This window comes from Tasmannia lanceolata, unplaced genomic scaffold (genome assembly GCF_043159265.1).
Source record: "Tasmannia lanceolata isolate RefF3 unplaced genomic scaffold, GAP_Taslan_0.1 ptg000008l, whole genome shotgun sequence".
Classification (NCBI taxonomy): Eukaryota; Viridiplantae; Streptophyta; class Magnoliopsida; order Canellales; family Winteraceae; genus Tasmannia; species Tasmannia lanceolata.
In genome coordinates this window covers 34,052,314-34,113,261 of record NW_027518685.1, presented here as the reverse complement: position 1 = coordinate 34,113,261, position 60,948 = coordinate 34,052,314, and the positions used below count along the sequence as shown (strand labels likewise).

At 39.7% G+C, this 60,948-nt stretch overlaps 2 protein-coding genes and 2 pseudogenes across 2 annotated transcripts; 2 read left to right on the top strand and 2 right to left on the bottom strand.

Annotated features, from left to right (window-relative positions):
- Window positions 1-6,441: 6,441 nt before the first annotated feature.
- LOC143882907 (uncharacterized) lies at window positions 6,442-7,044 on the top strand. The gene has a single exon (XM_077386288.1). The coding sequence runs from the start codon at window positions 6,442-6,444 to the stop codon at window positions 7,042-7,044; it is 603 nt and encodes a 200-aa protein (XP_077242403.1).
- A 16,546-nt stretch (window positions 7,045-23,590) lies between these two features.
- Window positions 23,591-25,257, bottom strand: LOC143883581 (cytochrome P450 89A2 pseudogene; annotated as a pseudogene).
- Window positions 25,258-36,795: 11,538 nt separating this feature from the next.
- Window positions 36,796-37,227, top strand: LOC143882906 (uncharacterized). The gene has a single exon (XM_077386287.1). It carries the CDS (start codon window positions 36,796-36,798, stop codon window positions 37,225-37,227), a length of 432 nt encoding a protein of 143 aa, XP_077242402.1.
- Window positions 37,228-52,419: 15,192 nt separating this feature from the next.
- Window positions 52,420-54,189, bottom strand: LOC143885258 (cytochrome P450 89A2 pseudogene; annotated as a pseudogene).
- Window positions 54,190-60,948: the final 6,759 nt, after the last annotated feature.

The window sequence follows — 60,948 nt, the reverse complement described above, 5'->3', positions numbered from 1 at the left end:
GCTTTTCTTACCCTCTCCTTAACCAGCCCTTCTCCTGTTAATCCCTCTCCCACCCTCATTTCCCATTGGGTAAGCTAATATTCCAAGTAAAAAAAGTCAAGGAAGCCAAACATGCCCTTAGGCTCTTTTTCTTTAGAGCGTAAACAAATTTTACATCCATTTTTAGTGGAAAATGGGCACAAATTTTGTTTTACACCCATTTTACATCCGAATCTGTCACGCCCCTAACCCCATTGTGTAGATATTGTCCGGTTCTGGGTCATCTACCCTTCTCGGTTTTGTTTTCCAACAGCACTAATCGTGTCTGACCCACTCCGCGGGGCCCGCCCCTTGGAGAGGCTGAAAGGGCGCCTAGTTAGGGAGAGGAGAAATCCACATATATAGCCCAGTAACTTTTCCTCCCTTTCCGATGTAGGATCTTTCAATCCTCCCCCCCTTAGGGCCCAGCGTCCTCGCTGGCACACCGTACTGGATGGGAGGTCCCGCTCTGATACCATTCTGTCACGCTCTGACTCCATTGTGTAGATTTTGTCCAGTTCTGGGTCATCTACCCTCCCCGGTTTTGTTTTCCAACAGCACTAACCGTGCCTGACTCACTCCACGGGGCCCGCCCCTTGGAGATGCTGAACATGCATCTACATAGGGAAATGAGAAATCCACATATATAGCCCAGTAACCTTTCCTCCCTTTTCGATGTGGGATCTTTCAGAATCCCCATTGTAAAATTTGCATAAAACAAATTCTATTCTAATTTTCCAGAAAAAATGTGCCTAAAATTTATTTTAAACACAGATTTTATGTCGAGAGAAAGGGAGCCTTGTAGAAAAATTTAAAACAAATAAAAGGAAATCCGTTGTCTTCTCACATAAAGACCTATTTATTTCACCTGGTATATGAAAAACTACATTGGCATAATAGTAATCTCACTTCCCACCATACCATCTTTTTCTAGATGTCTGATGACTTACGTAACCATTGATGACATAAAAAAATCAGTTAATTTTGTATGCTCCTGTCACATTCTAAAATATAGAAAGAGGGAAGAAAACAGCACTACTTGAAAATGACAAGGGCATATTGCTAGCTACCTTAGTGCCAGCGAGAGTGAGCCCTCTTGCAGCCATTGTCCAATAAACTAACATCTCATGGTTACAAAAATCTAGGGCAGTGATATCATGAGACCTTTTCTTATAAGGCCATTTGTATTATCAAGGTGGGTCACACTATGGTAGACTGGGTCCCACCTTCGACCGATCAGAACGGTCCATCTGATAGGCCTTGCTTTGGATCGATCTCCTATGGCCCCAAGATGATGCCAAACATCTACTTTAACATCCAATAATGTGTACTTTTATCCGATGAATGTGAACCGTTGGCTATATAGTTTTACTTTGTTAAACCATCATGACAAAAAAATACTGATTATTTGATATTATAATTGGTTGATTGACTTGAATTTTGGGCTATGATCAAATGGACGGTTCTGATCAACCAAAAGTGGGACGCACCGTGTGCATCATGAATTCACCATATAGCTCGAAGATACGACCGATCTAAGTGATCCTGACCACCTAACATGTGGCCTAATGGTTGTAAGCAAAAAAGCAACCATGCACATTCAATGTATAAATAAACCTTCAATAGAACGGTCAATATCATTTGATTGATGATGGGGCCCATTAGATGAATGGCTATGCTCTGGGTTGCATCAAAGTCTTACGCTCGTAGTACCAATTTCCTACGGGAACTGCAGCATTCAGAATAAAAAGTTTAAAACAAGGACAGATGATAATGTGCTTCTCTAACAAAATAAGGGGTATGCAGAGTTTCATTTAATATAAAAAGGTCAAAATCAGTCATTTTCTTGATATTGAAACGTCCGGAATACAAGGCATCATACACTTAACAAGTCCTAATAGATCCAAAGGCTTGTATCATCCTGATGGGGTATGAAAAGTCACCCCCAATTAGCTATCGACACGTGGCCCACTAACAGGACAACACCAGCTCGAGGGGAAACCATGTAATCCACCAAGGGCAGGTAAAATTTGGCCAACTCATAGGCTGACACCTGTCTTGGGTAGGTAATCCAGCTACCCAAGGCCCTCACTATAAATAGCCTTTAAAACACTAAGGTGAGGGGCGAATCCCTAAGAGTGAGAATCCCTTACTTTGGCTTTTCTCCTTTTCTGTGCCCATCACTGACTTGATTGTCAAAGGGCCCGTCCGGAGCTACGACTCCAAGTTGGTCTTCTGACTGGGTGCTTCCTTGCTCATGACACAGTTAATTAGCCAGCTCGGACAACCAGGGCTCGCCAGATCAGCTCTTTCGTCACTGCCTCATTTGTTACTGATTTCGAGCGTAGCAGTTTGGCGCCATCCGTGGGACCACGAACTAAAAGCCATTCTAAAATCCCATCATAAATGACAGGACGGAGGAGTGCACGAGTCCCTGCTACGCGGGCGACCCGACCTGCGTCACACCGCACGGCGCGGAATGGACGGATCGCTTCGGAGGTGGTTGTTCCCCCGATGACAGCAGAGCACATCCCAACTGGCTCCGAGCATCTAACCCCCGTTTCAACTCCTAATCCTGAGCAAATCCAAACACTTTTTGAACAGATGACCACCCTTGTCGACCAGTACAAGAACTTGATCCAACAGGCGCCTCGGCAACACCCCCCAGAGGTTTTCCGACCTGCGCAAGAAAAGTTGAACCCTCCTAGAGAAGAACTAGTACCTTCCCACTGTGATCAGATCTATCACTCCATTTCAAGACAAGTCCATCACTCCCAGACGAGACACGCTCAAACAGAGCCTCACTACCGTCGCCGATCTTGATCTCGTTCAGTGCATAGACACCGAGCTCGAGATGACCGTGCTGAGCGGGCAAGATCACGGCATCAGCGGAAGAGCTCAAAAAGCCATTCAGACTCGGTGGCAAGGCCCCCTGCGGAAAGGGGAGGCAAACTGGTTGGCCGTGAAGGGAGAGAAGCTGATCCAATGCTGCGAAGGTTCGAAGAGATAGACCATCGAATCGAGGAACTGGCGAAAGATTATGGTCAGCAGTCTCAAAGACGTTCTCAAGCAGACCACCCTTTACGGACAAAGTACTACATGCACCAGCACCCAGAGGGTTCAAGATGCCACCGGTCTCGCAATATGATGGAACCACCGATCCTATGGACCATTTGGAGACATTCAAAACTATGATGCTCCTCCACGGTGCTTCTGATGGGTTCCTTTGCAAGGCCTTCCCGACCACTCTGATAGGAGCAGCTAGAGATTGGTATTCACGGATTAAACCAAACTCCATCGTTAATGGCCCTGAGACAGGGAGACAGCGTGCCCCTGAAGGCATTCATGAGCTGTTTCAATAGGTAGGCTCTTCAAGTACCAAACTTAGATCCATTCGCTGCCACAAACGCGCTCCTCGCAGGTGCCAAGTCCAACGATTTTTGGTGACCAGTAGCCTGCCGAAATCCGCACTAGCTAGCGAATCTAATGGCTGGGGCCGAAGAGTAGATATCTGTGGAGGAAACATTGGCTGCCCTGGATTCGAATCGGAGGAGAACCTCTGAAGAAGAAAAGAACCCTACAAAGCAACATAGGGACGATAAAGCTCTAAGGAGAGAAAGAAGCCCATAGAGGAAAGAGGAGAATTACACTCTCCTTAGGAAAGAGGAGAATTACACTCTCCTTAATACTTCTCGAAGACGCATACTCGCTGCTGTAGACACCCCCATTTTGCTACACTTTAAAAAGAAAGATTCGGTAGTATCATCGAGTCTTGAGTCCGTATTCAGTATTAGATTAGGCATCCACGCATTTTAGGGTAGATTTCACCTCATTATGGGAGTTTTGAAGTTAATTCGCGATCCTGAAGGTCTCTAGGGGCTTCCTTTGGCCTTCGGAAGATGTAAAATCAAGTTTCTAAGAAAGTGAAAAACCTGCTATTTTTTGAATTTTCAGGGTTTCCCTCATTTTTGCCCATTTTGCACTACAGGGGTATTTTGGTAATTTCTAATGTGTCCCATTTGAACCCCGAGCTGTGTCCGAGAGATCTTCAACGATTACATGAATTTGAAAAAGCTGCTATTTTTAGAAACTCATGTGGCTTCCACATTTTCATCATCTTATGGATGTTTCAATCATTTCTCATATATCCAAAACCATCTCGAGGGTACGGCTGATGGATTAAGAGTAATTTCGCAAGATTTGGGAAACCTGCTAAATTTAGATCTCTTAAGATTTTCTCTTAGTCTTGCACTTCGGGGGTATTTTAGACATTTCCAATATATCATATTTGGTCCCTAAGTTGTGTCTAAGAAATCTTGAGTCCGTTCATAAATTTTCGAAAATCTGCTATTTTTGAAAATTCTCAGGGTTTTCCCTAGTCTCGCCAAATTCTAACACATTGGGGTAATTTGGTCTTTTCCTGTGTAATTCTTTTGATCCCCGAAATATGTCTGAGAGATTATGAATGATTTTCTGAATTTTGGAAAACCTGCTAAATTTAGAATTTCTCAGGGGTTTCGCTTAATTTGGAAATTCTAAGTGTTGAGGGCATTTTGGGTATTTTCAGGGGATAGCAAATGATCCTGTTTAATATTGCTCACCGAAAGGACCCAATTTTGAAAGTTTCTATTTTTGAAGTTTGACCACAAAGACTTTCTATTTTTAATTTTTTTCCTTTAGAGGTGAACCAATCTGAGGGTATTTTAGTCACATTTGGATGTCTAATAGTCAAATAGGGGCATTTTGGTCCGAAAAGTTATTTTCCAAAAAAGATGGTCCGATCATATGTGAGGGATGCACCATAAATGTCAAATGAGTTGGGTCCATATATAGAATGTTCAATTTAGAAAGATTTTATTGAATTTTTATGGAAAAACCTGAAACCCGTGTGAAATGGCCCATTGGGCTAAAGCCCGCAAAGATGGAGCTCATGTGGGTTCACCCATATGGATCGACCACCATGGTGGGCACCCCACATGGCTGACCCACATGCGTTGAGCACCCAACCTTGATGATGTCACAATGGTGACATCATATTTGTTAAAAGAAAAATAAAATGAATAAAAAAATGGAAAAAGGAAAAGAGGAATGATTGCTTAAAAATGTTTCCTTCCAAAGAAGCAATGTGGAATGAGAATAGCATGTCTTGATTGACAAGAAATTAACATTGGAATCAAATCAAATTTGAAAACAAGAAAGAAAAAAAGCAAGAGGGGAAAATTGGAAACAAGCCAAAAAGGGAGCTCTCACATTGGAAACTACTATTTCTCTCTTAACCCTAGCTTTTTTGTATACAAATCAAAGCAAACAATCCTAGGAAGGATCCGAAAAAATCCAACTTCGTATTTTTCTCTCTCCTCCCAAGAAGAACAAAAAAGAAAAAAAAAAGAGAAAAAAACCTCATCTCTCTTGAAGTGTGTTCATTTTTCTCTCAAGTGTTCTTCACAAAACAAATTCTTGAATTCCTTCTTCTCCAAGGCATCACACAATCAAGGATTATTTGAGTGTTCTTTGGATCTTTTTTAGCGTATATCTTGGATCACCAACCCTAGAGACATGGATCGTGATCAACGGTAAGGATTCCTCATCTTTGTGAAGTAGAAAAAGCATGCTTGGGTTTTAATTTTGATGGATCAAATCAACGATTTTTTCTTTGAAATTTCAGTATGTTATAATATAGATTATGAGTTTTCAAAATCCAAAATTTGATCCAAAAATTAATTTTTCTCTATTTAAAAATGGTTTTCTTTTGTTTTTATTCAATATGAATTTAAATTAGATTATCAAAGCAAGTGTTTGAAAACATGGTTCTTTTTAAAAAACTGATATTTTATGGGTTTTATATAAAATACAAAACTACTGGAAACTTAATTTCCAACCGCGGTTTGGCCGTTTTATTTTTCATTCTATTTTTCAAAGAATAACCCCCAAAAGGGTTATTTCTTGATGAATGGAGCCAAAAGTATATCAAATCATGTCCAAATTTAGTGAAAGTTTGTTTTCAGTAGTTTTACAAGGTTTCTAGATCACCCAAAAATTTTCATATTTTGTGGAGTTTATTTAATAGGATTATTAATTATTTTAAATTTCGGCAATTTGTAATAAATACCAAATAGTTTTAAAAATTGATGAAACTTTCCAGAATTAAAGCTTTATAATAAATGCAAGTTTCCATTGAAAAATATTTTTAAAAACAATATGGTTTTCACTGTTTTCTAATCGCTTCCCCGTTTTACGTGCCATAATTCTTTTTCTTATTAAATTAATAAATTTTCAAAATTTTTCTTTACAAACCAGTAACTTAGGTTACTGGAATGTTAGAGAAATATTTACAAACCACTACTAGGGTCATAAACACAATCATTGGCAGCCCGCAAAGCTTATGCCCGTCAAGTCAATGCCATCCATACCTGCAACAAGAAGATGAAAGTGGAAAATGAAATCTCATTCTCACATGCAGACCTCGATAACTTAATACTTCCCCATGACGATGCTTTGGTCATAACCATGCTCGTTGCCAACTGGGAGTTGAAGAAGATCTGGGTAGACAATGGAAGTTCTGCAGACATCCTCTATTATCACGCTTTCAAACAGATGATGATAGGAGATGATCGCTTGAGGACTGCAAATTCACATCTGTTCGGATTCTCGAGAGAGGTAGTTAAGGTCGAAGGACAAATCAAGCTCCCAGTCCTTGTCGGAGAGCCCCCTCGTCAAGCATTCGCAATGATCAACTTCCTAGTAGTGAGGGCCACTTCGGCCTATAACGCTAGCTTAGGAAGACCCGGGCAAAACCTCGTCTGTGCCGTCGCATCTGCATACCATAAAAAAATGAAGTTCCTAACACCAAATGGTGTGGGCGAGGTCAAAGGAGACCAACCGCAATCAAGAGAGTGCTACGCCACGGCGCTCAAAGGCAGAAATGCATTAGAGACACTACCGATTGAGCTACTCGATCTGAAAGACGAACCTCAGATCATCGTAAATGAACCAGTCGAGGACCTCCTCTCCATTCCTCTATACTAAGATAACAGTGAAAAGATGGTTCAAATCGGCTCATCCTTAGGCGAAGACACCTGGCATGAACTCATCCAGTTTCTAAGAGATAACGCAGACGTCTTCGCATGGGCCCCCGGAGATATGCCTGGCATAGATCCTGAGGTCAGCACGCACAAACTCAGTGTCGATCCCACCTGCAAGCGAGTAAAGCAGAGGAGAAGACATTTCGCCCCAGAAAGGCGACAAACAATCAAAGAATAAGTGGAGACGCTCTTGAGGGCTGACTTCATTCAGGAGATCCAATATCCTGACTGGCTCGAAAACGTTGTTATGGTAAAGAAAGCCAACGGGAAGTGGAGAACCTGCATAGATTTCACTGATTTGAACAAGGCCTGCCCGAAGGACAGCTACCCGCTCCAAATAATCGATCAATTGATAGATGCTACCGCCGGTCTTGAGCTGCTAAGCTTTATGGATGCCTTCTCCTGATACAATCAGATCAGAATGTATGAATCGGATATACCAAAAACATCTTTTGTAACGGACCAAGGAACGTACTGTTACTGCGTCATGCGCTTCGTCTGAAAAATGCCGAAGCGAAATATCAAAGGCTCGTGAACAAGCTCTTCAGGAACCAGATCGGACAGAATATGCAAGTCTACGTTGACGACATGTTGGTCAAAAGCAAGAAGATGTTGAATCACATATCCAATCTGAGAGAGACGTTCCAGGTTATGAGGGAACCCAATATGAAGCTCAACCCCACCAAGTGCACATTCAGAGTGGCCGCCGGGAAGTTCCTTGGATTCATGGTAAGTGAAATCCCAAAGGCAAACCAAGAGGGGGGTGAATTGGGTCTAATTAAAAATCTCTACAATTTGTACTTTGATTAAGCCCTAAAAATTAAAAGTGCAACTAGCCCTTGTTAATTTATAAATGAATAAGTAAACGATATTACCACACTCTTGCACAAAGAAGAGAAGAGAGATAGAGACAATGTACACGGAATTTATAGTGGTTCGGTCTATCACAAGACCTACTCCACTCTTCATGTCCACGCGCGAGTTCCACTATCTTAATCCTCCTTCAAATGGCCGGATCAATGAGTCAATTACAATGATCAAGCTTCTCCTTTCACGGGCGAAGCGTAGAACCCTTTACAACCAAGCTTTTCCTTTCTCAAGTGCCAAAGCGTAAAACCCCTCTCCACAAGCTTCTCCTTTCTCAAGGGCCGAAGCATGAAACCCTCTCCACAAGGAAGCTTCTTTTTCTATAGGGTTGAAGCATATAAACTCTCTATACAAAAATAGAAGTAAGAAAGAAATGAAAGCTCTCAAACCTCTTAAAGGCAAATACAACTCTCAAGTTCACTAAATCTCCAAATGGTAGAAACGAGATGCTCTTGGAGACCCTCTTGACAAGTAATTGATGCAAGTTCAAAAACACAAGAGGTAGAAGATGATTCCTTTTGATTTTGAAAGATAAAGCTCAAAGATGTGTTGAATGATTATTCAAAAGGTTGTAATGAAGATCTTTAATGGGGTTTATATAGCCCTAACAAGTTTATGACCGTTTGAGGGCAATACTATAATTAACTGGCTTGAAAACGTTAACCTGCAAAAGCCCCAATGGCTAGTTTTCCCGATTGTCGCGGTCGACTGAGCCACCGTGGTCGTATCGGGCACCCTTTTATAAATTCAAATTTCTTACCGTAGCGGTCGACCGAGCCACCGTGGTCGTATCGGGCACCCTTTTATAAATTCAAATTTCTTACCGTAGCGGTCGACCGGCCTATGGCGGTCGCCCGGAGAGGGCTACCTGTCCGCTCAACATTTTCGCTCAAAAACCTTCTGCGGTCAACCGAACCATGGCGGTCGTCCGCCAAGACCTTCCTGGATGGTTTCTGACTTTTCAGAAACTCCATCCGCGGTCGACTGGATTGTCTCGGTCGACCGGCTCGATAAATTCCGAGATGCCCTGGAATTCCAGGTACCATCCCGCGTCGCCCGCCATATCCCGGTCGACCCGCCCTGCTTTAAAAACTTGGTTTTAACTCTTTTGTGCAAGGGTCTCTGAGCCATGGTGTTTGGGCTTTGTACATGAGTTTTCAAATACCTTTTGTGAGTTGTAAAGATAGGTCTAAATGAGATTTGAAAATCCTAAGTCATGCAAACACTAAATGCCACGAGGACTCAATGCATTATAAAAACTAAAGAACTTTGAGTCTTCTCTTGCTCTGATCTTCTTGATTGCTTGCATGGCTTTCTTCTTGTCTTGAGATAGTCTTCAAACTTGATCTCGTAGTTGAGGTCCCCTTGAATCTTCGATAGACAATACGGCTAGAAGGATGACCACCAAGACTCGGCTTTCTCCAAGACTAGCCCTTATTCTTCTTACTTCAAGGGTTGATATGAATGTAACCTCTAAATCACAACACCAGCAAGAACATTAGCAACATACAATCAATTTGAGTTTGTAGATCATCAAAACATAGGTAGGTTTGAACTCTTGGGCTTACATTCACCCCATTTTTTATGATGACAAACCAAATTGATTAGGAGGTGGAAGCTCCCCCTTAGAGATTGAAAAATATAAATCTAGCTCCCCCTCAATCTATGCTTATAATAAATATTTTAAATGACAATATTATGAATGTTTAGCAAGTGTTTAACATTAAAGCACAATAAGTATAGAATATGCATGCTATATGATCATAGATGGACATATGAGCATGATATGATGAATATGAACAAAGTTAGTACACATATCATGAATACTATGTTAAACATAATCAATTTACACTTACTTCTCCCAATTTTGTCACATCAACAAGGTAGGGATAAGATATAACCATTAGGTAGTTTTCTCCCCCTCCCCCTTTTTTTTGATAAAATGATTTTCCTATTGAGCACAACTAGAGGGATAATGAGTAATTTGAATACATCATAATGGTTCATATGAGCATGAGAAATGAGACTCTAAAGCTCTCCCCCTAAGGATTTGTCATTGACCCTAGATACAACATTGAGGATAAGGCCTGACAAACAAGATAGCTAGAGATATGACAATTATAGCTTATCTTGGACAAACTTATCATGGAGATAGATGTGTATATCTTCAAAAGCACATGTCAAGCATAAAGATACATAGGATAAAAGATTAATCAAGTGAAATAGGATCCTATGGATGAGTTTCTATGAAATTGCAAGTTAAGGCTCAAAATTTGAAACTTATCAAGGGTAGATGTTGAACACATGAAGTGCTACATGATAAGACAAAGAATGAGATATATATACCTTTAAAACTTCCCCTTAGTTAATGACTCATACAATGAGTGCGTCTAAGGGATGTCTAAACATAGTCCTCAAGGGTTAACAATGAGAATAGGTGAAAAAGAACCCTTGGGCTACAAAGTTGCATGATTTCTATATGAAATTATGAAATGGTTTGGCATACACATGCATTTAAATGTTTTTTTCAAAAATATATTTCATTTAAGCACACTCTACAAGATAAATAATCAAGTCTTAGTTTTAGGTACCTGATGAGCACTTTTATGTGTGAATTGTAGGTGTATAAATCATGCATTTTCTATATTTAGAGCAGTACTACTAAGATATTTCCTTTGTTTTTGGTGTTTCAGGGATATTTCTGGATTTCCACAGAAAATTGAGCTAAAAGATGAAATTTGGAAAGGAAAAATTAAGTGTGAGGACAACCATGGGATCACCACCATTGTTGACCATCATTTGAAGGGTTTGGATTATTTTATAGCCCATCATTTTGAGTGGTTAAGATCAGCCCATGAAAATGACTCAAGGGCTATGACCAATTCGCAATTTCGCCCATCAATGATACAATTTGAATCAATCCATGGAAATAATTTGGCCCACAATTTGGATGGTTGGGATCATTCCATGGTGCCCAATTTTTTTTTTTCATACACAAGAAGGTGGGGTACGCCCAACTTTATATGGGGCCCACTAGTTTTCCAATTTGAATTACACTATGGAATTTGGGTGTCGATATCAAATTGTGCCCACAATGATGGTGGCTGCAAATCCAAAAAGGGTGTTAATACCAATTGAGGAAGAGGGCAACCACTTTCTAATTTGGTTCTCACATTTTTTATTGACATAACCATTTTCTAATTTTTAACTACAAACGTGGAACCCACCTTGGTTTACAAATCCACGCAACACTCACGTTTTTGGTTTGAAAAGCAAAATAGTATTTTTCTATATTTTTTGCATGCACAGGTGGGTTCCATTTCAAAGCAGCTCAAACATTTTTTTTTTTTGAAAATTATACAAGTGGGACCCACGTAAGGTGTGGTTTTGGATTTTGAAAACACACCACCAATCTTTTTTGGAAACTACCAAAAACACCCAGGACATCTTGCCTATTCCTTTCTAGTTATCAAATGGGCGGTTTTGATCAACCCATATATACCACCGAATTCTTTTCCATCCCACGTACAGTAGCATGCATCATGCATGCCCTCTCGTCGGCTCCCACGTTTTTGGATTTTGAATTGAAAAATAGTAACTTCTATTTGAAGTTTATTGAAAATATATGCATGCACTTACATGGGACATACTTGAAGTTCCAAACACAGCAATCACGTCTTTGGATTAGAAAATAGCAGTTTATAAATTACATGCAATGTATATAATATACAATATATATGGGACCCACCAAAGTGAAGAAAGTTGCCAAAATTTCCTTCCTTCCCACGTATTGGTTTGGCTTAAAATAATAGTTTCTCAATTATTTCTATTACAAGAAAAGTGAGACCCACTTGATATTCTCTCATTCTTTTTGTTATTATATGCATGCTTGTCTTGTACACATGTGGTTGCTAATTTGTTTTACTTGATTCCATTATAATATAGGTGGGACCCACAAAGGAATAAATCAAGTTGCCAAAAATTTCACCATTCCCACGTAAGAGCAAGAAGAGGAGGAGAAAAAATCAACAGAGGAAGTTTGCCTTTACCAACAAATATTCAAAGTTACAAAATTGCCAAACTACAGGTGGTGATTTCCAAAAATACAATACACTTTCCAAGTTGGTGTTTCTCTTGAGTGTTGAAGATAGAAAGGGAAACAAGTTATATATTGAAGAGATCTCTCTACAACACAACTCTCTACTTATCTACCACTCTCAAGCTCTCTCTCTTAGGTTTTCTTGTTATCTCTTGCTTTTTTTTCAAGTTCTTTTTCTTTTATACTCTCAACCAATGATCAATCATCCACCGTTCAATCCAAGGTGACACTAAAGCTTGAAGAGGAGGATTTGGCCAAAGTTGGAGGAGAGAAAGACTAAGTTCGATTTAATTTTTGCTATTTATTTTAAGTTCAATTTGATGTAATTTTGTTTCAATTCAAGTTAGTGAAGAAGTAATTTGCTTTTGTTTCATTTTCTTTCAAGTTCTATATGGCAATTCTTCTCCCATCTATCTCTTTTATTTTTATTTTTCTTCCCTTCTTCATGAATAACTAATTCCTAATTACTTAGGGTTTAGTTGAAGCCATGGGGAAGGAGAAATATTTATAATAAAATCAATCTACTCAATTGAAAAATTGTGTAGGATTATGTGTTTGGAAAATTCCAATCATTCATGTCATTGGCTTTCCCCTTTCGTATGAATGATTGTTGATTAATAAATATAAAGTTCTATATAATTAATGTAAATTGAAGAGTAGATTTGATTAATTAGTTATAAGTAATGACATCCCTTTGATCTTATTCCTTATTGACTAGTTAATCGAATTTCAACCCAATTCAAGAGTTGTTTTAATTAATCAATCTAATCCAAACCCATGGTGAATTCTAACCCTGAGTACTCTTTTATATTGAATTAAGGTTTTTACACTATTCCAAATTACTTTTGTAATTTTTCAATTTACATAAGCCCTTAGAATTTGGTTTTCTAATTAGAATAGATAAGTAGTTAATAGAGATCATTAGAATTTTGGTATATTTTGCCGAAATTAAGATTTTCAAATCGCAATCTTATTTGTGTTCGATTCTTAGATTATTCAGAATACAAATTTATAGATATTGTTGGCTCCGAGGTACGTCCACAGAAATCCTAAGTAAATGCCAGGCAACATATATCATAGTTTATATTTTAAGTGATATGAATAGGATTCACAAATAAGATTTCTCTTCCCTGAGTTCGACCCGTGACTACATGCGACCACTTGTGGTTATTTATAATATCTCAATCAGTACCTGTAAGCCCAATGGTTTTCACCTTGGCATTCCCATCTTGTTTTGATGATTCCAATACACAAGTGATCTTTTATCACTAATGTGTTTGAATGTCTAAGTTGTAGATTATGATAAAGTAAGATCAAGGTTGTTTGGATTGAAGGCCAAGAAGCTCACATTGGACCACCAATTGGAAGGCCAAAGTCATCAAGCAAGAAGTCATGAAGACTTGAAGACATGAAGAAATTCATATTGAAGACCATTTTTTGTCTTTTAGAATGTATTTGATCCAAACCTAGATTAGGCTTTTAGAGGCATAATTAAGTTAATCTCACACACCCTAAATAAACAAGTGATTGTATTTGTGGAGTTCCAACACCTTGGAACCCTCATAGCAATCCCATCATGGCTGAGAATTGGAAGCCCAAAACAGAATTGAAAATCTGCTCTGCATAGGCTTCTCGGAACTCCGAGAGTTTTTCTCGAAACTCCGAGAATTATTCTCGGAACTCCGAGAAATGGTCCAGTAGATCATTTTCCAACTTCTGTGTGTATTCTCGGAACTCCGAGATTTATTCTCGGAACTCCGAGAATTATTCTCGGAACTCCGAGAACACTCCAACGGTCTGAAAAAGAGCCGTTTGGAATTTTGCTGGAATTACCTCAATGCCATTGAACGGTCATATTTTGGTTTTCCTATAAATATGGGTTTTCTAAACATACAAACCATCAATCCTAACACTCTAAAACTTCATTTGAATATCCAAGAGTGAATCAAACTTCAATTGTGCCTCTCATCACCATCTTTAGGATTTGGATCATAGGCTCAAATTTGTACATCCATTTTGTAACCCTTGTGAGGGATTTTTCATTTCTTTCTTTCAAACCTTCGAGTGTTGTATTCGGGCGAGTATTCGGAGAAGCGTAGCCTATTCTCCGTGGTGAGGATAGCCACCGAGGTTAAAGCTATTGGGGTGAGGATAGCCACCGAGGTTAAAGCTATTGGGGTGAGGATAGCCACCAAAGTTAAAGCTATTGTAATTGGCATTCGATCTTCGCCAAGGTTAAGAAGATCAAATAGTGAAGCCATCAACGGGTTTGGTTGGTGGAGTGGAGTAGGCCTCGGATTTGAGGACCGAACCACTTTAAATCTCGGGTGCACTCTTTCTATCTCTTTGCTCTCTTATTTGCATTGCACCATTAGATTTAACTTGTATGCTTGAATATTGATTCTTGATCTCTTAATCGTAAAATCGGTTTAAAAGGTTTTAAATTGGTAGATTCTATTTCTTAAAACAACCATATTCTCCCTCCTCATTGTGTTGTCATTCTAGTATAACTTGGGACCCCCCTACATCGGATTTTCACCCAAACCTTTTTGGATCCATCTATATTAGTTTCACAAGACTTGTCTTTTCTCACCCAAACATGGTGAGATGATCTTCTAAATCTACATGCATAGTTGTAATGTCAAAGTAATCCACAATAATGACATGTTGGAATGAAAATGCTTGTGCTAGCATGAGTATGAACATGAGAATAGCTAGTGTTGAAGCTTTGGACTTGACAAACTTATTTTTGTAAGCAACTTTCTTTTGGGAATTTTGGTAACTGAGACCACTCTTTCCAAAAGAAATTTTACATTCTAAGATCTCATCAAGTTTGTTCTTGCCAGAAGAATATTTGAGAATATGCTTATCATAATCACATTTTAGGCTCTTACTCTCCAAACATAACTTGTCAATATCATTGCAAAGCTTTTCATTTTCTTCCTTCAAATAATTAAATTTACAAATAAGATTTTCACATTTTCCACTCAATAAATTGTTTTCCATAATTAATTTATCATTTGAGGAGATTTTCAAATCAAGTTCATTTTTCAAGTTTTCAAAGTCTTTGGTTATCTTTTCAAGAGACTTTTTGAATTTTTGACTTTTGGAAACTTCACGAAACAAAGCTTCTTTAGCTTCTTCACAAACTTCAATTAATTCTTCCATGGTAGGCTTTTCTATAATTTGATTTATATTGAGTTGGGACTGATCGCTTGCCATGTAGGATACAAAGTTGGACTTTTCATCCTCACTTGAGTTGCTTTTGGATGAGTCACTCAAGCCATTCAAATTTGCACAAAAGCTCTTCTTTTTCTTGTCCTCTTTCCTTTTTCTTCTAGCCTTGTCCTTCTTAAGATAAGGGCACTCCGGGCGAGTGTGTCCGGCTTTCCCACATTCATAGCATTGGACGGAATCATCTTCTTCTCTACTTGGTGAGTTACTTCTTCTTGCATATCTATTCTTCCGGTTCAATCTCTCAAGCTTGTTCATCTTTTTGGTAAGGAGATCCAATTCTTTAGTCAAAGCCTCAAGACTTGACTCTTGGTCACTCTCATCTTCCTCACTATCTAACTTTGCCTTGAAGGCCACTCCTTTCTTCCTTGTTTCTTCCTTCTTGCTTTTTCTTTTTTCTTCCCTCTTCTTCATTTTTATCTCATGGGTAATAAGGTTTCCCATTAGGTCATCAAGTCTAAGGGTATCCAAATCTTTAGATTGTTCGATCGCAGTAATGATTGGATCCCAATTATCCGGGAAGCATCAAAGAAGCCTTTGAACCAACTCATAATTTATATAAGTCTTTCGTAATGCACTCAACTCATTAACATTGTTAGTGAAACGAGTAAACATATAGGAAATAGACTCATTTTCATACATTTCAAAAGATTCAAAGTCACTAATTAATATATTGACTTTGGATTTCTTAACTTGAGTTGTCCCTTCATGGGTTGTCTCAAGTGTGGTCCAAATTTCTCTGGCCGTCTTACAATTTGAGACTCTATTGAATTCTTCGGGAGATAGTGCAGAAAATAGTTGTGTCACTCCCTTAGCATTCAATGAAGCCGTCTTTTTATCCGCGGCACTCCGATTCTTCCTCTCCGTGGTAGGTTCAATATATCATTCTTCAATTAGTTCCCACATATCAAAGTCTATGGATTTAAGATAAAAAGACATTCTAATTTTCCAATATCCATAGTTTAGTCCATTAAAGTATGGGGGTCTATTTGAAGATTGACCTTCGGCGTACCCGGAGGGACTTAACAAAAGAAGGTTGGTTGCCATGGATCTTTCTCTTGTAGATTTTTGGATCAAAAATCTATATAAGAGCCTTCGTTCTGATACCAAGTGAAATCCCAAAGGCAAACCAAGAGGGGGGTGAATTGGGTCTAATTAAAAATCTCTACAATTTGTACTTTGATTAAGCCCTAGAAATTAAAAGTGCAACTAGCCCTTGTTAATTTATAAATGAATAAGTAAAAGATATTACCACAATCTTGCACAAAGGAGAGAAGAGAGAAAGAGACAATGTACACTAGATTTATAGTGATTCTGTCTATAACAAGACCTACTCTACTCTTCACGTCCACGCGCGAGTTCCACTATCTCGATCCTCCTTCAAATGGCCGGATCAATGAGCCAATTACAATGATCAAGCTTCTCCTTTCATGGGCCAAAGCGTAGAACCCTTTTGTGGGACCCGATCCCGCGAGAGGGGAATGGCCTGTGAGCCGCCTCCCTCTCTCGTGGTCTCTCCGAGTTCGACGAAAGGCCAGAAACGCCCCTTTGCTCTTCTCTTCCTTTGCACACCACTCAGTCTATGGGAAACCTTACTTTAAGCAAAACTCTCAGTCTCATTATTGCTCTTAAGTTTGTAGGAGTGTAAAAAGAGGTACCAAGGGTCTCCTTTTATAGGCAAAGCTCCTATAGAACTTCTATTCTAATGTCCAATTTGTTTGGTCACTTTAATCAAAATAGAAAGTGATATTTAAGTCACCTTTCCCTTGCCAAACATTTCCAAATACAAGATATTACCTTACGTACATAAAAGGTTGCTAAACATGCAAGGCCACACTCAAATTTAGTAAGTCTAAACATAGCAATCCTTGCTTTCCAAGGATTCTATTAAGTTTAGAAATTTACAAATTTGGCAATTTCCAACAATTCTATGTAAGAATAACCTGAAATAAATTTTTTTATGGATTTCTTTGCTAATTCCTTTTTCAAATTTTTTTCAAATTAGTTTGGAGCTAAAATTAAGGTAATTAAGGTCCTAATGCTTTGTGCCTTCTTTGTCCTGAAATTTCATTTACTGTAAGTGAGCTTTTACTTAGATCAATAACCTATCAAATTTGGAGAAATTTGGTTGGTAACTGTTGGGGGTAAATAAGATCCCAATCATGTGGTAACACATGATGTAGGTCATCGAGCATACTCCGTCGATGTAAGCATATAAGTTAAATCCTAAGTGCAATGCAAATGTAAAGCAAGAGATAAGAGAGAGTGCACCCGAGATTTGAAGTGGTTCGGTCCTCAAAACGCGAGGCCTACTCTACTCCACCAACCAAACCCGTTGATGGCTTCACTATATTGATCTTCTTAACTTCGGCGAAGATCGGTGCCAATTACAATTCCAATTGCCTATAACCTTGGTGGCAATCCTCACCACGGAGAGTGGGCTTCGCTTCTCCGAACACTCGCCCGAATACAATCGTTTGAATAAGAAAGAAAGAACAAAAAATCCCTCACAAGGGTTTACAAGGTTTGTAGAAGATGTACAAATGTGAGCCTAATTATCCAAATCCTAATTCTAGAGGATGAGAGGCATAAAACAAGCTTGAGTCACTCTTAGGATGTTCAAATAGAGTTTTTGAGTGTTAGGATCCCTCTTTGGGAAATTTAGAATACCCATATATATAGAAAAACCCAAATATGACCGTTTGGGGGCATAGTCGTAATTCTGGCAAAGTTCCCCAACGCATATATTTTTTCCCGTTATAGTGTTCTCGGATTTCCGAGAATTTCTCTCGGAGTTTTGGGAATTGAAACAGAAGATGGAAAATGTTCCTGGACCAAATCTCGGAGCTCCGAGAATTATCTCGGAGTTTCGAGAAGCCTATTTCTAGCAGATTTTCAATTTTTGTTTCTAATTTATTTTGGGCTTCCAAATCTTCACCAAGTGGGATTGTTATGAGGGTTCCAAATTGTTGGAACACCACAAGGACAACCACTTAAGCATTTAGGGTGTGTGGATACTTATTTATGCCTCTTAAACTTAAGCTAGGATTGGATCAATACAAACTAAAAAAGACTTAAAATGGTCTTCACTTGCAATGCTTCAAGTCTTCTAGAGTCTTGGATTTCCGACGACTTTGGCCTTCCGAATGTGGTCAAATGAGTGCTTCTTGGCCTCAATCCAAGCAATCTTGTCTTAACACAATCATGATCTACAACTTAGACATTCAAACACATTAGTGATATAAAATAACTTGTGTATTGGAATCATCAAAAGAAGATGGGAATGCCAAAGTGGGAACCATTGGGCTTACAATCTCCCCCTTTTTTATGATGACAAGCAAAAGAGATTTTTCAATAAAAGTATACATATATTTCCTTACACAAGATTTTTCTCCCCCTTTGGCATCAATAAAAAAGATGAGGTATAAGAAAATCAAAGGGATAAAATTTTCAATTTTAAGCTCCCCCTTTTTCAAGGAAAAAAACAAACATAGAACTCCCCTTATTTAAAGTTTTTATTCAATACAAGAGGGGATATTTTAAACAACCATACAAAGATATTCAATTTTAAGTGCAAGCTCCTAATCTAAACACATATGAAGAGAATCATATGGGGGCTTTAGGAACCCAAGCTTTCTTAGTTCCACCACAATCCTTAATCTTAGATGCACATTGGAATTGGTAGTGACAATTGATTTCACAATAATGGTATCTAACATGAGGGTTAGATAGACTAGTCTTATCATAAAATACATGATTGGGTCTATGACTACCCTTTTTCAAGATTATGTCAATAATTTTATCACCATTTAGGAATCCATGGAGACATAATCTTAACCTTTCATTTTCATTATGAAGATGTGTTATTTGATTTAAAAAATCATTAGAGTCATCTTCATAAGATTTGGAAGAGCTTGCCACATTTTGGAGTTTTACAACTACCCTTAAGGGTTTCAAGTTTAAAATTTTTAATTTTTACTTTAGCTTGAGATTTGGAAAAAGAAGATTCATTTTTCAAAACATCAAGTTCATTTTCTAATTTTGAATTAGATTTTTTAAGAACTTTATTTTTGGAAATTTGAGAATGCAAGGTAATGCACAATTCATCATAAGATATGTTTCCACTATCACTACTTGATGAATTGCAAGAGGGGTTAGAATTTACCTCATCTTCATGGGTGAGTACCATGAAGCAAAGATCATCCTTATTAGCTTCCCCTTCACTTGAGCTTTTTCCGAAGTGCTAGAAGCATCCCAAGCGGCTACAAGACCCTTGTTCTTCTTTCAATCCTTCTTCTTTCCCTTGTACTTCGAGGAAGATGAGTTGAGAAGAGGGGACTCCGGTCTTTTGTGTCCCGTCTTCTTACAATTATAGCATCTTATTCCTCCTTCTACTTCACTTTCTTCTTTCTTCTTCTTTTTGTCCTTTTTGTGCTTCTTTCTCCTTAAGCTTTTAAATTTTTTTAAAGCTTCTTCTTCATCACTATCCGCCTCACTTGAGGAAGATGAGTCCGCTTTCACCTTGAGTGCTAAGGATCCTATGATCTTTCAATGTCCATAGTTGGACCCATCAAAGAAAGGAGGTCTAGTTGTAGAATGGCCTTCTAGAAGTCCGGTTCTATTTATGTTTGCCATTTCACAATTAGAGAGTTGCCAATGATCTTATGATCTTTCCCTTGTTAAAATTTTTAAAAAAATTTACCAAAGATTTTAAGAAAATAAAATCTTTTAAGAGCTAAGGCTCTGATACCAAGTGAAATTCCAAGGGTAGGCCCGAGTACTATTCTAATGGCAACTTATGAGGAGGAAAAATTAGGTTTCTAACAAGTTTTAAGCTTTTGAAAATTCTAACACAATTTTGAAGATTTAGGAGATCAAAAAGGCAATTAAGCATACAAGTTAAATCTTAAGTGCAATGCAAATGTAAAGCAATAGATAAGAGAGAGTGCACCCGAGATTAAAAGTGGTTCGGTCCTCAAAATGCGAGGCCTACTCTACTCCACCAACCAAATCCGTTGATGGCTTCACTATGTTGATCTTCTTAACTTCGGCGAAGATCGGTGCCAATTACAATTCCAATTGCCTTTAACCTTGGTGGCAATCCTCACCACGGAGAGTGGGCTTCGCTTCTCCGAACACTCTCCCGAATACAATCGTTTGAATAAGAAAGAAAGAACAAAAAATCCCTCACAAGGGTTTACAAGGTTTGTAGAAGATGTACAAATTTGAGCCTAATGATCTAAATCCTAATTCTAGAGGAAGAGAGGTATAAAGAAGCTTGATTCACTCTTAGGATGTTCAAATAGAGTTTTTGAGTGTTAGGATCCCTCTTTGGTAAGTTTAGAATACCCATATATATAGAAAAACCCAAATATGACCATTTGGGGGCATAGTCGTAATTCTGGCAAAGTTCCCCAACGCATATATTTTTTCCCGTTATAGTATTCTCGGAGTTCCGGGGATTGAAACAGAAGATGGAAAATGTTACTGAACCAAATCTCGGAGCTCCGAGAAATTCTCTCGGAGTTCCGAGAAGCCTATTTCCAGCAGATTTTCAATTATTATTTCTTATTTGTTTTGGGCTTCCAAATCTTCACCAAGTGGGATTGTTATGAGGGTTCCAAATTGTTGGAACACCACAAGGACAACCACTTAAGCACTTAGGGTGTGTGGATACTTATTTATGCCTCTTAAACTTAAGCTAGGATTGGATCAATATAAACTAAAAAAGACTTAAAATGGTCTTCACTTGCAATGCTTCAAGTCTTCTAGAGTCTTGGATTTCCGACGACTTTGGCCTTCCGAATGTGGTCAAATGAGTGCTTCTTGGCCTCAATCCAAGCAATCTTGTCTTAACATAATCATGATCTACAACTTAGACATTCAAACACATTAGTGATATAAAATCACTTGTGTATTGGAATCATCAAAAGAAGATGGGAATGCCAAGGTGGGAACCATTGGGCTTACATAATGCTTTGTGCCTTCTTTGTCCTGAAATTTCATTTACTGTAAGTGAGCTTTACTTAGATCAATAACCTATCAAATTTGGAGAAATTTGGTTGGTAACTGTTGGGGGTAAATAAGACCCCAATCATGTGGTAGCACATGATGTAGGCCATCGAGCATGCTCCGTCGAATGCAACCACATAGCACCGCGGAACATGCCCTTCACATGGCGATCTATCCTCCACGGCATGCGAAGACTACACGATGTAAGCCACACGCCGCTCCTATGCCCAATGGACTGCTCAATGGGCCCCATTCCACATCATTGTTAATCATGCCATTGCCCAGTTGCATCCTGTCACAGGCCACACCATTGTCGCTTGATACCCAGACGATCTTGCAACACCGACGCCGACGCCAATATCAAAGATTTCCCCGACAACATATCATCGTCGCACTGCAAGTCACGAAACATCCACCTATAAAGGGTAAGCCTCCACTCTAGTTCAGGGGTACGCCCCATCAACAATCCAAAGCCTCTTTTCTTTGCATTTAGCTCTATCTTTTGCCTTGATGGTGACAAAGAGATCCCCCAGAGTTCAAACTCCAGGTGTCTTTAACCTATGCCTGTGGGTGCAGGCCATTCCTCATAATCATTCCGTCGACCTCCTCCTTGCCAGAGCTGGGGTAGGAGAGACCCGCTTATACACTCGACCAGATTTGAGCCGCAATAGATTGGCGCCTACTATAGGGCCTGATTGTGTCCTCATATGTAAAAGGAGCTAAGTGTGAAGTAAAGAATCGAACACCATGACAACCAGAAGGAGTACTCAACGCACCACAAACCCCACCCCCGCACTAGAGGTGCTGAGTGTGGGGAACCAAGAGCAGCTAACAGCAGTCAGTGTAATGTTTTCAATCCTCTGACTCGGAGAATGGTCCAGCTGGTCCAGCTCGATCGACGAACAGACGTGGTAACCCAGCTTCAAGAAAGGATAATGGAGCAGGAGGTGTAGAGGCCAATGGAGGAAGAGCCGCCGATACTGCGTGAAGAATACCTTGCAGCCCCGACCCAAAGCCATGATCCTTCCATTTCAGCCTCTAGCTCCGATCGCGATCATCTCGCCCAGAAGGGTAAGACTTTATGGATCCTGGCATTATTAGCCATGATCATTTCTAGCCCTCTTCAGGATCTCATGGGTCTTTCCATCTCATATGTTTGATCTTTTGGGTTGCTGGTCTTTTTATACTTCGCCTAGAAAGGTAAGACTTTATGGAACCTGGCACTATTAGCTTCCACTTGGGTCCTTTTGAAAGAGAGAAACACACAAACGTTTAAGAATGTGGTCAAAAGTGCAGCATTCTCATTCTCTAGAATAATTTCTTTAGTGGTTTCTTGGGCAAAGGTCTCTAGAATTTCTCCTTTTATTCGGCCTCTGACATAAGAAGGTGATGGAAAGAGATTTGCAATAGCAGGGATAGCGGAGAGGTTGTTGCTCCTAGATGGATCCCCTTGTGTGGTTGAAGTTATATTTTGATGGATCTAGATTCGGAAACCTGGGGTCCTCGGGTATAGGAGGTCTCCTAAGAGATGAGAGGGGCCTACTCAGGACCTATAGGAATTAAAGATTCCAACCAAGTGGAAGTGAGGGCCTTCCTTCAAGGAATTAGACAAAAGTCAGAAAGTGAAATGGATAACCTTATTGTGGAATGACATTCCCTGAACGTCGTCAAGTGGATGGAAGGCTGGTCTCCTCACCTGTGGAGATTTTCCTAGCTCTTTGATGAGATCCTAGATCAGGTTGAGGGGCATTTGGTTCACTATCATCATGTTAGGAGGTCGGCAAATGAAGAGGTAGATCCTCTTGCTTGGTCAGACCGGAGTTAGAGCTTTTCGACATTCTTTCCCCTAGGGGCTTTACTGCACAGTTTCTTCTTATGCAGGCCCCATGACTACCTTGGTCATGGTTGGCTCTATGTAACACCATTTCAAAAAAATAATTATCCCTACAGGTTTGTCAACACGAAACCCAACCCAAGTCAACACCCATGATTTCTAAACGTGGCTAAGGTTATTATTTTCGGGTTAGATTTCCAAAAAATTGACCCATGTTTCGGTAGTGAGACATGCTCACTTTTCGTCTTTTATTATTTAACCTGTAGTCAAAAGCTATTACAATTCCCTAAAACGTCTCACCGGGCAATTAAAAAGGAAACAACAAGGAGAGCTTATTTCATTATCAAAACATTGTAGTGCAAATATCAGTATCCCTTTTTTAGCCCCATGAATATAAATGTGAAATTGGCCGGCAAGAACCGTGCGTCCGGCGTGACAAACTGATGCTAAAGTATTCTATGTAAATAACAAGTTTGACATCTCAACTCTATTTCAGTTTTATTTTACTTGATGTCACACATCATATTCATCAATTATTGATACGCTTTTTACAAAGATAAAGAAATGATATCAGCACGCCTTCTCTACTTTCTCCTTGGAACAATGGCTGCTCTAAGTGGGTTCTTCATGACTACGTTAAACGCTAGCTTCTCCGACATATCAATCTCTTCCTCATTGGCCTTCTTCCACTCGAATTCCCTCACCAAATTTGCCACGAAGTATTCTAGATGAAGTATGGCAAGACCCATCCCTGGGCAAATCCTCCTCCCAATCCCAAAAGGCATCATTTTTATCTCCCTACTCCCCGTAATATCGACCTCTTCCCCCTCCAAGAACCTCTCCGGCCTAAACTCCATCGGATCCTTCCACACCTTCCCATCCAGACCCATCTCTGCCACAGTAAAATTCAAAGTTGCCTCTTTTGGTATCACATACCCTTCTATAGACACCTATTCTGTCACGGAATGAGGCAGCACAAAGTGCGCCGGCGGGTGTCTTCGTAGCCCCTCCATGATCACCGCTTTCAAATACGGCATCTTCTGTAAATCCTCTTCTTTGATGGAGTCTTCTTCTTTCACAACCCCTTTCATCTCTTCGAACAGTTTGGATTGTATCTCCTGGCTCTTCACCAGATTGGCATTAATCCATTGCAACGCTGTGGATGTTGTGTCTGTCCCCGCATTTAGAAACTCGGAACAGAGTGTGCTGATCTCCCCTTCCGTGAGCTTCCTTCCCCCTTCGTCCGGGAGATCTAGACTCAAAAGGGAATCAACGTATGAGAACAAGAAGAAGTCTTCGTCGTTGCCGTCCAGCAGTTGTTTCTTTTGATATTCTCTACGGGCTTTGATAAGTGGACCGAGAAGCTCATCTTGTTCTCGGCGAAGGTCTAGTAGCTGGTTCCACCGCTTGCGGAAAATGATTTTCCCAATCTTGGGAAAGAAAGCAAAAACATTGCATCTCACGAAACCCAAGAGCGATCGTTGTTTTATGGATTCGATTTTTTTGACCAAATCTTCCTCGAGTTTCTGACCAAAACACATAAGTAAGAGCAAGCAAAACATGGCATATTGAAAGCCCTCGAGGACGGGAACCGTCCCATCACTAGATTCAGATTCATATCTAAATCTTTTTATCAAAAGATTGAGGACCCATTCGCGGCCGCGGGCGTAAGATTTAACACGAGAAGAGTTGAGAAGTTCGGACATGAGGTTTCGACGAAGGAGGCGCCATAGAGGACCGTAGGGTGCAGAACTAATGCTGTGTTGGTTGGAGTTGATGATGCGTCCGGCCTCAGTTGCCGGGGGTCGGTCAGCAAATGTGGCGCCCTTTTGGATGAGGATTTGGTGGGTAAGAGAGTGGTCAAAGACGAAGATAGTCGGACGAGGACCGATGTGGAAGGTGATGATGGGGCCGTATTTGGACCGAAGCTGCCGGAGAACGGGCTCTATGTTGAAGAGGGATCTGCCTAGCCATAGGAGGTAGCCTAGAAAGGGGAGAGTTGGAGGACCAGGTGGGAGCTTTCTCTGTTTTTGGTTGGTTATGGTGAGGGTGAGGAATCTAAGGAAAATGCAAATAGAGAGGGAGAAGAAGAGGAGGGACCACATTTCCATAGGAATGAAAGCATATGTAATTGTCATCCATCGAGATGTTGTTTTATATTGGTTTGAAGATAAGAGGAGAAACGTCACGTAATTCTAGGATCCCATGCGGAACATTTACTTGCAATCGTGACCATTGATCTTGTAGGAGATGATGAGGTGAACTAATTAGGTCTTGGTCCCTTACGGACTGGCGTCCTATGCAAAAGATAAAGAATTTCAAAAATCAACGGCTCAGCTTTTGTTAGTAGAACCCTAAAAGCACTAGATGATCAACGGCCTGTGATCATCTGATCAAGGTGTACTCAACCGCATTTGGCTGGACTTATCGTCGGCCCATGGATCCAATCACATAAATGTTGCTAGGGATGACAATGGACCCGACGAACCGATGGATCTCAAGTATCCAAATGTTAATGGATAGGTTTTCATAATGAGTAGTCGCTCTATAGATCGGAGGGTTAGGATCATCCTATAGATTGGGCCAGGCTTTTGCTCTGTCAGAAAAGTACTCACTCCAATGCGATTGAGAGGAAGTCTGGAACCTTGTGAATGAAGACAACAGCTTTTGCCTCCATTTACGATGTGGGTGGCCGGTCTGACATGCGACATACCAGTTGTGAAATGCCTTGTGATGGACGCTAGCAATTCCCGTCCAATAATGTGAAAACTTTATTTATAAATGGTCAAACTACAAAACTCTTTTCGCATATAAAGAAAAGTATAAGACCTCTTTTGCAAAACTCTCCTAAAAAAAATTGCTTGTCAACCTTCTAGAAAAGGAGCCCCATAACTTGGCCAACAAGCATCCTAATTGCCAATGGGGGACGTCAAAATACAAGAATTGCCAACGGGATACACATTTTTGAAAAATTGTTAAAGAGGGTCGATAACCCCCTTTTAGAGACTTGATAACCCCCATTTCGTCCCTCTCTAATAATTTTTCAAAAGTATGCCCCCCATTGGCAATTCTCGTATTTTGATATCTCCCATTGGCAATTTCTCCTAAAAATTATTTAAGGTACTCACATATGCACATGACTTTAAAGTTAAACCTAATTATTTGCATATAGAGTACTGCGAGGGACCGAGGAACCAATGGGTTCTCGCTGCAACATCACAACTGACATAAGCCACCCTTAGGTTTTGAAAAATCAACAAAAACTAATTTTGTTTTTGCAAGCATGGCACATTCTCTTGGTAGGTCGATGTTCGGTCGTACTCCTTGTTTCCATATCATTTTCCTATGCATATTCTATTATAGATGAAACTAGTTGTAGGCTAAGACATAGAAAAAATTTCAACAGAAGAGGGCATGAGAAATTCATCCAAAGAAGTAAGGACATACCTTTAACAAAAAATAATGAATAATTGAAATATAGAACCAATTTAAGCACAAAAACAAAGGAATTCATAAAGTTTTGCCAAACAGATCATGAATCTGAAACAAAATCAGAAATAAATAACCTGAAAGGGTCGAATAAAAATGCTACTCATGCATGAAAGAAACCTGAAAGGGCCAAATAAAAATGCTACTCACGTATGAAAGAAAATGTTGCACTATTTTTTTTTACTACAGAGGTCAACATGCATTCATTTTTTATTACCTTTTTTCTATTTAGGTGGAGGATTGAGAGGCAAAAAGCCCTGATTGCAGATTAAACCAGTAAAAAAGAAGAAATTAGTAAGTAAAGTTACCTGTATGGAGAAGCAACAAAATGGAATGGCCATGGAGAAATCCATGAACCCAAAATTGCAAATAAAGAAGAGTTCTATGGAAAATGGGAACGGCAATAGAGCAAGTGAAATGAATACCCCAAAGACATATTTTATATTGATTAGAATCAGACCACATGGCTTTTGGAATTCCAAAAGCCATGCATTTGGAATTCCAGGCGCTACTCATACTTCCAGAGAATTAAACGGTGAAGAGAGAGACTTTTTTGGGATATAAAGAGTCGCGGAAAGGCATGCGTTTTGAGAGAGTGCATTTTAGAGAGAGAGAGAGGAATAAATATGTACTACGATTCAGAGAGATTTTTGGAGGATTTATCTACTAAATTAAAGGAGTATTACTTGTTATTCTAAACATTAACTTAATGATCCATTTGGATCTTGGGCAATGAAAATCAAAGAAAAAGTTAAATTTGACAAGATGTAGGATTTTTAAGAATCCCAAAATCGCTGCGAAATACGAAGCTCGGCTTTTTTTGGACGAGCTCATTATTTGGACATCCTCCAACCGTAGCTATTAGACGAGTTCTTTTGGCCGGACTCATTTGTACGAGCTCCTTTGGCCGAACTTAGGATTTTTAAGAATCCCAAAAACGCTGCGAAATACGAAGCTCGGCTGGTTTTTGGACGAGCTCATTATTTGGGCATCCTCCAACCACAACTATTAGATGAGCTCTTTTGGAAGGACTCGTTTGTACGAGCTCCTTTGGCAGAGCTACAACTTAGGATTTTTAAGAATCCCAAAAACGCTCCGAAATGCGAACCTCGGCTGGTTTTTAGACGAGCTCATTATTTGGACATCCTCCAACCATAGCTATTAGACGAGCTCTTTTGGCCGGACTCGTTTGTACAAGCTCCTTTGGCCGAGCTACAACTTAGGATTTTTAAGAATCCTAAAAACGCCGTAAAATATGAAGCTCGACTGGTTTTTGGAAGAGCTCATTATTTGGACATCCTCCAACCATAGCTATTAGACGAGCTCTTTTAGCCGGACTCGTTTGTACGAGCTCCTTTGGCCGAGCTACAACTTAGGGTTTTTAAGAATCCCAAAAACACTGCGAAATACGAAGCTCGGCTGGTTTTTGGACGAGCTCATTATTTGGGCATCCTCCAAATATAGCTATTAGACGAGCTCTTTTGGCCGAGCTACAACTTAGGATTTCTAAGAATCCTAAAAACACTGCAAAATATGAAGCTCGGCTGATTTTTGGATGAGCTCATTATTTGGACATCCTCCAACCATAGCTATTAGATGAGCTCTTTTGGCCGGACTCATTTGTAAGACCTCCTTTGGCCGAGCTACAACTTAGGATTTTTAAGAATCCCAAAAATGCTGCGAAATACGTACCTCGGCTGGATTTTTGGACGAGCTCATTTTTGGACGTCCTCCAACCGTAGCTATTAGACAAGCACTTTTGGCCGGACTTAGTTTGTGGTCGTTTCCATGTCCCTGACTTGTGTTGTCGGCTTGTGGGCGTGACATAGATAAAATTCTGTGAATAATAAGCCCATACAGGGAACTTAGTGTATCTTGGAGACAGAATTATGATAAGCTTTGGTATAATGGAGCTGCAAGAGAAGGAAGAGAGATACGAAGCTCAAGTCCCCTCGTCATATATTCAAGTCAATGATTAAGGGCATATAAAAATCAATTTAATAGATATAACTCACTGTTCCTCATCACACACATATTCCCTATTGGAAGAAATGTCAACCATTCCCCATTCGCTAATGTCATGTTTTCGATCTTCACACTGATCACACCCACCACCGATGAGACCCAAATTAGGTTACATGTATATGGATTCTTATTTCAACTGGGTGCATAGAAAATTAAACTATCTTATTATTATTGATTATTATTTTTTAGTGTAATCACACTTCATCTCTTTGATTTTCTAACTTTCACACTAGAGACGATACGCTTCCATTTAGGCCACGTTTGGCAACCATGAATATTTTTTTCGTGATAAATTAGTTTATGTAAGTGGTGAGAGAGTGGGGTAGGGCAGGTGTGAGGAGGAGAGATTTGAGAGGGCATAAATGATTGGAGTGTGAGAAGTGATTAAAAACAAGGAAAATCAATCATATTTTGGGTGGAGTTGTTTGTTTCCTTGTCTTTCAAGCTTTTCTTACCCTCTCCTTAACCAGCACATTCACATGTATAAATAAACCTTGCACATTCAATGTATAAATAAACCTTCAATAGAACGGTCAATATCATTTGATTGATGATGGGGCCCATTAGATGAATGGCTATGATCTGGGTTGCATCAAAGTCTCACGAAGCAAGTCTCATAGTACCAATTTCCTACGGGAACTATAGCATTCAGAATAAAAAGTTTAAAACAGGGACAGATGATAATGTGCTTCTCTAACAAAATAAGGGGTATGCATAGAGTTTCATTTAATATAAAAAGGTCAAAACCAGTCATTTTCTTGACATTGAAACGTCCGGAATACAAGGCATCATACACTTAACAAGTCCTAATAGATCCAAAGGCTTGTATCATCCTGATGGGGTATGAAAAGTCACCCCCAATTAGCTATTGATACGTGGCCCACTAACAGGACAACACCAGCTCTAGGGGAAACCATGTAATCCACCAAGGGCAGGTAAAATTTGGCCAACTCATAGGCTGACACCTGTCTTGGGTAGGTAATCCAGCTACCCAAGGCCCTCACTATAAATAGCCTTTAAAACACTAAGGTGAGGGGCGAATCCCTAAGAGTGAGAATCCCTTACTTTGGCTTTTCTCCTTTTCTGTGCCCATCACTGACTTGATTGTCAAACGTCCAGAGCTACGACTCCAAGTTGGTCTTCTGACTGGGTGCTTCCTTGCTCATGACACAGTTAATTAGCCAGCTCGGACAACCAGGGCTCGCCAGATCAGCTCTTTCGTCACTGCCTCATTTGTTACTGATTTCGAGCGTAGCAGTTTGGTGCCATCCGTGGGACCACGAACTAAAAGCCATTCTAAAATCCCATCATAAATGACAGGACGGAGGAGTGCACGAGTCCCTGCTACGCGGGCGACCCGACCTGCGTCACACCGCACGGCGCGGAATGGACGGATCGCTTCGGAGGTGGTTGTTCCCCCGATGACAGCAGAGCACATCCCAACTGGCTCCGAGCATCTAACCCCCGTTTCAACTCCTAATCCTGAGCAAATCCAAACACTTTTTGAACAGATGACCACCCTTGTCGACCAGTACAAGAACTTGATCCAACAGGCGCCTCGGCAACACCCCCCAGAGGCTTTCCGACCTGCGCAAGAAAAGTTGAACCCTCCTAGAGAAGAACTAGTACCTTCCCACTGTGATCAGATCCATCACTCCATTTCAAGACAAGTCCATCACTCCCGGACGAGACACGCTCAAACAGAGCCTCACTATCGTAGCCGATCTTGATCTCGTTCAGTGCATAGACACCGAGCTCGAGATGACCGTGCTGAGCAGGCAAGATCACGACATCAGCGGAAGAGCTCAAAAAGCCATTCAGACTCGGCGGCAAGGCCCCCTGCGGAATGGGGAGGCAAATTGGTTGGCCGTGAAGGGAGAGAAGCTGATCCAATGCTGCGAAGGTTCGAAGAGATAGACCATCGAATCGAGGAACTGGCGAAAGATTATGGTCGGCGGTCTCAAAGACGTTCTCAAGCAGACCACCCTTTACGGACAAAGTACTACATGCACCAGCACCCAGAGGGTTCAAGATGCCACCGGTCTCGCAATATGATGGAACCACCGATCCCATGGACCATTTGGAGACATTCAAAACTATGATGCTCCTCCACGGTGCTTCTGATGGGTTCCTTTGCAAGGCCTTCCCGACCACTCTGACAGGAGCAGCTAGAGATTGGTATTCACGGATTAAACCAAACTCCATCGACAATTTTGAGGATGTCGGAGATGAATTGGCCCGACACTTCATGAGTAGTCGAAGGCCAATAAAAACAGCGGCATCCTTAATGGCCCTGAGACAGGGAGACAGCGAGCCCCTGAAGGCATTCATGAGCTGTTTCAATAGGGAGGCTCTTCAAGTACCAAACTTAGATCCATTCGCTGCCACAAACGCGCTCCTCGCAGGTGCCAAGTCCAACAATTTTCGGTGACCAGTAGCCTGCCGAAATCCGCACTCGCTAGCGAATCTAATGGCTGGGGCCGAAGAGTACATATCTGTGGAGGAAACATTGGCTGCCCTGGATTCGAATCGGAGGAGAACCTCTGAAGAAGAAAAGAACCCTACAAAGCAACATAGGGACGATAAAGCTCTAAGGAGAGAAAGAAGCCCATAGAGGAAAGAGGAGAATTACACTCTCCTTAATACTTCTCGAAGACGCATACTCGCTGCTGTAGACACCCCCATTTTGCTACGCTTTAAAAAGAAATATTCGGTAGTATCATCGAGTCTTGAGTCCGTATTCAGCATTAGATTAGGTATCCATACATTTTAAGGTAGATTTCACCTCATTATGGGAGTTTTGAAGTTGATTCGCGATCCTGGAGGTCTCTAGGGGCTTCCTTTGGCCTCCGGAAGATGTAAAATCAAGTTTCCAAGAAAGTGAAAAACCTGCTATTTTTTGAATTTTCAGGGTTTCCCTCATTTTTGCCCATTTTGCACTACAGGGGTATTTTGGTAATTTCTAATGTGTCCCATTTGAACCCCGAGCTGTGTCCGAGAGATCTTCAACGATTACATGAATTTGAAAAAGCTGCTATTTTTAGAAACTCATGTGGTTCCACATTTTCATCAGCTTATGGATGTTTCAATCATTTCTCATATATCCAAAACCATCTCGAGGGTACGGCTGATGGATTAAGAGTAATTTCGCAAGATTTGGGAAACCTGCTAAATTTAGATCTCTTAAGATTTTCTCTTAGTCTTGCACTTCAGGGGTATTTTAGACATTTCCAATATATCATATTTGGTCCCTAAGTTGTGTCTAAGAAATTTTGAGTCCGTTCATAAATTTTCGGAAATCTGCTATTTTTGAAAATTCTCAGGGTTTTCCCTAGTCTCGCCAAATTCTAACACATCGGGGTAATTTGGTCTTTTCTTGTGTAATTCTTTTGATCCCCGAAATATGTCTGAGAGATTATGAATGATTTTCTGAATTTTGGAAAACCTGCTAAATTTAGAATTTCTCATGGGTTTCGCTTAATTTGGAAATTCTAAGTGTTGAGGGCATTTTGGGTATTTTTAGGGGATAGCAAATGATCCTGTTTAATATTGCTCACCGAAAGGACCCAATTTTGAAAGTTTCTATTTTTGAAGTTTGACCACAAAGACTTTCTATTTTAAATTTTTTTCCTTTAGGGGTGAACCAATCTGAGGGTATTTTGGTCACATTTGGATGTCTAATAGTCAAATAGGGGCATTTTGGTCCGAAAAGTTGTTTTCCAAAAAAGATGGTCCGATCATATGTGAGGGATGCACCATAAATGTTAAATGGGTTGGGTCCATATATAGAATGTTCAATTTAGAAAGATTTTATTGAATTTTTACGGAAAAACCCGAAACCCGTGTGAAATGGCCCATTGGGCTAAAGCCCGCAAAGATGGAGCTCATGTGGGTTCACCCATATGGATCGACCACCATGGTGGGCACCCCACATGGCTGACCCACATGCGTTGAGCACCCAACCTTGATGATGTTACAATGGTGACATCATATTTGTTAAAAGAAAAATAAAATGAATAAAAAAAAAGGAAAAAGGAAAAGAGGAATGATTGCTTAAAAATGTTTCATTCCAAAAAAGCAATGTGGAATGAGAATAGCATGTCTTGATTGACAAGAAATTAACATTGGAATCAAATCAAATTTGGAAACAAGAAAGAAAGAAAGCAAGAGGGAAAAATTGGAAACAAGCCAAAAAGGGAGCTCTCACATTGGAAACTACTATTTCTCTCTTAACCCTAGCTTTTTTGTATACAAATCAAAGCAAACAATCCTAGGAAGGATCCGAAAAAATCCAAATTCGTATTTTTCTCTCTCCTCCCAAGAAGAACAAAAAAGAAAAAAAAAGAGAAAAAAACCTCATCTCTCTTGAAGTGTGTTCATCTTTCTCTCAAGTGTTCTTCACAAAAGAAATTCTTGAATTCCTTCTTCTTCTCCAAGGCATCACACAATCAAGGATTATTGGAGTGTTCTTTGGATCTTTTTTAGCATATATCTTGGATCACCAACCCTAGAGACAAGGATCGCGATCAACGGTAAGGATTTCTCATCTTTGTGAAGTAGAAAAAGCATGCTAGGGTTTTAATTTTGATGGATCAAATCAACGATTTTTTCTTTGAAATTTCAGTATGTTATAATATAGATTATGAGTTTTCAAAATCCAAAATTTGATCCAAAAATTAATTTTCCTCCATTTAAAAATGGTTTTCTTTTGTTTTTATTCAATATGAATTTAAATTAGATTATCAAAGCAAGTGTTTGAAAACATGGTTCTTTTTAAAAAACTGATATTTTATGGGTTTTATATAAGATACAAAACTACTGGAAACTTAATTTCCAACCGCGGTTTGGCCGTTTTATTTTTCATTCTATTTTTCAAAGAATAACCCCGAAAAGGGTTATTTCTTGATGAATGGAGCCAAAAGTATATCAAATCATGTCCAAATTTAGTGAAAGTTTGTTTTCAGTAGTTTTACAAGGTTTCTAGATCACCCAAAAATTTTCATATTTTGTGGAGTTTATTTAATAGGATTATTAATTATTTTAAATTTCGGCCATTTGTAATAAATACCAAATAGTTTTAAAAATTGATGAAACTTTCCAGAATTAAAGCTTTATAATAAATGGAAGTTTCCATTGAAAAATATTTTTAAAAACAATATGGTTTTCACTGTTTTCTAATCGCTTCCCCGTTTTACGTGCCATAATTCTTTTTCTTATTAAATTAATAAATTTTCAAAATTTTTCTTTACAAACCAGTAACTTAGGTTACTGGAATGTTAGAGAAATATTTTCAATTGATTTTGCAAAGATTTGATAAGGTTTTACAATTTATTTTAATAAAGGGGTTTTAACGCCTAGGAAACAAATTGATCTCTTATATTTAAAAACCAATTTTATGGAGGAGATTTAATTTTTAAGTTTTGAAATTTTGATAAATTTTTTTATAATCTATTATATATCTACTGGAGTTTTTTATTTGATTTTAGGATACCTTTAGGTTTGCTTTTTAAGTAATTCTTTGGTTTCATCTGATTTTTGTGTGAATTTAAATGGGCATCAAATGGTAATAAAAATTCATGAAAGTCATACAGTAGTCTAATCTTATGATTATCTTTATATTGTAAGAGTTTGAGTTGATTTGAAATTGATATGTAGGTTGATGTGTTAATCTATAAACTGATTTGAATTTTGAAAAATCAAAAATTGATATCAAATCTTAATGATAATTCATGCCAATTTTTCAGTAAGCTCTAATCATCTATATCTCTATTCTGTGAAAGTTTGGAGTAATTTAAAATTGATATGATATAGGTTGTTGTGTTAATATATAATCTGATTTGAATTTTGAAAAATCAGAAATTAATATAAAATCTTAATGATAATTCATGACAATTTTCCCGTAAGCCACAATCATCCATATCTTGTTACTGGAAACGTTTCAACTAATTTGGAGTTCGATTATGGTTCCTTTGTAATCCTAGCAATCTGGTCTTAATGATATTAAATCACAATTTAATAGCAAATCAATACAAAGGTCAGTAAAAATCTCCAAAAAATCTTAACTTTTCATCATAAATTCAATCCTTAACTTTTTTGAAACAGAAACCTTAGGGTTCATAGATTGCCTTTGTAAATTGGCTATGCTGTGATAATTTAACTGCCGAGATCGTAACTATAATCGTATATTAATTGCGATCGATCCAGCATAATTGGAGTGCGTAAATTATAGTATGTTATTGGCTCCGATGTCCACTGTCCATGGAAATCCTGAAAAACATGCAGGCAATAAGATACTATAACTTACGTGCTAAATTATACAAGGGTTGAGAGCACGATTCCCTTCCATGCTTGCGATTCGAGGCTGAAACTTGCGAACCATAAAGCCTTTGGTATTCCTTAGATGTTTAGGAATCGAAAATTCTCAAAAATAAAAAATCATTAACTTCAACAAATTGAATCAATTTACCCCATCTCTTTCGGAACCGTTGGATTGCGGTCTCCATCGTAAAAACCTTTAGAGCCCCCTTTAGGAACACTTATGTCATGTCGTGTTCTAGGTTTTAGGATGTCCTAAAGTTAGAAGTCTGGCCTCATCACGGCCGTTTGCTATGGATAGCAACCGCGCCATAGATCTAGTTACACTAGTAACCCAATCTTCCCATATGACAGGCCTAGTTACCTAGGATGTAGGTTAACCTGCATTAGTCTAAGAGACGTCTTGCACTTAGCTAGGACCATATAGTATCTTAGATGAAGTCCTAGGATAATAAAATCTTCAACTTGAACTAAATAACTTCTCTTCAAACTGTTGAAACAGTCAATTCAGTCTAGATTGGTGTTCTAGATGAGTTAGGCATAAATAACTTAGTTTAGGTGCACCGAACTACGATCGACTCTGATTCCACTGAGGCTGGGATACGTAGGCAACTTGGATACTTGAGTGGCACACCAAGCCTGAGTTGGCTCCACACATAAGTAGTGGGGTTTTGTACATTAATCCTTAAATTAAAAGTAATTAAATCACTTAAGACTTTCCATGAAATTAGAATTTTAGGAGAACTTTCACTTAGATTGAATTCAAACAAATTAAGAAAATCAAGATACAAATTTAGGAATTACACTGAAATTAGATCCTAGGATGCATGTCATGTAGTTCGCACATTAATATAGAGTTAAATGAGCCATTTAAAAGAAATTCAAAAGAGTTAACTTTTGGAATTGAAGACCGATTATCGGACAGGAATGGTGCATGTGGTGGTAACTCCCCATACCTTCCATTCTCGTAACTAGGTAACGAGTCTAGATTTCTGGTCAATTATGGGTCCTAGATCCCTCATCTAGGTGGCGACTCTGTCACTCTCTTTTGCGTGGAATTCGGATTGCCTTAGTGATCCTAAGTTCACAGAAAAGATGAATTAAATCACACCTTGCTAGGCTCGGTGGCTTACCTCTGCCCTTATGGGTACTGGGTTGCACGTTTGTCTGCACCCTATGGCTTGGTTGTTGCCTGGTTGGTTGGGTAATTAAAATCAATAATAAAAAGCACACGCCATTCGCGTGGGTACGAGAGACCAAGAGAGAGTGTAGCGCCTCGCGCGCTCATGACCCTCTAGCGGGATCGGGTCCCACAGCTGCGATAAAGGAAGAAGACTTCGTGAGATGGCCAGCCAAAATGCTATCGAAGGGAAACAAGAGAGACACGTCGAAGTACTGTCGGTTCCATGGGGACCACGGGCACGACACGGATGAATGTAGACATCTTATGGAAGAAATAGAGCTACTGATCAAGAGGGGTTACCTCAAGAAGTACGTCGAACGCGGCGGCGGCCAAAGAGAGCAGCGGGACAGGAGCCCTCAAAACTGAAAAAGCCCCCAACGACCACCGTCGTCCCCAGCACGCCATGAATCTCCTGCCCCTCTCAGCCCTCGCTCAGAAATTCGACGATTCCACTACTGGGGTCATAAACACAATCATTGGCAGCCCGCAAAGCTTATGCCCGTCAAGTCAATGCCATTCATACCTGCAACAAGAAGATGAAAGTGGAAAATGAAATCTCGTTCTCACATGCAGACCTCGATAACTTAATACTTCCCCACGACGATGCTTTGGTCATAACCATGCTCGTTGCCAACAGATGATGATAGGAGATGATCCCTTGAGGACTGCAAATTCACATCTGTTCGGATTCTCGAGAGAGGTAGTTAAGGTCGAAGGACAAATCAAGCTCCCAGTCCTTGTCGGAGCGCCCCCTCGTCAAGCATTCGCAATGATCAACTTCCTAGTAGTGAGGGCCACTTCGGCCTATAACGCTAGCTTAGGAAGACCCGGGCAAAACCTCGTCTGTGCCGTCGCATCTGCATACCATCAAAAAATGAAGTTCCTAACACCAAATGGTGTGGGCGAAGTCAAAGGAGACCAACCGCAATCAAGAGAGTGCTACGCCACGGCGCTCAAAGGCAGAAATGCATTAGAGACACTACCGATTGAGCTACTCGATATGAGAGACGAACCTCAGATCATCGTAAATGAACCAGTCGAGGACCTCCTCTCCATTCCTCTATACTAAGATAATAGTGAAAAGATGGTTCAAATCGGCTCATCCTTAGGCGAAGACACCTGGCATGAACTCATCCAGTTTCTAAGAGATAACGCAGACGTTTTCGCATGGGCCCCCGGAGATATGCCTGGCATAGATCCTGAGGTCAACACGCACAAACTCAGTGTCGATCCCACCTGCAAGCGAGTAAAGCAGAGGAGAAGACATTTCGCCCCAGAAAGGCGACAAACAATCAAAGAATAAGTGGAGAGGCTCTTGAGGGCTGACTTCATTCAGGAGATCCAATATCCTGACTGGCTCGAAAACGTTGTTATGGTAAAGAAAGCTAACAGGAAGTGGAGAACCTGCATAGATTTCACTGATTTGAACAAGGCCTGCTCGAAGGACAGCTACCCGCTCCAAAAAATCGATCAATTGATAGATGCTACCGCCGGTCATGAGCTGCTAAGCTTTATGGATGCCTTCTCCTAATACAATCAAATCAGAATGTATGAATCAGATATACCAAAAACATCTTTTGAAACAGACCAAGGAACGTACTGTTACTGCGTCATGCGCTTCGTCTGAAAAATGCCGGAGCGAAATATCAAAGGCTCGTGAACAAGCTCTTCAGGAACCAGATCGGACAAAATATGCAAGTCTACGTTGACGACATGTTGGTCAAAAGCATGAAGATGTTGAATCACATATCCAATCTGAGAGAGACGTTCCAGGTTATGAGGGAACCCAATATGAAGCTCAACCTCACCAACTGCACATTCAGAGTGGCCACCAGGAAGTTCCTTGGATTCATGGTAAGTGAAATCCCAAAGGCAAACCAAGAGGGGGGTGAATTGGGTCTAATTAAAAATCTCTACAATTTGTACTTTGATTAAGCCCTAAAAATTAAAAGTGCAACTAGCCCTTGTTAATTTATAAATGAAGAGAAGAGAGATAGAGACAATGTACACGGGATTTATAGTGGTTCGGTCTATCACAAGACCTACTCCACTCTTCACGTCCACGCGCAAGTTCCACTATCTTAATCCTCCTTCAAATGGCCGGATCAATGAGCTAATTACAATGATCAAGCTTCTCCTTTCACGGGCGAAGCGTAGAACCATTTACAACCAAGCTTTTCCTTTCTCAAGGGCCAAAGCGTAAAACCCCTCTCCACAAGCTTCTCCTTTCTCAAGGGCCGAAGCATGAAACCCTCTCCACAAGGAAGCTTCTTTTTCTATAGGGTTGAAGCATAGAAACTCTCTATACAAAAATAGAAGTAAGAAAGAAATGAAAGCTCTCAAACCTCTTAAAGGCAAATACAACTCTCAAGTTCACTAAATCTCCAAATGGTAGAAACTAGATGCTCTTGGAGACCCTCTTGACAAGTAAATGATGCAAGTTCAAAAACACAAGAGGTAGAAGATGATTCCTTTTGATTTTGAAAGATAAAGCTCAAAGATGTGTTGAATGATTATTCAAAAGGTTGTAATGAAGATCTTTAATGGGGTTTATATAGCCCTAACAAGTTTATGACCGTTTGAGGGCAATACTGTAATTACCTGGCTTGAAAACAATAACCTGCAAAAGCCCCAATGGCTAGTTTGCCCGATTGTCGCGGTCGACCGAGCCACCGTGGTCGTATCGGGCACCCTTTTATAAATTCAAATTTCTTACCGTAGCGGTCGACCGAGCCACCGTGGTCGTATCGGGCACCCTTTTATAAATTCAAATTTCTTACCGTAGCGGTCGACCGGCCTATGGCGGTCGCCCGGAGAGGGCTACCTGTCCGCTCAACATTTTCGCTCAAAAACCTTCTGCGGTCAACCGAACCATGGCGGTCGTCCGCCAAGACCTTCCTGGATGGTTTCTGACTTTTCAGAAACTCCATCCGCGGTCGACCGGATTGTCCCGGTCGACCGGCTCGATAAATTCCGAGATGCCCTGGAATTCCAGGTACCATTCCGCGTCGCCTGCCATATCCCGGTCGACCCGCCCTGCTTTAAAAACTTGGTTTTAACTCTTTTGTGCAAGGGTCTCTGAGCCATGGTCTTTGGGCTTTGTACATGAGTTTTCAAATACCTTTTGTGAGTTGTAAAGATAGGTCTAAATGAGATTTGAAAATCCTAAGTCATGCAAACACTAAATGCCACGAGGACTCAATGCATTATAAAAACTAAAGAACTTTGAGTCTTCTCTTGCTCTGATCTTCTTGATTGCTTGCATGGCTTTCTTCTTGTCTTGAGATAGTCTTCAAACTTGATCTCGTAGTTGAGGTCCCCTTGAATCTTCGATAGACAATACGGCTAGAAGGATGACCACCAAGACTCGGCTTTCTCCAAGACTAGCCCTTATTCTTCTTACTTCAAGGGTTGATATGAATGTAACCTCTAAATCACAACACCAGCAAGAACATTAGCAACATACAATCAATTTGAGTTTGTAGATCATCAAAACATAGGTAGGTTTGAACTCTTGGGCTTACATTCACCCCATTTTTTTTGATGATAAACCAAATTGATTAGGAGGTGGAAGCTCCCCCTTAGAGATTGAAAAATATAAATCTAGCTCCCCCTCAATCTATGCTTATAATAAATATTTTAAATGACAATATTATGAATGTTTAGCAAGTGTTTAACATTAAAGCACAATAAGTATAGAATATGCATGCTATATGATCATAGATGGACATATGAGCATGATATGATGAATATGAACAAAGTTAGTACACATATCATGAATACTATGTTAAACATAATCAATTTACACTTACTTCTCCCGATTTTGTCACATCAACAACGTAGGGATAAGATATAACCATTAGGTAGTTTTCTCCCCCTCCCCCTTTTTTTTGATAAAATGATTTTCCTATTGAGCACAACTAGAGGGATAATGAGTAATTTGAATACATCATAATGGTTCATATGAGCATGAGAAATGAGACTCTAAAGCTCTCCCCCTAAGGATTTGTCATTGACCCTAGATACAACATTGAGGATAAGGCCTGACAAACAAGATAGCTAGAGATATGACAATTATAGCTTATCTTGGACAAACTTATCATGGAGAGAGATGTGTATATCTTCAAAAGCACATGTCAAGCATAAAGATACATAGGATAAAAGATTAATCAAGTGAAATAGGATCCTATGGATGAGTTTCTATGAAATTGCAGGTTAAGGCTCAAAATTTGAAACTTATCAAGGGTAGATGTTGAACACATGAAGTGCTACATGATAAGACAAAGAATGAGATATATATACCTTTAAAACTTCCCCTTAGTTAATGACTCATACAATGAGTGCGTCTAAGGGATGTCTAAACATAGTCCTCAAGGGTTAACAATGAGAATAGGTGAAAAAGAACCCTTGGGCTACAAAGTTGCATGATTTCTATATGAAATTATGAAATGGTTTGGCATACACATGCATTTAAATGTTTTTTTCAAAAATATATTTCATTTAAGCACACTCTACAAGATAAATAATCAAGTCTTAGTTTTAGGTACCTGATGAGCACTTTTATGTGTGAATTGTAGGTGTATAAATCATGCATTTTCTATATTTAGAGCAGTACTACTAAGATATTTCCTTTGTTTTTGGTGTTTCAGGGATATTTCTGGATTTCCACAGAAAATTGAGCTAAAAGATGAAATTTGGAAAGGAAAAATTAAGTGTGAGGACAACCATGGGATCACCACCATTGTTGACCATCATTTGAAGGGTTTGGATTATTTTATAGCCCATCATTTTGAGTGGTTAAGATCAGCCCATGAAAATGACTCAAGGGCTATGACCAATTCGCAATTTCGCCCATCAATGATACAATTTGAATCAATCCATGGAAATAATTTGGCCCACAATTTGGATGGTTGGGATCATTCCATGGTGCCCAATTTTTTTTTTTCATACACAAGAAGGTGGGGTACACCCAACTTTATATGGGGCCCACTAGTTTTCCAATTTGAATTACACTATGGAATTTGGGTGTCGATATCAAATTGTGCCCACAATGATGGTGGCTGCAAATCCAAAAAGGGTGTTAATACCAATTGAGGAAGAGGGCAACCACTTTCTAATTTGGTTCTCACATTTTTTATAGACATAACCATTTTCTAATTTTTAACTACAAACGTGGAACCCACCTTGGTTTACAAATCCACGCAACACTCACGTTTTTGGTTTGAAAAGCAAAATAGTATTTTTCTATATTTTTTGCATGCACAGGTGGGTTCCATTTCAAAGCAGCTCAAACATTTTTTTTTTTTGAAAATTATACAAGTGGGACCCATGTAAGGTGTGGTTTTGGATTTTGGAAACACACCACCAATCTTTTTTGGAAACTACCAAAAACACCCAGGACATCTTGCCTATTCCTTTCTAGTTATCAAATGGGCGGTTTTGATCAACCCATATATACCACCGAATTCTTTTCCATCCCACGTACAGTAGCATGCATCATGCATGCCCTCTCGTCGGCTCCCACGTTTTTGGATTTTGAATTGAAAAATAGTAACTTCTATTTGAAGTTTATTGAAAATATATGCATGCACTTACATGGGACATACTTGAAGTTCCAAACATAGCAATCACGTCTTTGGATTAGAAAATAGCAGTTTATAAATTACATGCAATGTATATAATATACAATATATATGGGACCCACCAAAGTGAAGAAAGTTGCCAAAATTTCCTTCCTTCCCATGTATTGGTTTGGCTTAAAATAATAGTTTCTCAATTATTTCTATTACAAGAAAAGTGGGACCCACTTTATATTCTCTCATTCTTTTTGTTATTATATGCATGCTTGTCTTGTACACATGTGGTTGCTAATTTGTTTTACTTGATTCCATTATAATATAGGTGGGACCCACAAAGGAATAAATAAAGTTGCTAAAAATTTCACCATTCCCACGTAAGAGCAAGAAGAGAAGGAGAAAAAATCAACAAAAATTTACCAAAAAGGAGTACAAGGTTGCTGAAATTATGAAGAAAGAAAAAAGGAAGTTTGCCTTTACCAACAAATATTCAAAGTTACAAAATTGCCAAACTACAGGTGGTGATTTCCAAAAATACAATACACTTTCCAAGTTGGTGTTTCTCTTATTGTTGAAGATAGAAAGGGAAAAAAGTTATATATTGAAGAGATCTCTCTACAACACAACTCTCTACTTATCTACCACTCTCAAGCTCTCTCTCTTAGGTTTTCTTGTTATCTCATGCTTTTTTTTTTCAAGTTCTTTTTCTTTTATACTCTCAACCAATGATCAATCATCAACCGTTCAATCTAAGGTGACACTAAAGCTTGAAGAGGAGGATTTGGCCAAAGTTGGAGGAGAGAAAGACTAAGTTTGATTTAATTTTTGCTATTTATTTTAAGTTCAATTTGATGTAATTTTGTTTCAATTCAAGTTAGTGAAGAAGTAATTTGCTTTTGTTTCATTTTCTTTCAAGTTCTATATGGCAATTCTTCTCCCATCTATCTGTTTTATTTTTATTTTTCTTCCCTTCTTCATGAATAACTAATTCCTAATTACTTAGGGTTTAGTTGAAGCCATGGGGAAGGAGAAATATTTATAATAAAATCAATCTACTCAATTGAAAAATTGTGTAGGATTATGTGTTTGGAAAATTCCAATAATTCATGCCATTGGCTTTCCCCTTTCGTATGAATGATTGTTGATTAATAAATATAAAGTTCTATATAATTAATGTAAATTGACGAGTAGATTTGATTAATTATTTATAAGTAATGACATCCCTTTGATCTTATTCCTTATTGACTAGTTAATCGAATTTCAACCCAATTCAAGAGTTGTTTTAATTAATCAATCTAATCCAAACCCATGGTGAATTCTAACCCTGAGTACTCTTTTATATTGAATTAAGGTTTTTACACTATTCCAAATTACTTTTGTAATTTTTCAATTTACATAAGCCCTTAGAATTTGGTTTTCTAATTAGAATAGATAAGTAGTTAATAGAGATCATTAGAATTTTGGTATACTTTGCCGAAATTAAGATTTTCAAATCGCAATCTTATTTGTGTTCGATTCTTAGATTATTCAGAATACAAATTTATAGATATTGTTGGCTCCGAGGTACGTCCACAGAAATCCTAAGTAAATGCCAGGCAACATATATCATAATTTATATTTTAAGTGATATGAATAGGATTCACAAACAAGATTTCTCTTCCCTGAGTTCGACCCGTGACTACATGCGACCACTTGTGGTTATTTATAATATCTCAATCAGTACCCAAACCTTTTTGGATCCATCTATATTAGTTTCACAAGACTTGTCTTTTCTCACCCAAACATGGTGAGATGATCTTCTAAATCTACATGCATAGTTGTAATGTCCAAGTAATCCACAATAATGACATGTAGGAATGAAAATGCTTGTGCTAGCATGAGTATGAACATGAGAATAGCTAGTGTTGAAGCTTTGGACTTGACAAACTTATTTTTGTAAGCAACTTTCTTTTGAGAATTTTGGTAACTGAGACCACTCTTTCCAAAAGAAATTTTACATTCTAAGATCTCATCAAGTTTGTTCTTGCCACAAGAATATTTGAGAATATGCTTATCATAATCACATTTTAGGCTCTTACTCTCCAAACATAACTTGTCAATATCATTGCAAAGCTTTTCATTTTCTTCCTTCAAATAATTAAATTTACAAATAAGATTTTCACATTTTCCACTCAATAAATTGTTTTCCATAATTAATTTATCATTTGAGGAGATTTTCAAATCAAGTTCATTTTTCAAGTTTTCAAAGTCTTTGGTTATCTTTTCAAGAGCTTTTTAAATTTTTGACTTTTGGAAACTTCACGAAACAAAGCTTCTTTAGCTTCTTCACAAACTTCAATTAATTCTTCCATGGTAGGCTTTTCTATATCACTTTCATTTTCACTACCACTATCACTATCACTTTCAAGGAAAGAATCTAAAATTTGATTTATATTGAGTTTGGACTGATCGCTTGCCATGTAGGATACAAAGTTGGACTTTTCATCCTCACTTGAGTTGCTTTTGGATGAGTCACTCAAGCCATTCAAATTTGCACTAAAGCTCTTCTTTTTCTTGTCCTCTTTCCTTTTTCTTCTAGCCTTGTCCTTCTTAAGATAAGGGCACTCCGGGCGAGTGTGTCCGGCTTTCCCACATTCATAGCATTGGACGGAATCATCTTCTTCTCTACTTGGTGAGTTACTTCTTCTAGTATATCTATTCTTCCGGTTCAATCTCCCAAGCTTGTTCATCTTCTTGGTAAGGAGATCCAATTCTTTAGTCAAAGCCTCAAGACTTGACTCTTGGTCACTCTCATCTTCCTCACTATCTAACTTTGCCTTGAAGGCCACTCCTTTCTTCCTTGTTTCTTCCTTCTTGCTTTTTCTTTTTTCTTCCCTCTTCTTCATTTTTATCTCATGGGTAATAAGGTTTCCCATTAGGTCATCAAGTCTAAGGGTATCCAAATCTTTAGATTGTTCGATCACAGTAATGATTGGATCCCAATTATCCGGGAAGCATCGAAGAAGCCTTTGAACCAACTCATAATTTGTATAAGTCTTTCCTAATGCACTCAACTCATTAACATTGTTAGTGAAACGAGTAAACATATAGGAAATAGACTCATTTTCATACATTTCAAAAGATTCAAAGTCACTAATTAATATATTGACTTTGGATTTCTTAACTTGAGTTGTCCCTTCATGGGTTGTCTCAAGTGTGGTCCAAATTTCTCTGGCCGTCTTACAATTTGAGACTATTGAATTCTTCGGGAGATAGTGCAGAAAATAGTTGTGTCACTCCCTTAGCATTCAATGAAGCCGTCTTTTTATCCGCGGCACTCCAATTCTTCCTCTCCGTGGTAGGTTCAATATATCATTCTTCAATTAGTTCCCACATATCAAAGTCTATGGATTTAAGATAAAAAGACATTCTAATTTTCCAATATCCATAGTTTAGTCCATTAAAGTATGGGGGTCTATTTGAAGATTGACCTTCGGCGTACCCGGAGGGACTTAACAAAAGAAGGTTGGTTGCCATGGATATTTCTCTTGTAGATTTTTGGATCAAAAATCTATATAAGAGCCTTCGTTCTGATACCAAGTGAAATCCCAAAGGCAAACCAAGAGGGGGGTGAATTGGGTCTAATTAAAAATCTCTACAATTTGTACTTTGATTAAGCCCTAGAAATTAAAAGTGCAACTAGCCCTTGTTAAATTATAAATGAATAAGTAAAAGATATTACCACAATCTTGCACAAAGGAGAGAAGAGAGAAAGAGACAATGTACACGAGATTTATAGTGATTCTGTCTATAACAACACCTACTCCACTCTTCACGTCCACGCGCGAGTTCCACTATCTCGATCCTCTTTCAAATGGCCGGATCAATGAGCCAATTACAATGATCAAGCTTCTCCTTTCATGGGCCAAAGCGTAGAACCTTTTGTGGGACCCGATCCCGCGAGAGGGAAATGGCCCGTGAGCCGCCTCCCTCTCTCGTGGTCTCTCCGAGTTCGACGAAAGGCCAGAAACGCCCCTTTGCTCTTCTCTTCCTTTGCACACCACTCAGTCTATGGGAAACCTTACTTTAAGCAAAACTCTCAGTCTCATTATTGCTCTTAAGTTTGTAGGAGTGTAAAAAGAGGTACCAAGGGTCTCCTTTTATAGGCAAAGCTCCTATAAAACTTCTATTCTAATGTCCAATTCGTTTGGTCACTTTAATCAAAATAGAAAGTGATATTTCAGTCACCTTTCCCTTGCCAAACATTTCCAAATACAAGATATTACCTTACGTACATAAAAGGTTGCTAAACATGCAAGGCCACACTCAAATTTAGTAAGTCTAAACATAGCAATCCTTGCTTTCCAAGGATTCTATTAAGTTTAGAAACTTTACAAATTTGGCAATTTCCAACAATTCTATGTAAGAATAACCTGAAATAGATTTTTTTATGGATTTCTTTGCTAATTCCTTTTTCAAATTTTTTTCAAATTAGTTTGGAGCTAAAATTAAGGTAATTAAGGTCCTAATGCTTTGTGCCTTCTTTGTCCTGAAATTTCATTTACTGTAAGTGAGCTTTACTTAGATAAATAACCTATCAAATTTGGAGAATTTTGGTTGGTAACTATTGGGGGTAAATAAGATCCCAATCATGTGGTAACACATGATGTAGGTCATCGAGCATGCTCCGTCGATGTAAGCATACAAGTTAAATCCTAAGTGCAATGCAAATGTAAAGCAAGAGATAAGAGAGAGTGCACCCGAGATTTGAAGTGGTTCGGTCCTCAAAACGCGAGGCCTACTCTACTCCACCAACCAAACCCGTTGATGGCTTCACTATATTGATCTTCTTAACTTCGGCGAAGATCGGTGCCAATTACAATTCCAATTGCCTTTAACCTTGGTGGAAATCCTCACCACGGAGAGTGGGCTTCGCTTCTCCGAACACTCGCCCGAATACAATCGTTTGAATAAGAAAGAAAGAACAAAAAATCCCTCACAAGGGTTTACAAGGTTTGTAGAAGATGTACAAATTTGAGCCTAATTATCCAAATCCTAATTCTAGAGGATGAGAGGCATAAACAAGCTTGAGTCACTCTTAGGATGTTCAAATAGAGTTTTTGAGTGTTAGGATCCCTCTTTGGGAAATTTAGAATACCCATATATATAGAAAAACCCAAATATGACCGTTTGGGGGCATAGTCGTAATTCTGGCAAAGTTCCCCAACGCATATATTTTTTCCCGTTATAGTGTTCTCGGAGTTCCGAGAATTTCTCTCGGAGTTTCGGAAATTGAAACAGAAGATGGAAAATGTTCCTGGACCAAATCTCGGAGCTCCGAGAATTATCTCGGAGTTCCGAGAAGCCTATTTCTAGCAGATTTTCAAATTTTGTTTCTAATTTGTTTTGGGCTTCCAAATCTTCACCAAGTGGGATTGTTATGAGGGTTCCAAATTGTTAGAACACCACAAACACAACCACTTAAGCATTTAGGGTGTGTGGATACTTATTTATGCCTCTTAAACTTAAGCTAGGATTGGATCAATACAAACTAAAAAAGACTTAAAATGGTCTTCACTTGCAATGCTTCAAGTCTTCTAGAGTCTTGGATTTCCGACGACTTTGGCCTTCCGAATGTGGTCAAATGAGTGCTTCTTGGCCTCAATCCAAGCAATCTTGTCTTAACACAATCATGATCTACAACTTAGACATTCAAACACATTAGTGATATAAAATCACTTGTGTATTGGAATCATCAAAAGAAGATGGGAATGCCAAAGTGGGAACCATTGGGCTTACAATCTCCCCCTTTTTTATGATGACAAGCACAAGAGATTTTCCAATAAAAGTATACATATATTTCCTTACACAAGATTTTTCTCCCCCTTTGGCATCAATAAAAAAGATGAGGTATAAGAAAATCAAAGGGATAAAATTTTCAATTTTAAGCTCCCCCTTTTTCAAGGAAAAAGACAAACATAGAACTCCCCTTATTTAAAGTTTTTATTCAATACAAGAGGGGATATTTAAACAACCATACAAAGATATTCAATTTTAAGTGCAAGCTCCTAATCTAAACACATATGAAGAGAATCATATGGGGGCTTTAGGAACCCAAGCTTTCTTGGTTCCACCACAATCCTTAATCTTAGATGCACATTGGAATTGGTAGTGACAATTGATTTCACAATAATGGCATCTAACATGAGGATTAGATAGACTAGTCCTATCATAAAATACATGATTAGGTCTATGACTACCCTTTTTCAAGATTATGTCAATAATTTTATCATCATTTAGGAATCCATGGAGACATAATCTTAACATTTCATTTTCATTATGAAGATGTGTTATTTGATTTAAAAAATTATTAGAGTCATCTTCATAAGATTTGGAAGAGCTTGCCACATTTTGGAGTTTTACAATTTGGCAAGATTTCTCATCCAAACTACCCTTAAGGGTTTCAATCTCAAGTTTAAAATTTTTAATTTTTACTTTAGCTTGAGATTTGGAAAAAGAAGATTCATTTTTCAAAACATCAAGTTCATTTTCTAATTTTGAATTAAATTTTTTAAGAACTTTATTTTTTGAAATTTGAGAATGCAAGGTAATGCACAATTCATCATAAGATATGTTTTCACTATCACTACTTGATGAATTACAAGAGGGGTTAGAATTTACCTCATCTTCATAGGTGAGTGCCATGAAGCAAAGATCATCCTTATTAGCTTCCCCTTCACTTGAGCTTTTTCCGAAGTGCTAGAAGCATCCCAAGCGGCTACAAGACCCTTGTTCTTCTTCCAATCCTTCTTCTTTCCCTTGTACTTCGAGGAAGATGAGTTGAGAAGAGGGCACTCCGGTCTTTTGTGTCCCGTCTTCTTACAATTATAGCATCTTATTCCTCCTTCTACTTCACTTTCTTCTTTTTGTCCTTTTTGTGCTTCTTTCTCCTTAAGCTTTTAAATTTTTTTAAAGCTTCTTCTTCATCACTATCCGCCTCACTTGAGGAAGATGAGTCCGCTTTCACCTTGAGTGCTAAGGATCTTATGATCTTTCAATGTCCATAGTTGGACCCATCAAAGAAAGGAGGTCTAGTTGTAGAATGGCCTTTCAGAAGTCCGGTTCTATTTATGTTTGCCATTTCACAATTAGAAAGTTGCCAATGATCTTATGATCTTTCCCTTGTTAAAATTTTTTAAAAAATTTACCAAAGATTTTAAGAAAAGAAAATCTTTTAAGAGCTAAGGCTCTGATACCAAGTGAAATTCCAAGGGTAGGCCCGAGTACTATTCTAATGGCAACTTATGAGGAGGAAAAATTAGGTTTCTAACAAGTTTTAAGCTTTTGAAAATTCTAACACAATTTTGAAGATTTAGGAGATCAAAAAGGCAATTAAGCATACAAGTTAAATCCTAAGTGCAATGCAAATGTAAAGCAAGAGATAAGAGAGAGTGCACCTGAGATTAAAAGTGGTTCGGTCCTCAAAATGCGAGGCCTACTCTACTCCACCAACCAAACCCGTTGATGGCTTCATTATGTTGATCTTCTTAACTTCGGCGAAGATCGGTGCCAATTACAATTCCAATTGCCTTTAACCTTGGTGGCAATCCTCACCACGGAGAGTGGGCTTCGCTTCTCCGAACACTCTCCCGAATACAATCGTTTGAATAAGAAAGAAAGAACAAAAAATCCCTCACAAGGGTTTACAAGGTTTGTAGAAGATGTACAAATTTGAGCCTAATGATCCAAATCCTAATTCTAGAGGATGAGAGGTTTAAACAAGCTTGATTCACTCTTAGGATGTTCAAATAGAGTTTTTGAGTGTTAGGATCCCTCTTTGGGAAGTTTAGAATACCCATATATATAGAAAAACCCAAATATGACCGTTTGGGGGCATAGTCGTAATTCTGGCAAAGTTCCCCAACGCATATATTTTTTCCCGTTATAGTATTCTCGGAGTTCCGGGGATTGAAACAGAAGATGGAAAATGTTACTGAACCAAATCTCGGAGCTCCGAGAAATTCTCTCGGAGTTCCGAGAAGCCTATTTCGAGCAGATTTTCAATTATTATTTCTTATTTGTTTTGGGCTTCCAAATCTTCACCAAGTGGGATTGTTATGAGGGTTCCAAATTGTTGGAACACCATAAGGACAGCCACTTAAGCATTTAGGGTGTGTGGATACTTATTTATGCCTCTTAAACTTAAGCTAGGATTGGATCAATATAAACTAAAAAAGACTTAAAATGGTCTTCACTTGCAATGCTTCAAGTCTTCTAGAGTCTTGGATTTCCGACGACTTTGGCCTTCCGAATGTGGTCAAATGAGTGCTTCTTGGCCTCAATCCAAGCAATCTTGTCTTAACACAATCATGATCTACAACTTAGACATTCAAACACATTAGTGATATAAAATCACTTGTGTATTGGAATCATCAAAAGAAGATGGGAATGCCAAGGTGGGAACCATTAGGCTTACATAATGCTTTGTGCCTTCTTTGTCCTGAAATTTCATTTACTGTAAGTGAGCTTTACTTAGATCAATAACCTATCAAATTTGGAGAAATTTGGTTGGTAACTGTTGGGGGTAAATAAGACCCCAATCATGTGGTAGCACATGATGTAAGCCATCGAGCATGCTCCGTCGAATGCCACCACATAGCACCGCGGAACATGCCCTTCACATGGCGATCTATCCTCCACGGCATGCGAAGACTACACGATGTAAGCCACACGCCGCTCCTATGCCCAATGGACTGCTCAATGGGCCCCGTTCCACATCATTGTTAATCATGCCATTGCCCAGTTGCATCCTGTCACAGGCCACACCATTGTCGCTTGATACCCAGATGATCTTGCAACACCGATGCCGACGCCAATATCAAAGATTTCCCCGTCAACATATCATCGTCGCACTGCAAGTCACGAAACATCCACCTATAAAGGGTAAGCCTCCACTCCAGTTCCGGGGTACGCCCCATCAACAATCCAAAGCCTCTTTTCTTTGCATTTAGCTCTATCTTTTGCCTTGATGGTGACAAAGAGATCCCCCAGAGTTCAAACTCCAGGTGTCTTTAACCTATGCCTGTGGGTGCAGGCCATTCCTCATAATCATTCCGTCGACCTCCTCCTTGCCAGAGCTGGGGTAGGAGAGACCCGCTTATACACTCGACCAGATTTGAGCTGCAATAGATTGGCGCCTACTATAGGGCCTGATTGTGTCCTCATATGTAAAAAGAGCTAAGTGTGAAGTAAAGAATCGAACACCATGACAACCAGAAGGAGTACTCAACGCACCACAAACCCCACCCCCGCACTAGAGGTGCTGAGTGTGGGGAACCAAGAGCAGCTAACAGCAGTCAGTGTAATGTTTTCAATCCTCTGACTCGGAGAATGGTCCAGCTCGATCGACGAACAGACGTGGTAACCCAGCTTCAAGAAAGGATAATGGAGCAGGAGGTGTAGAGGCCAATGGAGGAAGAGCCGCATATACTGCGTAAAGAATACCTTGCAGCCCCGACCCAAAGCCATGATCCTTCCATTTCAGCCTCTAGCTCCGATCGCGATCATCTCACCCAGAAGGGTAAGACTTTATGGATCCTGGCATTATTAGCCATGATCATTTCTAGCCCTCTTCAGGATCTCATGGGTCTTTTCATCTCATATGTTTGATCTTTTGGGTTGCTGGTCTTTTTATACTTCGCCTAGAAAGGTAAGACTTTATGGAACCTGGCACTATTAGCTTCCACTTGGGTCCTTTTGAAAGAGAGAAACACACAAAAGTTTAAGAATGTGGTCAAAAGTGCAGCATTCTCATTCTCTAGAATAATTTCTTTAGTGGTTTCTTGGGCAAAGGTCTCCAGAATTTCTCCTTTTATTCGGCCTCTGACATAAGAAGGTGATGGAAAGAGATTTGCAATAGCAGGGATAGCGGAGAGGTTGTTGCTCCTAGATGGATCCTCTTGTGTGGTTGAAGTTATATTTTGATGGATCTAGATTCGGAAACCTGGGGCCCTCAGGTATAGGAGGTCTCCTAAGAGATGAGAGGGGCCTACTCAGGACCTATAGGAATTAAAGATTCCAACCAAGTGGAAGTGAGGGCCTTCCTTCAAGGAATTAGACAAAAGTCAGAAAGTGAAATGGATAACCTTATTGTGGAATGACATTCCCTGAACGTCGTCAAGTGGATGGAAGGCTGATCTCCTCACCTGTGGAGATTTTCCTAGCTCATTGATGAGATCCTAGATCAGGTTGAGGGGCATTTGGTTCACTATCATCATGTTAGGAGGTCGGCAAATGAAGAGGTAGATCCTCTTGCTTGGTCAGAGCGGAGTTAGAGCTTTTCGACATTCTTTCCCCTAGGGGCTTTACTGCACAGTTTCTTCTTATGCAGGCCCCATGACTACCTTGGTCATGGTTGCCTCTATGTAACACCATTTCAAAAAAATAATGATCCCTACAGGTTTGTCAACACGAAACCCAACCCAAGTCAACACCCATGATTTCTAAACGTGGCTAAGGTTATTATTTTCGGGTTAGATTTCCAAAAAATTGACCCATGTTTCGGTAGTGAGACATGCTCACTTTTCGTCTTTTATTATTTAACCTGTAGTCAAAAGCTATTACAATTCCCTAAAACATCTCACCGGGCAATTAAAAAGGAAACAACAAGGAGAGCTTATTTCATTATCAAAACATTGTAGTGCAAATATCAGTATCCCTTTTTTAGCCCCATGAATATAAATGTGAAATTGGCCGGCAAGAACCTTGCGTCCTGCGTGACAAACTGATGCTAAAGTATTCTATGTAAATAACAAGTTTGACATCTCAACTCTATTTCAGTTTTATTTTACTTGATGTCACACATCATATTCATCAATTATTGATACACTTTTACAAAGATAAAGAAATGATATCAGCACGCCTTCTCTACTTTCTCCTTGGAACAATGGCTGCTCTAAGTGGGTTCTTCATGACTACGGTAAACGCTAGCTTCTCCGACATATCAATCTCTTCCTCATTGGCCTTCTTCCACTCGAATTCCCTCACCAAATTTGCCACGAAGTATTCTAGATGAAGTATGGCAAGACCCATCCCTGGGCAAATCCTCCTCCCAATCCCAAAAGGCATCATTTTTATCTCCCTACTCCCCGTAATATCGACCTCTTCCCCCTCCAAGAACCTCTCCGGCCTAAACTCCATCGGATCCTTCCACACCTTCCCATCCAGACCCATCTCTGCCACAGTAAAATTCAAATTTGCATCTTTTGGTATCACATACCCTTCTATAGACACCTCTTCCGTCACAGAATGAGGCAGCACAAAGTGCGCCGGCGGGTGTCTTCGTAGCCCCTCCATGATCACCGCTTTCAAATACGGCATCTTCTGTAAATCCTCTTCTTTGATGGAGTCTTCTTCTTTCACAACCCCTTTAATCTCTTCGAACAGTTTGGATTGTATCTTCTGGCTCTTCACCAGATTGGCCATAAGCCATTGCAACGCTGTGGATGTTGTGTCTGTCCCCGCATTTAGAAACTCGGAACAGAGTGAGATGATCTCCCCTTCCGTGAGCTTCCTTCCCCCTTCGTCCGGGAGATCTAGACCCAAAAGGGAATCAACGTATGAGAACAAGAAGAAGTCTTCGTCGTTGCCGTCCAGCAGTTGTTTCTTTTGATATTCTCTACGGGCTTTGATCAGTGGACCGAGAAGCTCATCTTGTTCTCGGCGAAGGTCTAGTAGCTTGTTCCACCGCTTGCGGAAAATGATTTTCCCAATCTTGGGAAAGAAAGCAAAAACATTGCATCTCACGAAACCCAAGAGCAATCGTTGTTTTATGGATTCGATTTTTTTGACCAAATCTTCCTCGAGTTTCTGACCAAAACACATAAGTAAGAGCAAGCAAAACATGGCATATTGAAAGCCCTCGAGGACGGGAACCGTCCCATCACTAGATTCGGATTCATATCTAAATCTTTTTATCAAAAGATTGAGGACCCATTCGCGGCCGCGGGCGTAAGATTTAACACGAGAAGAGTTGAGAAGTTCGGACATGAGGTTTCGACGAAGGAGGCGCCATAGAGGACCGTAGGGTGCAGAACTAATGCTGTGTTGGTTGGAGTTGATGATGCGTCCGGCCTCAGTTGCCGGGGGTCGGTCAGCAAATGTGGCGCCCTTTTGGATGAGGATTTGGTGGGTAAGAGAGTGGTCGGAGACGAAGATAGTCGGACGAGGACCGATGTGGAAGGTGATGATGGGGCCATATTTGGACCGAAGCTGCCGGAGAACGGGCTCTATGTTGAAGAGGGATCTGCCTAGCCATAGGAGGTTGCCTAGAAAGGGGAGAGTTGGAGGACCAGGTGGGAGCTTTCTCTTTTTTTGGTTGGTTATGGTGAGGGTGAGGAATCTAAGGAAAATGCAAATAGAGAGGGAGAAGAAGATGAGGGACCACATTTCCATAGGAATGAAAGCATACGTAATTGTCTTCCATCGAGATGTTGTTTTATATTAGTTTGAAGATAATAGGAGAAACGTCACGTAATTCTAGGATCCCATGCGGAACATTTACTTGCAATCGTGACCATTGATCTTGTAGGACATGATGAGGTGATTTAATTAGGTCTTGGTCCCTTACAGACTGGCGTCCTATGCAAAAGATAAAGAATTTCAAAAATCAACGGCTCAGCTTTTGTTAGTAGAACCCAATGGACCCGACGAACCGATGGATCTCAAGTATCCAAATGTTAATGGATAGGTTTTCATAATGAGTAGTCGCTCTATAGATCGGAGGGTTAGGATCATCCTATAGATTGGGCAAGGCTTTTGCTCTGTCAGAAAAGTACTCACTCCAATGCGATTGAGAGGAAGTCTGGAACCTTGTGAATGAAGACAACAGCTTTTGTCTCCATTTACGATGTGGGTGGCCGGTCTGACATGCGACAGACCAGTCGTGAAATGCGTTGTGATGGACGCTAGCAATTCCCGTCCAATAATGTGAAAACTTTATTTATAAATGGTCAAACTACAAAACTCTTTTTGCATATAAAGAAAAGTATAAGACCTCTTTTGCAAAACTCTCCTAAAAAGAATTGCTTGTCAACCTTCTAGAAAAGGAGCCCCATAACTTGGCCAACAAGCATCCTAATTGCCAATGGGGGACATCAAAATACAAGAATTGCCAACGGGATACACATTTTTGAAAAATTGTTAAAGAGGGTCGATAACCCCCTTTTAGAGACTTGATAACCCCCATTTCGTCCCTCTCTAATAATTTTTCAAAAGTATGCCCCCCATTGGCAATTCTCGTATTTTGATATCTCCCATTGGCAATTTCTCCTAAAAATTATTTAAAGTACTCACATATGCACATGACTTTAAAGTTAAACCTAATTATTTGCATATAGAGTACTGCGAGGGACCGAGGAACCAATGGGTTCTCGCTGCAACATCACAACTGACATAAGCCACCCTTAGGTTTTGAAAAATCAACAAAAACTAATTTTGTTTTTGCAAACAACATTCTCTTGGTAGGTCGATGTTCAGTCGTACTCCTTGTTTCCATATCATTTTCCTATGCATATTCTATTATAGATGAAACTAGTTGTAGGCTTGTGCGATGCACAGGGCGGCCCAAAAAAGAAAGCTTTATAACTTTTTTTAGAAAAAAAATGAAAATAAAAAAGAAACATTCATGAGTAAGACATAGAAAAAATTTCAACAGAAGAGGGCATGAGAAATTCATCCAAAGAAGTAAGGACATACCTTTAACAAAAAATAATGAATAATTGAAATATAGAACCAATTTAAGCACAAAAACAAAGGAATTCATAAAGTTTTGCCAAACAGATCATGAATCTGAAACAAAATCAGAAATAAATAACCTGAAAGGGTCGAATAAAAATGCTACTCATGCATGAAAGAAACCTGAAAGGGCCATATAAAAATGCTACTCATGCATGAAAGAAACCTGAAAGGGCCAAATAAAAATGCTACTCACGTATGAAAGAAAATGTTGCACTATTTATTTTTACTACAGAGGTCAACATGCATTCATTTTTTATTACCTTTTTTCTATTTAGGTGGAGGATTGAGAGGGAAAAAGCCCTGATTGCAGATTAAACCAGTAAAAAAGAAGAAATTAGTAAGTAAAGTTACCTGTATGGAGAAGCAACAAAATGGAATGGCCATGGAGAAATCCATGAACCCAAAATTGCAAATAAAGAAGAGTTCTATGGAAAATGGGAACGGCAATAGAGCAAGTGAAATGAATACCCCAAAGACATATTTTATATTGATTAGAATCAGAACACATGGCTTTTGGAATTCCAAAAGCCATGCGTTTGGAATTCCAGGCGCTACTCATACTTCCAGAGAATTAAACGGTGAAGAGAGAGACTTTTTTGGGATATAAAGAGTCGCGGAAAGGCATGCGTTTTGAGAGAGTGCGTTTTAGAGAGAGAGAGAGAGAGGAATAAATATGTACTACGATTCAGAGAGATTTTTGGAGGATTTATCTACTAAATTAAAGGAGTATTACTTGTTATTCTAAACATTAACTTAATGATCCATTTGGATCTTGGGCAATGAAAATCAAAGAAAAAGTTAAATTTGACAAGATGTAGGATTTTTAAGAATCCCAAAAACGCTGCGAAATACGAAGCTCGGCTGTTTTTGGACGAGCTCATTATTTGGACATCCTCCAACCGTAGCTATTAGACGAGTTCTTTTGGCCGGACTCATTTGTACGAGCTCCTTTGGCCGAACTTAGGATTTTTAAGAATCCCAAAAACGCTGCGAAATACGAAGCTCGGCTGGTTTTTGGACGAGCTCATTATTTGGGCATCCTCCAACCATAGCTATTAGATGAGCTCTTTTGGAAGGACTCGTTTGTACGAGCTCCTTTGGCAGAGCTACAACTTAGGATTTTTAAGAATCCCAAAAACGCTGCGAAATGCGATCCTCGGCTGGTTTTTAGACGAGCTCATTATTTGGACATCCTCCAACCATAGGAGCTCTTTTGGCCGGACTCGTTTGTACAAGCTCCTTTGGCCGAGCTACAACTTAGGATTTTTAAGAATCCTAAAAACGCCGTAAAATATGAAGCTCGACTGGTTTTTGGAAGAGCTCATTATTTGGACATCCTCCAACCATAGCTATTAGACGAGCTCTTTTGGCCGGACTCGTTTGTACGAGCTCCTTTGGCCGAGCTACAACTTAGGGTTTTTAAGAATCCCAAAAACACTGCGAAATATGAAGCTCGGCTGGTTTTTGGACGAGCTCATTATTTGGGCATCCTCCAAATATAGCTATTAGACGAGCTCTTTTGGCCGAGCTACAACTTAGGATTTCTAAGAATCCTAAAAACACTGCAAAATATGAAGCTCGGCTGATTTTTGGATGAGCTCATTATTTGGACATCCTCCAACCATAGCTATTAGATGAGCTCTTTTGGCCGGACTCATTTGTACGACCTCCTTTGGCCGAGCTACAACTTAGGATTTTTAAGAATCCCAAAAATGCTGCGAAATACGTAGCTCGGCTGGATTTTTGGACGAGCTCATTTTTGGACGTCCTCCAACCGTAGCTATTAGACAAGCACTTTTGGCCGGACTTAGTTTGTGGTCGTTTCCACGTCCCTGACTTGTGTTGTCGGCTTGTGGGCGTGACATAGATAAAATTCTGTGAATAATAAGCCCATACAGGGAACTTAGTGTATCTTGGAGACAGAATTATGATAAGCTTTGGTATAATGGGGCTGCATGAGAAGGAAGAGAGATACGAAGCTCAAGTCCCCTCGTCATATATTCAAGTCAATGATTAAGGGCATATAAAAATCAATTTAATAGATATAACTCACTGTTCATCATCACACACATATTCCCTATTGGAAGAAATGTCAACCATTCCCCATTCGCTAATGTCTTGTTTTCGATCTTCACACTGATCACACCCACCACCAATGAGACCCAAATTAGGTTACATGTATATGGATTCTTATTTCAACTGGGTGCATAGAAAATTAAACTATCTTATTATTATTGATTATTATTTTTTAGTGTAATCACACTTCATCTCTTTGATTTTCTAACTTTCACATTAGAGCCGATACGCTTCCATTTAGGCCACGTTTGGCAACCATGAATATTTTTTTCGTGATAAATTAGTTTATGTAAGTGGTGAGAGAGTGGGGTAGGGCAGGTGTGAGGAGGAGAGATTTGAGAGGGCATAAATGATTGGAGTGTGAGAAGTGATTAAAAACAAGGAAAATCAATCATATTTTGGGTGGAGTTGTTTGTTTCCTTGTCTTTCAAGCTTTTCTTACCCTCTCCTTAACCAGCCCTTCTCCTGTTAATCCCTCTCCCACCCTCATTTCCCATTGGGTAAGCTAATATTCCAAGTAAAAAAAGTCAAGGAAGCCAAACATGCCCTTAGGCTCTTTTTCTTTAGAGCGTAAACAAATTTTACATCCATTTTTAGTGGAAAATGGGCACAAATTTTGTTTTACACCCATTTTACATCCGAATCTGTCACGCCCCTAACCCCATTGTGTAGATATTGTCCGGTTTTGGGTCATCTACCCTTCTCAGTTTTGTTTTCCAACAGCACTAATCGTGTCTGACCCACTCCGCGGGGCCCGCCCCTTGGAGAGGCTGAAAGGGCGCCTACATAGGGAGAGGAGAAATCCACATATATAGCCCAGTAACTTTTCCTCCCTTTCCGATGTAGGATCTTTCAATCCTCCCCCCCTTAGGGCCCAGCGTCCTCGCTGGCACACCGTACTGGATGGGAGGTCCCGCTCTGATACCATTCTGTCACGCTCTGACTCCATTGTGTAGATTTTGTCCAGTTCTGGGTCATCTACCCTCCCCGGTTTTGTTTTCCAACAGCACTAACCGTGCCTGACTCACTCCGCGGGGCCCGCCCCTTGGAGATGCTGAACATGCATCTACATAGGGAAATGAGAAATCCACATATATAGCCCAGTAACCTTTCCTCCATTTTCGATGTGGGATCTTTCAGAATCCCTGTTGTAAAATTTGCATAAAACAAATTCTATTCTAATTTTCCAGAAAAATGTGCCTAAAATTTATTTTAAACACAGATTTTATGTCGAGAGAAAGGGAGCCTTGTAGAAAAATTTAAAACAAATAAAAGGAAATCCTTTGTCTTCTCACATAAAGACCTATTTATTTCACCTGGTATATGAAAAACTACATTGGCATAATAGTAATCTCACTTCCCACCATACCATCTTTTTCTAGATGTCTGATGACTTACGTAACCATTGATGACATAAAAAAATCAGTTAATTTTGTATGCTCCTGTCACATTCTAAAATATAGAAAGAGGGAAGAAAACAACACTACTTGAAAATGACAAGGGCATATTGCTAGCTACCTTAGTGCCAGCGAGAGTGAGCCCTCTTGCAGCCATTGTCCAATAAACTAACATCTCATGGTTACAAAAATCTAGGGCAGTGATATCATGAGACCTTTTCTTATAAGGCCATTTGTATTATCAAGGTGGGTCACACTATGGTAGACTGGGTCCCACCTTCGACCGATCAGAACGGTCCATCTGATAGGCCTTGCTTTGGATCGATCTCCTATGGCCCCAAGATGATGCCAAACATCTACTTTAACATCCAATAATGTGTACTTTTATCCGATGAATGTGAACCGTTGGCTATATAGTTTTACTTTGTTAAACCATCATGACAAAAAAATACTGATTATTTGATATTATAATTGGTTGATTGACTTGAATTTTGGGCTATGATCAAATGGACGGTTTTGATCAACCAAAAGTGGGACGCACCGTGTGCATCATGAATTCACCATATAGCTCGAAGATACGACCGATCTAAGTGATCCTGACCACCTAACATGTGGCCTAATGGTTGTAAGCAAAAAAGCAACCATGCACATTCAATGTATAAATAAACCTTCAATAGAACGGTCAATATCATTTGATTGATGATGGGGCCCATTAGATGAATGGCTATGATCTGGGTTGCATCAAAGTCTTACGCTCGTAGTACCAATTTCCTACGGGAACTGCAGCATTCAGAATAAAAAGTTTAAAACAGGGACAGATGATAATGTGCTTCTCTAACAAAATAAGGGGTATGCAGAGTTTCATTTAATATAAAAAGGTCAAAACCAGTCATTTTCTTGACATTGAAACGTCCGGAATACAAGGCATCATACACTTAACAAGTCCTAATAGATCCAAAGGCTTGTATCATCCTGATGGGGTATGAAAAGTCACCCCCAATTAGCTATCGACACGTGGCCCACTAACAGGACAACACCAGCTCTAGGGGAAACCATGTAATCCACCAAGGGCAGGTAAAATTTGGCCAACTCATAGGCTGACACCTGTCTTGGGTAGGTAATCCAGCTACCCAAGGCCCTCACTATAAATAGCCTTTAAAACACTAAGGTGAGGGGCGAATCCCTAAGAGTGAGAATCCCTTACTTTGGCTTTTCTCCTTTTCTGTGCCCATCACTGACTTGATTGTCAAAGGGCCCGTCCGGAGCTACGACTCCAAGTTGGTCTTCTGACTGGGTGCTTCCTTGCTCATGACACAGTTAATTAGCCAGCTCGGACAACCAGGGCTCGCCAGATCAGCTCTTTCGTCACTGCCTCATTTGTTACTGATTTCGAGCGTAGCAGTTTGGCGCCATCCGTGGGACCACGAACTAAAAGCCATTCTAAAATCCCATCATAAATGACAGGACGGAGGAGTGCACGAGTCCCTGCTACGCGGGCGACCCGACCTGCGTCACACCGCACGGCGCGGAATGGACGGATCGCTTCGGAGGTGGTTGTTCCCCCGATGACAGCAGAGCACATCCCAACTGGCTCCGAGCATCTAACCCCCGTTTCAACTCCTAATCCTGAGCAAATCCAAACACTTTTTGAACAGATGACCACCCTTGTCGACCAGTACAAGAACTTGATCCAACAGGCGCCTCAGCAACACCCTCCAGAGGTTTTCCGACCTGCGCAAGAAAAGTTGAACCCTCCTAGAGAAGAACTAGTCCCTTCCCACTGTGATCAGATCCATCACTCCATTTCAAGACAAGTCCATCACTCCCGGACGAGACACGCTCAAACAGAGCCTCACTACCGTCGCTGATCTTGATCTCGTTCAGTGCATAGACACCGAGCTCGAGATGACCGTGCTGAGCAGGCAAGATCACGGCATCACCGGAAGAGCTCAAAAAGCCATTCAG

What these genes read in the sequence shown, in the direction of transcription:
- LOC143882907 (XM_077386288.1), top strand. Translation starts at nt 6,442, where the DNA reads ATGAAAGTGGAAAATGAAATCTCATTCTCACATGCAGACCTCGATAAC.
- LOC143882906 (XM_077386287.1), top strand. Translation starts at nt 36,796, where the DNA reads ATGATGATAGGAGATGATCCCTTGAGGACTGCAAATTCACATCTGTTC.